This window comes from Pinus tabuliformis, chromosome 8 (genome assembly GCF_031772625.1).
Source record: "Pinus tabuliformis cultivar Carrire ecotype Pingquan chromosome 8, CPIR1, whole genome shotgun sequence".
NCBI classification, from domain to species: Eukaryota; Viridiplantae; Streptophyta; class Pinopsida; order Pinales; family Pinaceae; genus Pinus; species Pinus tabuliformis.
This window is the reverse complement of record NC_142294.1, coordinates 1,070,191,115-1,070,263,203: the sequence shown is the minus strand read 5'-3', so window position 1 is coordinate 1,070,263,203 and position 72,089 is coordinate 1,070,191,115.

Below are 72,089 nucleotides of genomic sequence, written 5' to 3'. Positions count from 1 at the left end.
TGAAAATAAGAGAGGCTGGAAAAGTTGCCTATACAAGTTCAACAAAAAACAGCAACATGGTGAAGAAGGCAAAGGGAGGAATTCTGGTGAAATAATTCCTTTGGCTGATGCATGTTTTGGGGTTATCTCAACTCTGACTTTCTTAGAGGGATATCAATACATATTTTATGTCCATGATTAAGTAGACAACACTATAATAGCCAAGTGATTGTTTTAATCTATGGGAGAGAATCGAAAATGATGTGGAAACCATGAAAAGGACACACATGAGGTTCTCTAAACCTTGACCCCATATCCATATATATATATATATATATATATATTTGTGTGTGCATTATATTCATGAACATGATTGATTACTAAAGGTATGGTTTAGACTGAACGATTTTTCAGGGATCATTCTTGTGGAAGGTTGATGGTTTAAGGCTTACTTGATGCCTATGTGAATGGCTTGTTGGGATAACATAATGAAATATCCAACGAGATTCCTAGATGCATGAAGAATCCATTCAGCATGAGGGAATTCCTGCTATGATTTTAATATCATGTGAATATTATCCTTATATTGTTCCCATGTTTTCATTATGAGTAGGGAATGTTAAAGGATATATCAACAAAATGAAAGCAATGTGATCTACAACATTCTAGGACAAGCATGGATAATTAGAGAAACCATATATATTGGATTTGGATTGTGGATGCATGCAATTAAGCATGAGAATGGCACTAGAGGCAGTGTTACCTTGTGTATGTGGATAGAGATGTAGTCTCTGTATTTTCAAAACTGTTCTGTACATAGTGTATCGTGCCATGTTTATTGTGTATGTGTTGTATTGTACGCGTATTCGTTGTGTTGTATATGTGTTGTGTTGAAATGTGTAACTAGGTTCGGTCTTCATAATGTCTATTTTAATCATGATTTTATATAGTTGATATTAAAGAGAAAATAAATTTATTATTTTCATTCTTGATGCATGGGTTTCATGCTCAAGATAAATTTATTTATAGGTCAAGCACCCATTGAATGCTTCTAGGTTTGTCATAAAATTATGAAGTCAAAATAGTCATTGTCATACATGTAAGACCCCTTTGGGCATGTTGTATCTTGTAAATAATTTTTTTGTAAAGTCAAAAGTGTCATAAAGACCCTCCAAGACCTTCTCAAACAAGTCAGCCTACAATAAGGATCAAGTCGGCCTCAAGGAAAGCAATTCGACCTCCTAAGATGCCTATATATAAGGGAACCTTGACTTCATTTGGAAACATAATTTGATCAAGCAATAAGTAGTTCAATCTCCTCAAGAAAGAAGCTAGAAACGGACAAAAATCAGGGCAAAGAAGAAGAAAAGCAAGATCGAAGTTTTGGACCTCTTTCTCTCTCTTGTTAGGGTTTCTAAAGTAGTTGTTAGACCAAAATTGCAAAAGTTTATGGGGAAGTCAAAGTTGCATAAGGAATTGCTAGGGAAGTCAAAGTTGTATAAGAACTTTATCGGGAAGTTGAAGTTGCTAGGAAGTCAAAGTTGTTGCTAGGTCACAAGGGCTAGAAGGTCGAAGTTGCTGGGTCGAAATTGTTGGAAGCTGCTAGGTCAAAGTAGCTGTAAAAGTTCATCAAGAAGGAGGAGTTTGACTTGGTCTTGGAGGGGTCTTTGAAAAGGGTATTAGGTCTTGGAAATTGTCATCTGAACATTTTATAATAAGAGAAGAATTATTGTGGGTTTTGTGGTAGTGTTTTTGTAGCAATGGTGTACCAAATGACACCTCATTAACAGTTGATTGTTCTCTGCAAATAATCAAAGGCATAATTGGTGATTTTAGTGAACAAAATTAGATAAAAAAAGCATTAAAAATAGTGAAAACAGTGCATATACAAACATAAACTAAAAGAAAGAGATAAATGCACAAGCAATGCTCAATGGAGCAAACAAGTGAACAAAATAATGGAAAAAACTCCCTTTATTGACTATTGGTAGTAGATGTTTAATACAATAGATGAATCGTAAACACTTGAAGAGAATTCCTTGAGCTATGGTGCTAAAAAAATACTCAGAAAGGGGGTGCTTTTCCTCAATCTCTTTGCAAGTTTCTCCTCTCTCTAAAAGAATTATGAAGACTCTCCAATGGTGGACCCTTTTCCTCTCACTAAGATGATGGATTGTTTAGAAGAAATATGGACAACATGTTAGTGCTATTACATTCTTTGGCTTCAACAATGGAATGTTGGTTTGCTCTGATAGAAATTTGCGTTGCATAAAAATGTCTCATCTTTTGGTTCTCCCATGGCCTGTTTGTATATAATTTTTGAATCCATCTTCTCTCTCTTGGTTCATGCATGAAAAAGACTCATGACTAGGACAAGATGATTCCACTGAGGGATACATATCTTCAAGATGACTTGAATTTAGCTTTCCTGGACTGAGATCCTGTCAGGGAATTGACTCCAAGTGTGTGAAGTGGTCCCAAATTCGCTGAGTCATCCATTTCTTCGATCGCGCAACTTTCAAAGAATTTTCTGTGTGGCACGCATCTATCAAAGAAATAACCGCGACATCCTCAAATTTTTACTGTTATAAACTTTGGACCCTAGGAGAAATTAATTTTTTTACACTTCATGATGTCTTCAGCTGGAAAATATTCACTTGTGCATTATGTTGAATGTCTTTTAGCGTCTTTTGGATTATGCAAACATGTGTACGATTTTCAAGTGTTAACAATTTCCCCCTGATGTATGAGGTTAGGAGCAAATGTATAGCCAAAATACATCACGTTTTCTGCTATGACAGAGAATCTGATCAACTTTTTGAGAGAGAGGATAACTTTTTATGGAGAAGAGTAAAGGAACCCCTTGAATGAGTATAAAAGATGTCCCATGCTCGTTATGATGGCTAGTGACAAATTATCTCAATCGGAAAGGGAATCATTTTTTCCAGTCAACAAGATGGTGGTTTACATGCTAATGGTTGATGATGATAAGTTTTGACGCCCTCGAGGGTGCTTCGTGGAAAAATAGATTAAATTTGGTTCCCCAATGCATAACAGAGGTGAGGCGCTCGTGAATGAGGTGCTGAGGTATGCATGGGTCTTCGAATTTGGGTACCTCCCCCATATCATGATGTAAGCACTATTCAATGAGGTGCTTAGTGATGCGGGGGTCTTCGAATGAATGAAAGAATTGCAATGGTCATTAAGTACGGTACCACCTTGACATGAAAACTTGTGTTGGTGACAAAAGTCAAGGGGATCAATGACATCAGTGGGAAATAGTCATTAGGGGATTTTTGAGGTCTAAAATGGGCTTCCTAAGGAAATTATAAAATAATAGTGGAAATAATAAAATAAGATTAGATTACATCATCAAATTTTAGAGGGAAAAAAGAAAAACTATTTTTTTAGCTCGTATTTTCAACTTATCTCTCGATGGGTTTACTCATATTTCAAGCGACAACACTCGTTGGATGAAAAATTTGATTCCTCATCCAAGGAGTATCCATGTTGCATACTTTCAATGGACCCTACTACACGAAAAATGAGAAATACATGAAAAACATGATTGCAATCACATGTTTTTCATGTATTTCTCATTTTTTGTGTAGCAGGGTCCATCGAAAGTATGCAACATGGTTACTCCTTGGATGAGGAATTAAATTTTGCATCCAATGATTACTCCCACTAGAAATTTGAATAAAACCTTACGGAGATAAGATGAAAATACGAGTTAAAAAAATAGTTTTATTATTTTATTATTTTTTAATATTTTTACTTTTTTACTCCAAAAATGGTGAATCATCCCCATGGTTGCAATCATCAACTTGAATTCTATTAGTTCTTATAAAGTTTTTTTTGGTTGTAAATTTTTCTTAGGAGGCCCAATTTAGACCTCAAAATTACCCTAATGGATTCCCTTTGTGCCACCCGAGAATATCCCTTTGAGGGGGGAGTATCCAAGGTACTGCCTCCATCCTGGAATATGAGCGTTGAAGTCCACAAGAAAGAGGCATCAACCGACCAACATGCGGTGTCGGAGAATCAATATAAGGTGTAAACATACTGTAATAGTGCGGGTCAGATAAGGCATGATAATGAGAGAGAACGATATGAGTGGATATGGAAAATTAGCCCAAGGTCAGAGCTGTTATGTGAATGGTGGCGGTCAAAACCCATTTTCTGATAGGGATAACCCTGGAGTTAGTAGGATTTCTAGGGTAGGTGTAAGTATGCTCTGACTAACATGAAGATGGTAAATGACTATGGGTAATGTGTGAGCTCCGACCAAGGGTGACTAGAAACTTTTGTTGGGTAAAAGTCTTGAAAATATGGGTGGGAGTCTTTTTCCTAAAAATTATTTGTACACTTTCCAAAAGAATATGAATGTGATTTGGATGTACAGACATGGAGACGAATGCCCCATGAAGATGGTGACCTTGATGGAGGTGTGGTTCTTTTTATAAGGGTGGGGGCCCCATTGGTTGGTCTCCGTGTTGGGTTGGTGAGGTAGATGAAGTGACCCAGATGGGATATGTAATATGGGTGGATGACAGGCCAAATGTAGGATGTGATGGTGCATCCATCTTGATATGTCGTAAAGTACCAGGGATGGCCTTGGAATGGGGTGTATGGGCGATGAATGTAGAAGAATGAGGTTGATCTTCATGGTATGCAAGTGAAGTGGTTCCCAGGCCTAAGTAGGTGCTCATGGCTCCCGATAGTGAACAAGGGTCTATAAACATGAAGTAAGCCATGAGTGGGAGGGCTCTATCGACCGTCATGGATGTTTATCATATGCAAGGTGAGGTGGTGATAAACATGGTCAAGATGATGGACCCTATGGTGTATTTTGGAGAAATGATGTCAAGATATGCAAATCTTAGGACGAAGCCTATCATGCTAAGTGGTGAATGATACCTTCTCTATTATTTTCCTGTTGGGGTGTTGGTCGAAGCAGGTTGTTCATGATGTACCTGCAATATCCATGACCAATACCCTAACTAAAAGAATATTTTTAAAACATATGAATAATCTGCGATTGACTCAATGTTATAGACATTTTTGTGCCTTACAGCATTGAGCATGAAATGTCCATAATCTAAGGGATCCAAAGTCCCTAAACATGTTGTTCCTACCCCTAGAGGAACAAGGCTAACAAACCACAACAATTCACAGAAGTTCTCCACCTGAAACTGCTCAAAAACAAGTCAATTCAGGATCATTTCAGTGGCTACACTAGCTGTTTGCGCTGAATGTCAAAGCCAACACTGGCTACCTGCGTTGAATGTCAACTGGAACACTGGCTACCTGCGCTGAACGAGAGTGGACAAGTGGCAGGCTCATTTCTCAAGGTGTCAAAACCCAGGAAGCTTCCATAATGACACTTGCCTCAGGGAATTCGACTAGTGATGAGTAAGAGGTTCCAAATCTCCAAGTGGAAGCAAGAACCTCCAAGTGGACTCAAGAACTGACAGAGGGAGAGGACACTAGTCAGATCTCAAGTTCACTCATCCTCTCTCCAAACATCTATATATGGATCTCTCCTCCATGAGATCTAGAGGCTGGAATTTTGTTATTGCAAAGAATTGCTGTTGGTTTGAGACTGGAATCATTGGGTGCTTAATGCTTTGAAAGGGATGAAGATAGGAATTCCATTTGCTGGGAAGGAGATGCTGGATTGGAGCCCTCTGGGTTGTATCTCTTCCTGAACCTTGTTATTCATCAATAAAGCTATCTTGGTTTCTCCTATATGCTGATGTATTTTGATGTATGAATGTATTAGTGTATTTGGTTTATTTCTAATCCTAAACTAGTTATGAATGTGAACATCTGTCTTTGTGTAGTGTTCTTCTCTTGTCTCAAGTAGCTGTTCTCTTGTCGCAAGTAGTTGTTCTCTTGTGATCTTGCAGGAAGTTGAAGCTGGATAAGCAAGAAGGCAAGTAGCTGTGAACACCCAAAGAGAAGAGAGACCGGATCGAGGGACAAACGGAAGACACCGGTAAGTCTATTGATCTCTCTTCTTTCACATTTCATAAAGGAAGAAACCAGAATAGCTGTACTCGTTTGTTGCTAAGGCACTGTCACACCTTAGGTGGATAGGATCGTCCTGCATAGGCATTTTTCCCCACAACAAATTGGCGACTCCGCTGGGGAGATCTGTTTAGTCATTTTATTTGTGTTTCTATCATTTGTTTGTTTCATAGACTTGACAGCAACAATCGAACTGCATCTTTCCTGGATGCAAAGTAGACAGTTGCTGCTTTGATCCAGTCACTGGACTTGTCTATGATCTGAACAATGGACTCACAAATGATTTGATGATCATTGTGATAGATCTTAGTAGCCTTTCAAAGCATCCCTTTGATTACACCTTGCTTGTTGCTTTTATTTGGCTTGAAACAGTTGATTAAATAGCAATCTGTGACCCAGAACCTGAGGGAAACGAGAGTTTCTCCTTCAGCGCAGACCCAGTGAAGGGATTCTGCATTTCAACGCAGGTCCCGTGAAGGCTACCTGCACTGAATGTCAAAACCCCTGTGTTGAGGTTGCGCTGAACCAGTTTGTCCTTGTGCAACTGGGGTTCTCTGCTCTGTTTTGCCTTGATTTGATCTCTGATTTTTGCAGCCTGTAACCAGCATAGGTACCAATCTGATAACTCCTTTTCTCTGCTTAGATTCCGCCTCCTTTTGTACAAAAATACTGTGAGTGTTTTTATGTGTTTGTGGCATCATTTACAGTTTTCCTTTGCATGAGTGAAATAATCATCTTGTAGCCCTTGATTCAGATCTGTTGATTGTGATCTTAGAAGAGAGTTCATTGGCTGTTTACAGATTGATTATACATTTGCTTTTGCTTATTGGTTTGAATTTGTCTCTTTTAAGTGTCGAAACAAGTCTTCATTTTGAAAATCGTTAAATGTTGTAATCTCTTCTACCCTCTTTGATTTCAAAAAAGTAAACTTGTTTGTATTGATCATTTAAAAGAAAATTCAAAGTTGTACAAAAAGCTTTCTTTGTAGGCATCAATACTAAGAAAGCGGAAAACAAACACCTGCATTGTGCATTTTGCATTTGATAGTTTGCATGTCGGATTTAGGAAAAGTGCATTAGAGTGTGCTGATTTCTCTTTGAGAAAAGATGGTGTCTTTCTTTTCCCTTAGTAGCTAGGATTTTCAAAGTTGAAAAGATATAAAGCTTGCTTATCATCTTTAGACTGCATTTAGGAATTTGTATCATACATCTCGTGGTGAACCTTGAAAGGCAAACTTTAAAAAGATCAACCTAAAATAAATTGAATGAACTTAACAACGCTTTGCAACATAACGCACAACATAGAGGTCTAGGCTAGAGACGTGTTCCGGCGTCGTTAAGCCTGGTGACTGTCGATCTCGTGGATGGTGGGTGATTCCTCCTGAGGGACGATAGCGCCAGTACGGATTGTGCTCCCACGTACCGTCGCGTATATATTGGGAGACCCCTATAGGCATAAAACCTTTATCCTTAGGAAGCCATGTCGTCCGCCCTACTGATCGCAATGCACTGAACACAGCATTCAGGAAGATCGACCGCCCGTACCCTAAAAAGTATTCTGCAGTTTTGCGAAAAGTTTGGCACACCCTTTGCCTAGAACTCCAGAGCAGTTCCTTTTGGCCTTTTTCAGACTCTATAACGGAAAAAGTCCATCCGAGCATTTGTCACTTCGGGCTCGTTAAAACATCGAAGGAGAATAGAGTCATATTTAGCTTTTTCTCGACTCTTTAAAACTGAAAAAGCAAGTTGTGTCTAAAGCGTCGTTAAAATTTATTTTAAACGGAACAATCACCCTTTAATTCCTGCGTTGATCTTTAGGTTGAAAAAATGGAGCACACCAACCAAGGAATTCCCCTTGGTGGAAATCCTAGTCCCTTCTCCTCTTGGGGAGATGTTGGTGCGCCCCACATGGCCACATTGTCGCTTCCAGGACTGACAATTGGCTTGCCAGTTTGGCTCTTTTCAACCAATGTCGTTCAGAACGCCACCATTCCTGAACAGTCGAGTCAACAGTTAGACCAGACTAGAATTGCCAACTAGCCTTCTACCTCATCTAACTCTTCCTCTCCTCCTTCGTCTTCGCTTGACGGAACTGGTAAAACAAAAAACCAAGTTCCTAAGGAGAAGAAGGAAAAGAATAAGAAAGAGAAGAGGAAGAAGGAGCCAAAAGCGACTGGGGGAAAACGAGAGTCATCTGACAAAATCCCACACACAACACTGACCAAGCCTAAATCGCCATGTGTCATATGCAAGGGAGACCATTTCCACAGAGATTGTCCCTGTATCCCTCGAATACTAAGGGACTGGTCTCCCCGTTTGCACAATTCAGTAGCATCAACCTCTGATAGCCATGTTGACTGCTCACCGTCGACTAGTGAAAGTGAAGTCCTAGGACAGAGAGGGAAATCTAGATTTCCCTGCAAACTGTGTGAAGGTGACCATGCCATCCACCGTTGTCCCTTCTTAGACGAGGCTAAAAGAGTTCTGGAAGATCGCCCGATTTTACGAGCGCAACTTCCTCCTGGATATCAAAAACTCCTGCCAAGTCCTTCACTAGTTGAGAACTCAGCTGACCCACCCAGGTGGTCAGCCGAAGCACCTATCATTGAAGATGAACCGTCTGGATCCATGCCTGACGAAAGTCAAAAGGTTGAGACGGCAGTTGACCCGGTTTTGCCTTTAGAGGCTCTATCTTCGAATGATACCATCACAGAGGAGAATAAAGACGACACCGTCCAAATTCTCTTCATCAGCACTGACTCTGATGAACAAGGGGGCAACGCCCCCATTCCTTTATCGCAGGAAGGAAGTTCATCATAGCGATATCCGGCCATTTATTCGGTCCCACCACCAAGCAACCTGGTTGTGTCCTTTGATTGGAACCAACTAGGCAGACCCCGGTTGCCAGCCAGCATACCATTCAGAATTATCGTTCAAATATACAGAATGGTGATGGCTGGCACTATCATTGATGAGAGGGCATCTGTGAGTATCCTTTCCTCTATTGCTTGGAAAGTGCTTGGTTCGCCAGCGCTTTCACCTGAAATGAGAAATCTATCAGGTTTTGATAAAGGAACCAGTCGACCTTTAGGGATCCTCCCTAATGTGCCCATAACATTGAAAGGGAAGACCGTTCAAATGAACGTGATGGTCGTTCAAGGACCCTTGGATTATAACCTACTCCTTGGACGAGACTATATATATTGCATGGGAGCTATAGTCTCCTCACTCTTTAGAGTAATGTGTTTTCCGCATGAAGGAAGAATGGTCAAGCTCGTGGACCAACTTTCATTTCCCGGATCACGCATCGCAAATAGTCATGTACCATCCCTAAACGGTCTATTCACGCAAGAAGTGTCTCAACCCACGGTCCGTCCTCCTGATGAGCGCGAGTAATCCGGGAGGATATGACTGGAACCCAGGGAGCATGCGTCCTGGTCTGCTTCGGCAGGAAAACTTTGGGTATATAGTAGGTTTCCGCGGGAGAATATGACTAGTCCGTACCCCATCCGTGGTTGGAAGAGGGGTTGTTCTAGAATAAGATTCTTTTGTCAAAGTTATGTGAGAGGGCGGGTCTCGTCACTCACCTTTGTTTATTTCGGTAGACATTGCTGAGGAAATGTTTTGTTTGAAAGATTAACGAGACAATCTTTGGGTAACCTGAAAGAGGTAAGCCTCTCTCTTTAAAACAATTTTTTTGAAGGAAAAGAAGTAGAGGTAACCTTGAAATCATACTTTATACCTGGGGGCATGCAAACCTTTTGGAGTGCAAGCAAAGAGCGGTTATTTATCCGTTTTTGGGGTTAGCTGTTTCCTAACTTGCATAAAGAAAGGATGCGGGGCATAGCTTTGGTAAGGCGCAAGCTCCATAAAAAATGGAATCTTACATGAGACATTCTTATCATATGACTGGGTATCGAGCAGTTTTAGCACAAAGTTCATGCTCGTTAAAAAATAAACGCAAGATCCGAGCAGTTTTAGCACATAGTTCATGCTCGTTAAAAAATAAACATAAGATCGAGCAAATGTTTCCACCCGCGTTTAAGCTCGTTAAAAAATAAACATAAGATCGAGCAAATGTTTCCACCCGCGTTTAAGCTCGTTAAAAAATGAACTATCCCGGTAAATAACCACAGTGAATGTAATATCATCAGCCATTAAAGCCTTGGTCGTGTTTGCACCGTCACCTCCACTTTTCATTTGGCTGATCGTTCACCTCCATATGATTGTTTACCCATTTTGAGGAATAGCGGCGAAGAGTGATTTCACCTAGCCATCCTTGTGACACTGCCGTGATTGGAAAATTCCAACCTGTACCTGGAATTAGCTGCTAACCTTGTTTATCACTCGTTCCTCAAAAGACGAGTCTTCTTTAAGCTCTTTTCAACTGACTCGTAAAATATGAAAAGATTGCCGAGTCCTTGGCCTTCCAGCTCGTTAAAGGGACAGGAAATGCTATCCCTCCTCTAGATTTTAATCTTTTTGGACCTGAGGGATTATTGCACAAAAAGATCGAGCGCTTGTTTTGTTCGGCTCGTTAAAACTATCGAAAACTCATCCCTTCTGTATTGTTTTATAGTTTTTCGGACTAAAGGGATTAGATGACGAAAAAGGAATTTTGGAGTTAACTTTATGTACCTTTTCAGACTCTCTAAAAAAGAAAAGGACCGAGTTATCCTTGTCGTTAGACTCGTTAAAATCATTAAATAGCGACAAACTTGTCTTTAGACGAGAACGGGTTTCACTATCGCTAGGCTCGTTAAAACATAGCGATGGGCTTGCCCGAAGGGCAGGTTATAGAAGAAGCATATGTTATCCTCCTCAAGCTTGACAAAAATAAAGAGGTACTGGTCAGCAATGACTGGGGAAAAATTGGGAGAAACTAAAGAAAACTTTGATGGTAGCAAGTCGCTCTTGAACATGACACTTTTCCTCCGTACCACAATCGGGTTGGGTTGTTTCATTCACCGGTCACATCCATGGTCTCGCCATACCATCCATATTTAGGGTAATGCTACCGATCCATCGTATCAGTGTCGCCATATGTTCAAGAGAAGTCGTTCAGAAAAGTCAACTGTGTCCCATCCACTACCATACATTATCCTTCATCCTTTCATGACCGCCACCCTGAATCATATGTCACAGATCGTTTTCACCTCCATTAAAATCATTAGCTCCGTTCCGTGTCACTGATGTGGGATTCATCAAGGCCCTCCTTTGACGGATCGCTTCTTGTCGACATCAGCTCATTATCCAAGAAGTTGATCTAGGAACAACCCCTTCGGTACTTTGAAGCTTGCATGCCACAATGGCAAGTTTCTCACTTCCGGCGACAGGTATACATCAATGACCTTCGACCAAAAGATTTTGCGTGGTGTTCGACGCCAAGTCCTTTATTCACACCACGTGAATTGTACTGCAGTACCTTGAGGGTCATTATCATTATCGGTGATTCCTCTCGCGCTTGTTAACGGTTTACATCATTGACCGGTAATCAAGCGATGTCTTTCCATGTTCGACTTCAGAACATTTCTCACATGGATCGACTTGTACTTAGAGTGAAGATCAGACGAGTTTGAAGACCCCGGATCTAGTTTCATCCATCCGGGCTGTCGATATATATTCAGGAAAGATAAAGACATTGACATGTACACCATTGCAGCAGATAATCATCCTACTCAAAGGATGATAATTTCATCAAAATTATCAGTCTACCATCAGACGATTGTCTGTTCTATGTACAGAAAAATGAATTTATAAAGCTGAGCATGGGAATGCCTGCCTCAGCTAGATCATGAAAGCAGTATGAAAAATAATGTATTGTATTGTATCTTATTACAGGTCTCCTCCCAGCATTGGATGAACTTCGGATCCCCCTGATAAAGCATTTCGCCTGATAAACAGCCTCATACTTTAGGGGGCAACTGTTATAGACATTTTTGTGCCTTACAACATTGAGCATGAAATTTCCATAATCTAAGGGATCCAAAGTCCCTAAACATGTTGTTCCTACCCCTAGAGGAACAAGGCTAACAAACCACAACAATTCACAGAAGTTCTCCACCTGAAACTGCTCAAAAACAAGTCAATTCAGGATCATTTCAGTGGCTACACTAGCTGTTTGCGCTGAATGTCAAAGCCAACACTAGCTACCTGCGTTGAATGTCAACTGGAACACTGGCTACCTACGCTGAACGAGAGTGGACAAGTGGCAGGCTCATTTCTCAAGGTGTCAAAACCCAGGAAGCTTCCAAAATGACACTTGCCTCAGGGAATTCGACTGGTGATGAGTAAGAGGTTCCAAATATCCAAGTGGAAGCAAGAACCTCCAAGTGGACTCAAGAACTGACAGAGGGAGAGGACACTAGTCAGATCTCAAGCTGACTCATCCTCTCTCCAAACATCTATATATGGATCTCTCCTCCATGAGATCTAGAGGCTGGAATTTTGTTATTGCAAAGAATTGCTGTTGGTTTGAGACTGGAATCATTGGGTGCTTAATGCTTTGAAAGGGCTGAAGATAGGAATTCCATTTGCTGGGAAGGAGATGCTGGATTGGAGCCCTCTGGGTTGTATCTCTTCCTGAACCTTGTTATTCATCAATAAAGCTATCTTGGTTTCTCCTATATGCTGATGTATTTTGATGTATGAATGTATTAGTGTATTTGGTTTATTTCTAATCCTAAACTAGTTATGAATGTGAACATCTGTCTTTGTGTAGTGTTCTTCTCTTGTCTCAAGTAGCTGTTCTCTTGTCGCAAGTAGCTGTTCTCTTGTGATCTTGCAGGAAGTTGAAGCTGGATAAGCAAGAAGGCAAGTAGCTGTGAACACCCAAAGAGAAGAGAGACCGGATCGAGGGACAAACGAAAGACACCGGTAAGTCTATTGATCTCTCTTCTTTCACATTTCATAAAGGAAGAAACCATAATAGTTGTACTCGTTTGTTGCTAAGGCACTGTCACACCTTAGGTGGATAGGATCGTCCTGCATAGGAATTTTTCCCCACAACACTCAATACTATGAATTAAGAAATAAGAGAAGGCACACCTGAAATAATTTTTTGGGTGTGTTGTGGGTCAAAAAAATGAGTTTTGGAAATCATTGGATTGGATAGTTTTATGATGGAGATGGTGCGGTATTGATCCTTGTGTCTTACCTAGTTTTGACAATGGAGGTCCTGAGCTTCTATAATGGGCTCCAAAAAATGGCAAAGAGGGAGATACATAGGGTTGAGGGGGCCAGAGTACCAAGGACATGTGTGGGGAGAGTCAGATAGGAGCTTGTACCCTAGCCTTTGTGTTTTTGGTAGCTATAGGGTAGATAGGCCATACAAGGGTCCACTATACATCCCTTTTAGGGTGTGATTTTAGGGCCATGCGGGTGACTCATGTGGAGTTGAGTGGTCACCATGTGAACCTTTGAGGTTTGCGTGGCAACGCCGCGCAAAAACGACCCTCAGCGGCACGAGCCATCTGTTTGAGTCACGATTAGCCACCATGATATCCTTTGTTGGTCGTTACATCTTGGTCGTTGGACCACACATGGTCTACGTGTTTGTGTTCAACACAGATGCGTGGACCATGTGTCTATGTTAAACATAGACACACAAACTGGCGACGACTTCTGTGAGGTGCATAAGCGCACGACTGTAAAAAAGAAGGGTTTTTTTTCTCTTTTGTTATAGCTTAGGGAGCCAAAAATTAATGTTTGGTATCCTTGATGGCAAGATGATTTGGAGAGAGCGTGGCTGGGAGACTTTATATATGGTGGTTGCGGGGGACTCAAAAGCCAATGAGACTTCGGATCGTTGGGGGTTGCTGAAGTTCTTCAGATCCATATTGAGATCGCAGGATAGATTCCTGTGTTTTTTGATTCGTTGCTGGGATGTGGACCGACAGGTGATGGTGCTCCGTAGGGCTCATTTTCCAATATCAACCCAGATAGAAGTACACTTTGTGACATGTTTTCTACCTCAGGGGGAGGCTTTTGCATATCCACTTCCATCTGGGCATGTGGATATCCATCGATGCATGGAGGATGAGGATCACTACGGGCCCAACCCTTATGAGGAGGGTTGTATTAGGGTTGCTTCCAGTATGGATCTCGCTGAGCGGGTTGCACGATGATTGTCAGGTTAGCGGGGTCAACATCCCCCACAGAGTATTGGGGCCTCAAATAGCGGTCCTATAACAGTTGCAGGCGGGCCACCTTTTTGATTGGGCTTGATTCTTGTGTAGGGTAATGATGTCATAGTTGGCACAGGTGCAGTGTCGCAAGCTTCACAACTTTTTTTATGTGAGTATTTTATGTAGGATCATGTACGAGAGAGTTGTGACGCTCCATACTATTCTAGCAGTGCTGACATGGCCTGTTAGGGACCCTCATATGTTATAGTGGGCACCCGTGATGCCACGAGTTGGTGGTGGTGTTGTGGGGCGTTATTGGAATGATATTGTGGATGGTTAGTTTAACTCCAACTGTCCGCTGATTTTGGAGTTCCCCTACCATGGCATGGACTTCTAGGGAGATCCAAACATGGGGCTTCCTCTAGGTGATGTCTGGGGACCAACATGTATGATAGTTTTTTTTTGCATTTGTATATTTTTTACATGCATCGATATGTTTTTTATATGATGATTCTGATACCATGTTTATTTATTTGCAAATGCGGGGCCTCAGGGGCGACTACATGCCTATTTGGTAGGCCATGATCTGAGACGCATGGGTGTCGCAAGGCGACACCCGTGCCCGAGAGACTGAGATATGTGAGGCCACCTGCTAGGTCTAAATGGTCGACGCAACGATGCCATTTAGATATTTATTCCCATCATTTCCCTGCTCAAAAGTTGGGTGTTCTTAACACCCTTGCTACTCGTGCCCTGAGGATTCCTATCGAGGAGAAATCCCATCTCCTTAATGTCTTTGTGGAAAATGGCTATAGCAGGCGCCTAGGTCAAAAGGCTTTCCTTAAAGCCTCGAGAAACTCGTTAATAAAAAAAGAACCTAAAGAGCACCGGCTAGGTGTCCATCTCCCCTATGTCCAGGGAACCACGGAAAAGATTGCTCGGATTCTTAAGAAGTATGATATTCCCTCAACCTTCAGGCCCCTCAACACTATTCACAAATCCCTCCGATCGGTGAAAGATCCCATTGACCCTAAAGATATGAAGGGTGTCTACTTGATCCCTTGTTCTTGTTGGCCCCCCCTATATTGGGGAAACAGGGCGCTCCATCCATCAAAGGATCAACGAACATGCAACTGACCTAAGACATGGGAGAACCAAGTCTTCAGCGTTAGCAGAGCATGCAGAAAAGACCAAGCATCAGGTGTGTATTGAGGAGGCCAAGGTTATTGCTAAGGTTGCGCAGTTCCATCATCGTAAATTCAGGGAAGCTATTGAAATTGAAAGAAGGCCGAGAAATCTCAATAGAGATGACGGCTGGAAGATCAGTCGTTGTTGGATCCCTGCCCTCTCCTCCTAGTCTTGCTTTTTCTAGCTTTCTTTGTTTTTCCTTTATTTCATGTTTCTTTTTCCTTGGAGGCTTGTCTTTTTTTTCCTCCTAGTGTTTCTCCTATTGGCTCTGTAGTTCTCTTTTGATGCGGTTCTTATCCTTCTTCTTTTTAGAATGTGTCACTCGCTTGTTTTATTTATTATTTTATTAATTTTATTTCAATTTTTATTATTATTATTTTTTATTTTTTATTTTTATTTCTTTTATTTTATTCATTCATTTATTTATTTGGTTATTTTTATGTTTATTTTTATTTTTTAAGTTTATTTTATATATTTGTTATTTTTATTCATTTATATATATATATATTTATTTATTTTTATTTAATATATTTATTTATTATTTATTTATTAATTTTTATTTTATTATTATTATTATTATTATTATTATTTATTTATTTATTTTTATTATTTTTGTTCATATATATATATTTAATATATTTTTTATTATTTATTTATTTTATTATTATTATTATTATTTTTTTAATTTTTATTTTATTTATTTATTATTATTTTTTTTTTATAGTGTTCCAGTATCTTTATTCTAACTAACTTTTATTACTTTATATTTATTTTTTTATTCTAACTAACTTTTATGTATATATATATCTATATATCTATATATATATATATATATATATATATATATATAGATATATAGATAGATATATATTCATATAATTTATATTCATATTTAAAAAAATAAAATCCTTTATATAACTAATTCCCATTTAAATACTAAATAACTTATCTTTTTAACTAACCATTAACACCATTTAAATTAATTTATAATTTTATATAATTTTTATTGGTCACCTAATATAACTGATTTCCGACAATGTCAATAAACACTTTATACATTCACTCGACGGACGGGAAACCCATGGCGATGCAGTGGCTCTGTTGATCTCCTGCGCGCGGCCCTGACCGATCCCGCGCCCCTGCGCCTGGCAGCGTCGCTGCTAGGCCCGCGTCCTCCATCTTCTGATCCCCCCCTCTTTTCGTTCCTGGGCCTCCTGCCCTCCCCCAGCACCGGGGCCTTCCCCGGTTAGCCTGAGATCTCTCCCAATGCCTGAAATGGAACCCCCATCCCAGGACCCTGAAGACCTTGAAAAATCCTTCGCCTCTCTCATTCCTGAGAATGCTGCGGGAAAAATCCGCCCTACGGCCTCCAAGTTCATCAAGAAGCTAGATGAAATTCCGGAAGTATCGCTACCTCCTTCCCTCCCAAGAAGAGCAGCAGTCTCCTTAGCAGAAAGAGGCCTGGTCGGTCAGTTCACGGGATTGTGGCCCTCCCCTCGATCAGTCCAGAGATGGGTCGAGAGAAACTGGAACTCGATGGTGCAAGGGAAAATAGCAATCAGGTTCTGTGGCAGAGGATTCTACACCTTTCTCTTTGAATCAACAGAGGATAGGAACCTCATCTTCAGGAACGACCCTTATTTCATGGACTCTCGTGGACTTTACCTAAACAGATGGACTCCAGACTTCGACCCGGAAATGGATGTCCCCAACGCTGTCCCTGTCTGGGTTCGCCTGCCTCATTTGCCACTTCATTGCTGGGGGGATGAGTCAGTCAAAGCCATAGGGAACGCGGTTGGTAAATATATTGACAGATCCGAACCGAAGGAGAACATGCATGCATGCGCGCGGATCTGCGTTGAAGTAGATCTGGGGAAAGGATTGCCGGAAGCGATTAAACTCAAAGTCGATCAGTGGACGCACATCCAGCAAGTGGACTACGAGCAGCTACCCTTCAAGTGCAAGGTATGTCACGAATACAGGCACTTCGCCAATAGATGTAGCAAATCTAAAACAAATGTATCTGAAGGCAATGTTGAAACCCCCGAAGAAGTTTGGGAGCACGTCAAAAAGAAAAAATCAAACCCCCCCCCTGGCCCAATCTCAAAGAATCCCTTGAAAACCCCTCCCTCACCTCTCAACCTTCTGGATCTGCCCCTTCCTTCCCCTCCTCCTCCAACCCCTTTGAAACCTTGTCCGCAGAGGACCCCCCATCCCCTCCCCCTTCCCCTCGAGGTCCCATTGTAACTCCCTCCCCTATCTCCCCTCCCCAGCCCTCCCCTCCTCCAACAGTGGAGAGAATCCTAACCAGGAATAAAACAAAGGAAAACAACACCTCCACCGATCCCCCTAGGAAAGTTGGAAGGAAGTCTAACAAAGAGATCAGGGACGAAAACGCTGCAAAAGAAATGGCCACCGGAACGCAACAACCTATGGACACATTTCTTGATAAATCCAAAGGAAGCGGAGAAAAAATGAAAGAGAAGAGCGGGGCAAACAACAAACAAGGTAAATGATGATTTTGGTCTCCTGGAACTGTAGGGGGATGGGCTCCTCCCTAAAAGCAAATGCAGTCCGAGACCTTCTCAAATCTGAACATCCAGACCTTCTCCTCCTCCAGGAGACCAAAATCCCGGAACAAGAATTTCAAAACCACATAAAGAAAAGCAGAAGCTATGCAGGTATAGCAATTAGTGCAGTTGGTGCCTCAGGAGGCATAGGGACAATATGGAACAAAAGCAAATGGGAACTTAAAGACCAAAAGCCTCACAGATGGTGGATAAGGACAGACATGCAGAACATAGCCTCGAAAGAGGATTACTCCATATACAACATCTACGCTCCTAATCATTACAGGGACAAAGCTGCATGTTGGGAATCAATTACTTCAGACCTCACGACAGTACAGGGAAGGAACATTTTCATTGGAGGGGACCTAAACCTCATAAGGAATGCTGATGAGAAACTGGGAGGAAGCTTCTACGCTGACCCCTCAAGAGACTCTTTAGAAGAAATAATTCAAAACCATAATCTAGTGGACATTCCTCCGCAGAATGGGAGATTCACGTGGAGCAATAAAAGAACTGGCAGCAACAATATAAAAGAGAGACTAGACCGAATCCTCGCTCAAGAAAGAACAGTGGCAAGATTTGCCAATATCCAAAGCAAAATCATACAAGGATACATCTCAGATCATAAACCAGTGGCTCTGATATTAGATAAAGGGAAGAACATGGGACCTCTTCCCTTTAAATACAACAAGGCTTGGGACAACAAAGAAGAATTCAGAAACATGATCAAGGAGCAATGGGCAAAAGAAGTAATTGGCTCACCTCACTATATTTGGGAAGCCAAGCTCAAATCTCTCAGGATTGTCATAAAGCAATGGGCAAAAAACCACGCAGCAGAGGAAAGCAAAAAAAGAACTGACCTCCAAGTTCAGCTGGAACAATGGAGCCAGGAAAAAGAGAGAACACAGTACACAGAGGAAGACCAGGCCAAGGAGAATGAAATGTACAAAGAATTGTATAAACAGAACAGAAGGGAAGAAGAAGAGCAGAGACAAAAATCTCGCTGCCTTTGGCTCAAAGCCGGAGACAAAAACACTTCCTTTTTCCACAACAGCCTAAAGCTCAGGCGGGCAGGGAACCAGATAGAGAGAATAGTGATGGAAGGAAGCGAGCTCAGAGACCAAGCGGAAATAAAAGAGGCAGCGTCCAGACACTTCGGCGCACTCCTAAATGCGGACCCTCAACCCATCGATAATGCGGATTTTCTCAGTCTAATTGAAAGTAAAATATCAGCAGCTCAAAACAACGAGCTGGATCAAGAGGTCACGGCAGAGGAAATCGAATGGTCAATCTTCAGCATGGCACAGGATAAGGCTCCGGGCCCAGATGGGTTCACTGTGGCATTTTATAGAAATCATTGGGAAGTCATCAAAAAGGACTTCATTAGAATGGTAAAGAATTTCTTTTCAAAATGCAAAATGGGAAACAGTATCAAATCCTCATACTTAGCCCTCATCCCCAAGGATCCCAATCCCCAATCCTTTGATCGATTTCGCCCAATCTCCTTATGCAACGTCTCCTATAAAATCATCACCAAAATCTTAGCTAACAGGTTAAAAAAGCTCCTCCCTTCCCTCATCTCTGAGAATCAAGGAGGCTTCGTGCCCAGAAGGCAAATAACGGACAATGTCATTCTCATTCAGGAGGCAATACACAGCAGTATAAATCGAAAGGAAAAGGGCATGATTATCAAGCTAGACATGGCGAACGCCTTCGATAGAGTCAACCATCAATTCCTTAAGGCAGTTCTTGGGAAATTTGGGATATCTGCCTCCTTCATCAGCAGGATCATGGAGTGTATTTCACTCCCCTGGACAGCCCCTCTGATAAATGGCAGGCCAAGTAACTTCTTCAGAAGCTCAAGGGGATTGCGACAAGGCTGCCCGCTCTCCCCTTTCCTCTACATCATCATGGCCGAATCACTAAGTATTCACCTGGAAAATATTCGCAGGAAAAAAGTAATCACAGGTATCAGCATTGTGAGTGGAACCAAGGGGATTAACCACTCTCTCTTTGCTGATGACACCCTCCTAATCGGAGGAGCTTCCAGTCTCATGGCAAGAAGGTTCAAGAAAACGTTAGAGCTCTTCCTTCAAGTGTCTGGAGGCAAGCTCAATAATAACAAGTGCATGATATATACCTGGAACGTTCCCAGGCTGAATATCAATAGAATATCCACAATCCTGGACATCCCTGCTCAAAGGAACTGGAGCCATTTCATGTATCTGGGACTGCCCTTAGCTAAGGAGTCAGTCAAAACCGAAATCTGGGTCAAACTAATAGAGAAGTTGAGAGGGAAGCTTCAGAGCTGGGGGGTGTCCTGGCTCAACCTGGCTGGAAGAACAATTCTCATCAAAGCCATTCTCTCAGCCCTCCCAATTTATCAGTTTGCAACCACTCTCGCCCCGGCCAGCATTCATAAGCATATGGAACTAATCATCAGGAGCTTCTTGTGGCAGGGAGGAAGGCAGGAATCCAAAAAGTTCAGTCTTGTAAAGTGGGATCAGGTCATCTTACCCTTTGAAAAAGGAGGGCTTGGAATAAGAATACCAAGATTAGCTAACATGGCTATGGGCTTTAAGTTGATATGGAGGATTCTCAATGGAAAAGGAGCCTGGTGGACAGAAGTAATTAAAAGAAAATATTTAAATGGGGCCAACTCCAATATCCTTCTGGAACCCATTGTCGACAGGCAGTGCACCCCGATCTGGAAACTCATAAAAAAAACTCTCCCTCACTTCAAAATTTGTATCTCTAGAGCCCCGGGCAGCGGCAGAGACATCAACATCTGGACTGATCGTATAATGGGCTCAGAAGCAAGGGAAGCTCTCCCAAATCTCAGGCCCCTGCAACTGTGGATGGAAAGGAAAAATCTTAAGACCCTTTATGACATTTCCTCTTGGGACCAAAACAGATGGCTAGGCTGGAAGCACCTCCCCCTCCCGAACAATCTAAGGGACCTGTGGACTGATCTCAAGATATCTCTCTCAGGCTCAGCTCCCCTCAATAGTTTGTCCGAGGACAAGTATGTTTGGGACCCCAATGGTGGCAGCTACACGGTCAAAGATGGATACAAAATCCTCCAAAATGCCTCAGCCACAAACAACTGGCACCTCCACAAAGTGGCTTGGAGTCCGGAATGCCTCCCAAAGGTCAAATTCTTCAATTGGACCCTCCTCAAGGGCAAACTCCTCACAGCAGAAAATCTAAGGAAGAAAGGCATCCTCGGCCCCTCAATCTGCTGCCTGTGTAGAGCAGCAGAAGAAAGCAGTAACCATCTCTTCCTCGAATGCTCCTTCGCTCAAAATTGCTGGAAGCTCATCATCAGTCCGCTAACGATTGATGATCTTCCCAATCAGGTCTCTCTTCTCCAAAAAAATTGGGGAAACACCTATCCTCACCCAAAAAAAAACAAGACCCTGGCTAAAAGATTGTGGAACAGCATCCCTCCAAACCTCTGTTGGCAAATTTGGAATACCAGAAATAAGAGCATATTTAACAACAAGAAGCCCAACATCTCCAGCACTCTTGCAAAAACAATTGCCCTCATCGCAGAGACCATTGGGGCGAATGGAACAATCCAATCAGACCAAGAATCTGGAGACCCAAGGGAAATTGAATGGATGGGCAAATTCAGCCTTGAAACGAGGAACTACAAAACAACAAGTACAGGTAAGAAGGAAATTGATTGGAAGCTGAGAGGTTCTAATGAGGAAGTCAGAGAATGGATTCAAAATCAACAGAGGCCCTCCCTCCAGTTCGATGGGGCCTCAAAAAATAACCCGGGTCAGGCAGGTGCAGGAGGAGTCATCAAAGACCCTCAAGGGAATACTATCGTGACCTACGAGTGGGGATTGGGCACAATGTCCAATAACAGGGCTGAGGCGTATAGCCTTCTCCTGGGAACCTCCATAGCGAAAAATCTCGGCCTTCAGAACCTGCTTATAATGGGCGACTCAGCTATCATTATAGCTGCCATGGTCTCGGGGAAGGATTACAATCAAACTGCCCTGAATAACATCAAATCCAGGATTACGGACAATATCAGAGAAATGAACGGGGTCACCTTCAAACACGTTCTAAGGTGCAACAACACAGAAGCAGACGATCAGGCCAACAAGGCGACCAGAAGACAGGTAGGCCAAGTCAGAGAAAATGATTCTATCTATGTCAAGGCAATTCCCTAAAGAATCCCATCCCACCCTCTCCCCTCAGAAATTGAGTCACCTCAGGCATCATTCTTCTTGGAATCTGTCCGCACCCGAATCCCCTCACCCTCTGTCAAATCTCCTCGACTGCACAAACTGGTCTCTCCCTTACCAAATCCCCCTCCCTGCAACTGATCGTATCACCTCCTTCAGTCACGACATGGTATCTCACACGTTCTCAGCCGTCATCCTCAGGCTTTACGCATATGGCTATCATATCCTTATCCTCATCGAACGCTGCAAAATCTCTCCATGGGATCACAGTCATTCCTGGAATCGATATGCTCAGATCCGGTTCACGAACCCGAGATGCCCCCTTCTCTCTATTTATAGCAGATTGGGCCTCTCTGCATTCTCATCCTTCAGTGCTGCTAAGGTCCTGGACAACGCCCCTTCTCTTCCCAGGCAATTTCAGAAAGCTGGGCTCAGTCATCTGGAGCCCGGATCTTGCATTTCGACTGCGGTAAACTCAGGCCCTCTTATTTCTCATTTAAATTTATATCTAACCTGTGGTTTTATTGGTCGTGGCAGCGCTTCCCCTCGCCCTTATTTGCTCCCCTGTAATACCGCTCCTTCCTCCCCTCCCTGTGCAGCTCCGCGCCCCTCCTCTCTGTCTGTTTCCCTCCATTATTTCGCTCTCACCCCCGGCATTCGCCTCCCTCCGCCCCTTCAGCAAGTCGACCTTCTCCACCAGCTAGGTGAAATGGCGGACCAACAGGACCAGCAAGGAGCTCAGGAGCACGCCATCAATCCTCTTCAGAACATCATCTCCTCTGACTGCACCCTCTGCAAAACTCATACGTTCATGATCAACAGATTCATTAAACATTTCAACGATCTCAAAGAGGATTACCAGGCAGATAGCAGATCAAAACGGAAGAAGCTTGAGAAACGAAAGGCAGAAATCGAGGCCTTGAAGGACCGGTGCACCCATCTTGAAGAAGCTATAGAGCATATCAGGACTCTCACCCAAAGTATGCAAGCAGAAGCTTCAACGAGGGCTAGTGCAAAGAAGGAATCCCTCCCTGATGATTCTGTAAACCAGAAACTCCCCTAGAAATTATGAACTGCAAATTTTGTTGGCTTGCAGGCTCTTTTATCCGGCAATATAGCCGTTACCTTTTTATTTTCAGTTACCGTTGTTGTAGCAATGAGGAACAAGGGTCTGTGAACCCGGTTTTGATCCTCAAAGCCTTGATCTATCATATCTATGTACTAGGACCCAGTCCATGAAGTTTTTATAATATACAAGTAACCGATTTTGTAAAAAAAAAATATAACTGATTTCCATTAAATTATAATATTGTGTATGACTCTGGTCCTAAAGTCAAAATTAGCCGCTGTACAAGATAGCCGTTGGAGGCTCTGCTCAAACTATTTAACATGCTAAGCTGGATCTGTTTCTTCAACTTGTCCTGATGATGAACCACACTATTTGGTTCGAAACGCGTCGACGAAACGCGTCGACAAATGATTTATCTTGTGATTTACGCCGAAGAATTTCTCTTAAACTTAATATGGATCATAGAAGTCTCAATTCAAAAATGATCTTTATTACCAGTTGTTATTTGAAATCTCTTTAGATCGCATAATAGAAGAATTACATCCCGGGTTAGTATAGATTTAGATGTGCTGTTTATTAGATTACAATAGCATAGAATTAGATTAAAGTTTGAATTAGAATAGCTTAAATAGGAACTGTTAGATCAGCAACATCAAACTCTACACACACACACTCATAGATTGGGAAACTTGGCCCATTATCCCTAGTCGGACCCGCTTTACCAAATGGATAAGGAGCTGCCAACCAAGGTCCGGACCGGGCGGGTATCCCCCTTATTGTCGACCCGATTTTCGGGGCTTCAACAGGACTTTAAAACCCTGATGACCTAATGAAGGCATTAGACTAAGTAAAGTTATGATGTTGATGACTGACATGATGATGACATTCTATTTATGATGATACACTCATCTGAGTGATGTAAGTGACCGGCATGTGATATTTTTGAGAGAATAGAGATAAACCTAGACAAACTAACCAGTGACAAAACCTAGTGACATGATAAAATTTGACCTTGAGACCCCTGACAAACTTGGTAAAAGCATACTTGATCACTGGTGATAGGTAGAAATGACTGACACTAACATTGGATCCAGCTAGGGATGAAAACTCCTTGGAGGTGTCAATAACACCGTAGACCAAGTAGCCTTATTCATTGGGCAATGGATTCAAAATGAAAAAAACTAAACTGAAACTAAAAACTAACTGACTATTTGACATGACACAACTCTAAAAGAAAAATAAAACCAACAGTTCATAAGAGAAGCCTTATGGCCTTCTCCTCGGGCTTCAAACTCCTACGATAGCCACTTCACACTAGGACATGAAAAGTAAACTGGTATAAACGATGTAATGAAAATTTACAAAAATTTCTTCAAGTATGGTAGTGCTTGAGAAGCCTACCATTGATCACTCCTCTTGAATAATCTTCTCCATTTAATCCCTCCAATAGAAAAGCATTTTTTCCTCTAAAAGCTAAAATTCTGTATGGTCCTTTCCATAAATTTTCAAACTTGCCATGTTTTCCTTTTTCTTCATTTCTCACATCTCAACAAAGAACCACATATCCTAGGTTGAAATTGTCTTCTTTTGTCTTGCGACCATAGATCGTTTTGATCCTTTAATGAAGTTTAGAAGTATTTTGAAAAACTTCCTCCCTAGTTTTCTGTAAATGGATCATCTGATTTATCCTTTGCTGCATATCATTTGTTTTGCTGTCCATTTCCTGCAGAATTTTCCTGACTGGGATGAAGGAAAAATTATATCAATCCCATAAACCAACTGAAAAGGAGACATACCTATGGATTTGTAGAAATTTTGAATAATATGACACATATTAAACAGAGATTATCCTGATCATACAATTTAAGCGGAACATGTATAATACATAATCTCCTCTACGTTGATCATCAAATTACAGAAGCAGAAACATCCACAGGCACACATAGAAGCATCAATCAAACTCATAAACACAGTATGTATCCCGGGGAAAGCATCTCGCTAAAAACCCCACACTATCTGTATATTATATTGATTGAATCATGTAACAATACAAAGCATAATACTTCTCACAAGTATCTCCACCTGTTACACACAATACAGCTTAGATTTGATCTCCAAATCTCTCCCGCTGCTTGCCTGCCTCCACTGCTCAAACCTGCTCGAGAACTGATGAGAATAGCTTCCCAAACTCGATTTTACACTGCAAAATAGTCACCCACACTATGTTGGACGTGAGCAACAGCTATAATATCATGAAGATACGTGAGCAAACTCATTGGCATACTCAATCCTTTGATTGTGCAAATCATCATGCACAGCTATAGTCACAACTGATAGCAATCTGATCCTCTAACACCTGTCCCTGCTGAACTGAACATGCACTGACATGCAACTGAGTTAACTGATGTATTCTATAGTTGCATTATGAGTTAATAACTTGTGAATTAATTAATAACTAATTCACCCAACTCATCTTTAGTCTATTGATCAGTTAGACTAAATACAACCAGTTTAACAAAGCTAAACTGAACACAACTCCATCAACTGTACCTCCAGTCCACTAAACTCAACTCACTTGAGTTCTAACTGAAGTCATGCATGCAACAACTCAACTGACTCATAAGAAAAACGAATTTCCTTCTGACAGCTGCATGTGCCACTTCCGTAGCTCAAACTGAAGTGCTCCAAGAGAATAAGATTAAGTTTATAGTCCAAATATTATTGTGAGATAATAATATTTGACTTTTCTATTTTTGACTTTGATCACTCACACTGTGATCACTCACACTGTAATCACTCACACTGTGATCACTCACACTTTCATCAAAAATAGAAGTCCATCTATTTTTCCCAACTTGATCAATCATCCATAGACATGATCCATATGTCTAAAAATAGACATAGTCTAAAAATAGACTTGCGCCAAAAATAGCATGCGGGCCCACTTAGTGAAGGCGACTCTTTTCACTAAGCTCCATCATCTTGTTGCACTCTCAACAAGCATTTCTTGTTGCACACTTTTCAACATTATTAGTGCTGACCCTGTCTTCCCATAAAGAATTAATGAGCTTTTCGTGCCAGTTTTTATTATTGACTTCTAAAACTTTCTTGATGATGTTGATCAAAGATTTGTTGGAAGATTCAACCAGACCATTCCCTTGTGGGTGATAAGTAGTAGAATTCCCCTATACAATGTGATGTTTTGCACAAAACTCCACCATCTTCTTGGAGTTGAAAGCAATAACATTATTGGTGATTATCTTTTGTGGGCAACCAAATCTAGACAAGATATTAGATTCAATAAATTAAATGATAACAAAATCAATAGCTTGCTTGGTAGGGATTTCCTCAATCCATTTTGTAAAAAAATATGTGGTTGTTAGGATCCATTTGTGTTGTGCAAACAATGAAGGATGGATTTCACCAATAAAATCAAAACCCCATTGCTGGAATGGAGCTGTGACTAAAATGGGTTGCAAGGGTAATGGAATTTTTTTTCTTTTTCCCTGAAAAATCTGACATTCATGACAACTCATCACTATTTTATATACATCAGAAAAAAGAGTGGGCCAATAAAAATCGGCTCTCAAAATTTTGTTTGTTGTGGTTTTCCAGAAAAGGTGACCACCACAATCTCCTTTATGGAAATATCTCATTACATCCTTTGCTTCATTTTCAACCAAACAGTTCAGCAACACACCACCTAGATCCTTCCAAAACAAAACACCATCAAGAATACAATATTTTGAAGCCTTTAACTTTAAGGATATACTTTTACCTTTGGGCACTTCCGGTGGAGGATTTAAATGCTGCAATACATAAACAATGTCGGAGTACCATGGAGATGAAGTGAACATGTCGGACACCTGTAACTGTGAGTCTTCTTCTTCTTCTTTAGAAAGGGCAACAATTAGATTGATATCTAATGCATGCAAATTAGATTCAGCCATGAGATTGGCCAAACATTGTCCCTTGATGAGCTTTGTGGGGTTTATCTCCAAATCATATTATAGCATGGTTGTGATCCATTTTCCCCACCTATATTCTGGATTTGTCTGCATAAGAACTTATTTTATAGATGCTATTGGAACATATGCAATGGTATGAGAATGAAAAATGTAAACTAGGAAATCTTTGAGAGCTTTCACCAAAGACAAAGCTTGCTTCTTAATTATATTGTATTTCAATGTTGCATCCCTTATTGTTCAACTGAAAAATGCTATAGGCTGTTCATTCTTCTGAGCTTTCTTTTGCATTAGGACAACTACTAAGGTATGCCCAAAGGTGAATGAAAATATGATGAAATTTGAAGTATAATCAGGACTAATCAAAGTAGGAGTAGTAGATAATGCAAATTTGACTGCATTGAAAGACTTCTAGGCATCTAGAGACCATTTTACCTCGCCGTCCTTTTTCAGCATGTCTATCATTTGTCTCAAATGTTTAATGAGCTTGGGGATGAATCTCCTCAAAAAAAATATTTTCCCATTAAATGATTGAATTTCTTTTTTGTTTCTTGGGAAATCTAATTGTTGAATGGTTGAACTCTTGCAGGGTCAACGTGAATGCCATCTTTGGATATAATATGCCCCAGTAGCTTACCTTCTTCCATGGAAAATAAGATCTTCTTTGGATTTAGTGATATGCCAATTTTTCTGCATTTCTAAAATACAATTCGTAAATGATGTAAATGGTCTTCCTTAGATTTGGAAAAAAATGTTGTAGGTTTTAACCCCGTACAGAAATTACCTGTATACGAATTCTAAAACACAAAAAATAGACAATGTGAGAGCATAACACATAAAACACATATACACAGAGATTTTCCCTTCGATCCCAAAACTGGGACTACCAGATTGATTTTTCATCATATTCATTTTAATGTTACAATACATATATATACATGCCGAAGCATCCAATACCATGGACCGAAAACCATCGTGCCCAAAACCATGCACAAAACCATAGGTAGTTCCGCCCACCTAATATAGGGTCCAAAAAAAAATTCCCCGGGGCGCTGCCTCGAACCCCATAGAGCGGGGCTAATCGCCCCCGTCAAACCCCTATGACCCCCCCGCTGCACAGTCGACGCAACAAAGAGGAGGCTCTGCCCCCACTCTAACCCCACAATTAACTAGGGGGGCTAGTCATGGAAAGAATATAACATAACCCAACATTCTCTTACTTGTTGTTTTCTTTCCACAGGGGTCCACATGAGAGCTTAGTCATTTATCCAGCCCTGCAACACCCATTGTTTCTCTACACCAAGAGAACTTATCAGAGCTCATAGATTTTGTCAATGCATCTGTAGTATTCTTCAAAGTGTCCACATTTACCAGCAACACCTTTTTGTCTTCTATCATATCTCTCACAAGGTGATACTGAACATCAATGTGCTTTGTCTTTGAATGGTAAGCAAGGTTCTTTGCCAAGAAAATTGCACTTTGGCTATCATAGTCTATCCTTATAGCTCCCTGTACTAACCCCATACTTGAACACAATATCTGCAACCAAACTGCTTCTTTGCTTGCATGAGTGGCTGCCATGTATTCTGCCTCTATAGTTGATAGTGCCACTATAGATTGTTTCTTACTCATCCAACTGACCACACCTCCAAATAGGTTAAACACATACCCACTTGTAGATCTTCTTTGATCTAGATCTCCAGCCCAGTCTACATCAACAAAGCCACAAATATCCAAAACTTTGTCCAATCCTAGTCTTCCTTGGTAGCACAAACCTAATCACTAGTGCCATGCAAATACCTGAAAACTCGCTTCACTGTTGTCCAATGCCCCTTCCCTGGTTTTGACATAAACCTGCTCAATACTCCCACTGCATGTGCAATGTCTGGTTTAGTACATACCATCGCATACATCAGGCTACCGATTGCACTTGCATATGGAACATGGGACATGTCCTCTTCCTCTTCTTGTGTCTTGGGACACTGTTCAACAGATAACTTTACACCTACATGAAGTGGAACTTTCATCAGTTTACTATCCTGGAGATTAAACCTCTGCAATATTGTCTTGACATACTTCCTCTAGTTTAACCAGAGCTTCCTCTTTGCCTGATCTCTTTTAATTTCCATGCCCAAAATATAGTTTGCAGCACCAAGATATTTCATGTCAAATTTGGAGGACAATTGGGTCTTCAAATCTTGGATAATTTCTTTGTCATTTCCAACCAGCAACATGTCATCCACATAAATGACCAGATAAATAACACGGTCACCAATTAATTATACACATAGTGATCTACTTTGCTTCTGGTGAAGCCAAGTCCCTGTATAAATGTATCAAATTTCTGATACCACATCCTTGGTGACTACTTTAGCCCATATAGAGACTTCTTTAACTTGCATACCAGTTCTTTCTTACCCTTCACTGCAAAGCCTTCAGGTTGCTTCATGTAGATCTCCTCTTCTAGATCCCCATGGAGAAATTCTATCTTTACATCCATCTGTTCTACCTCAAACTCAAAAGCAACAACAACATATAAAAGTAATCTAATAGAAGCTACCTTGGCAACACGAAAAAAATATCACCAAAATCAATTCCCAGCACCTGCGAATAACCTTTTTCTACCAACTGAGCTTTGTATTTCTCCACCTTTCCTTCTGAATTTGTCTTCTTCTTGAACACCCATTTGCTGCCAATGGGTTTCCTTCCAGTTGGCAACTCCACCAGATCCCAAGCCTCATTTTTGTGCAAAGATGCCATTTCATCAACCATGGCCTCTTTCCAGAGTTTTCCATCCTCTGAATTTACTGCTTCCTTCACAGTTCTAGGATCATCATCAGTAATAGATAAAGCAAAATTTGAATGGAAAGTAGATGGAATATATCTTTCTGGCTTCCTTCTTTCTCAAACTACTCTTCTCACAACCGGAGTTTATGGCTCTTCATCTGCTAATTCCTCTTCTGCTGTAGAGTCTGATTCTTCCTCCTTTAGCTCAAAATCTATCTTCTAAGGTTCCTTTGATGGGACTTCATGTTTAATAACATTTTTCACCTCTCTGAACACCACATATTGGCTGTACACAACCTTCCTTGTTACTGGGTTCCAAAGCTTATAACCCTTTAAACCATCCTTATACCAATAAAGATGTACTTTTTAGATTTACTATCCAACTTTGTTCTTTTCTCCTTTGGAATATGTACATATGCATCACATCCAAATACCCTCAGATGTGAAAGAGAGGGTTTCTTACCAGTCCATACCTCTTGTGGAGTCTTATCCTCCAATGCTGATGAAGGTGATTTGTTGACTAGGTAACATGCTGTCTCCACCGCCTCTGCCCAGAATTCCTGTCCTAACCCGACACCATTGAGCATGCTTCTTGCCCTTTCCATCAAAGTCTTGTTCATTCTTTCTGCAACTCCATTTTTCTCAGGTGTGTATGGAGTAATCTTCTGTCGTAATATACCACACTTCTTACAAAATTATTCAAATTACTTGCTACAAAACTCCCCACCGTTATCTGTCCTCAACACCTTTATCTTCTTCTCTGTCTCGGTTTCCACCAGAGCCTTAAATTCTTTAAACCTATCAAAGACTTCAGATTTCTTCTTGAGGAAATATATCCATGTATTCCTTGAGAAGTCATTTATAAATGATACATAGTACACAAACTTACCAAGTGATGGAACCTTCACAGGTCCAAACACATCACTGTGCACAAGCTCTAATATCTGTTTCGCCCTCTTACCATCAGAGAGGAAACTTACTCGATTTTGCTTCCCATATACACAATTTTCACAGAAATAGAAATCTAGAGAGCTATTAGTCATACCTTCTACCATACCTTTACCATGAAGTATTCGAAGACCCTTCTCTCGAATATGTCCAAGCCTTTGATGCCATAGAATGGTATTTTCTCCAGAGACCACTAGATTTTCTTCTCCACTTTCAGGAACCACAAAACTGTTGCACCCATCAATAACAATGCTACCTTGCAGCTTGTACAAAGTTCCAATCTGAACTCTCTGCATCAATACCAGTGCTCCCCAAACCATTTTGTAGGCATCTTTCTCGAACACTGTTTTTATACTTGCATCATCCAAATTGCTTACAAAAATTAGATTTCTGGCCAATGCAGGAATATGCAGAACACCCGGAAGTGTTCTAACCCTTCCACCTTGCAACTTCAACTTTACTTTTCTATGATCAACTATTCTAGCTTTCCTATCATCCCCTAAGAAGGCATCACCACCATCATATTTCTCATACTCGCAGAATCAATTTCTATGGGGAGTGAAGTGAAAGGATGCCCCTGAGTTAATCAACCATGCCTCGTGATCTACATGTGTACTTGAAGAAGCCAAGTATACACCCCCACCTTCATCTGAGGTGGTTGTCACCTCTATAGAAGGAGCATCATCAGATCCCTTTCCTTTATTAGGAGCTTTAGATTTACAATCCCTTTTGTAGTGCCCTTCCTTTTCACATTTCCAACACACCTTTACAAGTTTTCCTGGAGATTTAGATCTCCCACTCGATGACTTATTTTTGTTTCTATTCTAGGACTGTCCTTATACAGACAAGGCATCACCATTCTGGCTCTCCATATTTTTCCACCTCATCTACTCCGTTAGCAAGGATGAGACTATTTCATCAAACTTCAAGGCAGTTGCATTGCTACCTATTGCAATAACCCGACTATCCCACGAATTTGGTAGAGAACACAACAAACTGATGCACTTATCTTCATCTGAAATTTTAATATCAATAGATAATAAATGACTTACCATAGTATTAAATGCATTTAAATGCTTTGCCACCGAGTCTCCATCTTTCATCCTCAGGTTATACAACGTTTTTCGTAGGATCAATTTACTCACCATAGACTTACATTGGTACAAAGTAACTAATTTGACCCACAAAGCCTTAGTTGTAGCTTCCCTTGACACATTCAGCAATACTGACTCTGAGACACATAATCATATTGTGCTTTTTCCCTTCCAATCCAACTTCATCCATTCTTCATCGGACACTCCCGTTGGTTTAGTACCTAGATCTATAGCGATCCAATGATCTTTATCTACCAATAGATCCTCCATATTGAGTTTCCATAACTCAAAACTTTGACCATTAAATTTCTCAATCTCTATCTTTCCATTGCTCACCATATTCTTTCACCACTAGAATCGATCCCCCAGATCTCCCACTGAACATGGTCTACCATAGGCCCGAGTGAAACCCCTCAGCAACAAAGGCATCCCCTTGAAGCCAAAACAACTATGATACCAAATGTAGGTTTTATCCCCGTACATAAATTACCTACATACGAATTCTAAAACACAGAAAATATACAATGCGAGAGCATAACACATAAAACACATATACATAGAGATTTTCCCCTGGATCCCAAAACCGAGACTACTAGATTGATTTTTCATTATATTCATTTCAATGTTACAAACATATATAAACATGTTGAAGCATCCAATACCATGGACCAAAAACCATCGTGCCCAAAATCCTGTGTGAAAACCATGCACAAAACCATAGGTAGGTTCGCCCCACCTAATATAGGGTCCAAAATTTTTTTTCCTTGGGGTGCTACTCCAAACCCCGTAGAGGGGGGCTACTCGCCCCCCCTGTGACCCCCCCGCTGCGTAATCGATGCAACAAAAGGGGGGCTTTTCCCTCCTTCTAACCCCCCGGTTAACTAGGTGGGCTAGTCGTGGAAAGAATATAACAAAACCCAACAACTATGAGATCATCTAAATAAATAACCAGAAATACATCTTTTTCATTGGTGAAAGCTATGTCCATAGCCCGTTGAAAAGTCACTCCTGCATTCTTTAATCCAAATGGCATCTTGGTGTACATGAATGTACCCCATGGTGTTGTGAAGGTTGTTTTCAGCTGATCATCTTTATGCACCAAAATATAATTGTACCCGGAATATCCATCAAGCAATGACATCCTGGAAGACCCAACTACCCTCTGAAGAATATGATCCATCTTTGGCAGGGGATAATTTTCCTTCAAGGATACTTTGTTTAAATTTTTGAAATCAATACAAAGATGAATCTCTCTGGTCTTCTTTCTCACTGACACAAGATTGGACATCCATTCAGAAAAATGAATAGGAAATATAATACCAGATTTATAAAGCCTTTTTAGCTCTTTTTCAATTGATGGCAACAACTTAGGATTTATCCTTCTCAGTTGTCGGTGAAATAACTTTTGATCAGGCTTAACCGGTACAGTGTGCTGAATGATGTTCTTATCATACACCTTCAAATCTGAATAATCCCAAGCAAATACATCAGAAAATTCTGCTAATAATGCAATGTAATTACTTTTCATCTCATGAGGTAGATACTTTGACAATTTGACCATCTTAGGCTTGTCTGCTGTACCAATGTTGGCATATTCAACAAATTTCTTTGTGGGAACCATGGTGGGCTTTTTAGAAACATTGTCACGATCAAATAACACTTCCAAAGGTACAAGACCTCTTGGAATGTTATTATCCTTCAGCTGCAATATTTCAATCTCAGTTGCTTCAATTTCTGGATCATTCATATTAGATGCATCATCAAGGTGGGAATTCTAGAATTCATCTTCCATTTGCAGAAAATTATTGATTTGTTTGTCATCCCAAAACATCTACCAATATCTCATATTATCAGGAACAACTGGGTGATGTTTACCATGAATTGAATACCTCTAATTGGAGTGAATGGGAATCTTCACCATATTAGCTGCAGTAGCAAGAGAATCATCTACAACATTATGAGTTCTAAGAATCAAAGACAAAGCACATTCTGAAATTTTTTTAAGGATGTTAAGGACAACATTACGATAAGATTTCATTCTTGGATGCTTGGCATGGTATTCCCCTTTCACTTGTTTGATTATGAACTTGGAGTCACCATAAACACAAATTTTCTTTGCTCCCAACTTTTTATAATTTTAAGTCTCACAATCAATGCTTCATATTCTGCTTCATTGTTTGAGAAATCAAAGGCCAACTTATAAGAAATCATTCTTACATTGCGTGTAATTTTACATGAATTATGAAATGGACCATGAATCCACATGCTAATCCCAACTCCTTATTTTCCCAATGCACCATCAAACTCCATGGTCCAAAGACCATTTTCTTCATCCATAAACATAACTTCAAAAGGTTTAGGAGGAGATAAAAAAAGGTAACTTCAAACCACTTGCAGTTTAGAAGCTAGCCCTACTAAACCAGAGAGGGATATCTCTAAGGATTTCACAGTTAATGACTGGAATATAAATGGATTTTAGGCTATATATAATAATTTTAGTTGAGTTTTTGAAATTTAGGGTTTTTAGGTTGGACCAAGGATGATAAAGAGAAATTAGGTTAAGGTCTCAAAGGTTTGCAGTAGCAGGCATAAAGAGGAGCAAGATAGCAACGTCTTGAGATGAATCTGAGAATTTGGTCAATGTAGTGTAGGGTCTGAAAAGCTTAAAAAATCATAATGAGCATGTATTACCATGAATTCATTAATATAGAATAAGAAATACACACACATGATTTTCCACATAAACAGAGCTTTGAATATAAAGAATTATGCCTATATAATTGTAAGGGAATTCACTGAGGAAATAAAATCATGTTAAGAGAGATGGATTCATTCATAAGAAACTGATATAGAAATAAAACAACATCACAAACTCATTGCACAAGTATTCATGAAAAATAGTTGCAACTGCTCCTTGATTAACTATGTGAAAGCATAAGATACAAGTCTTCTCCTGTGAAGTCCAACCATTCTATCTGAATGGAAAATGATACATATAGAGTCAAACAAACAACTTCCCCACCTTCAGGGGCCGAATCCCTAAGTGGTGGAACAGTTTCCAAGAATCTCTCAACCAACAAGTGAGAGTGAGAAGGTCAAAAACAAACTCTTCTCTTAGACTTTGATTTGCATTTTGTTTCATTTATGAGGCCTAATTAACCATAAAAACAACCTATCATGCCTATTTATTCATTATTACAACATATAGACTTCAAACTACTAAAGTTACATCAATAAGTTTACCTTTGACCAAGTCAAACTAGAAAAGTGAGAAATTACACAGTGGAAATTTTAATTGAAAATTTAGAAAATTGCAGAAGTGCAACGCCAATGTTGAGGCCACCTTTAGGTGCCTTTCTGAAGTCAAATTTGCAATATGAGAGAATTGTCAACTAGCCCTACCTATCTAGTTTCTAGAATATATTAAATTTGTGAAAATGACCCATGGGAAGGCTTTCAAACATTGATTCTCCCAAGGTGTCTCCAAAAGTGCAATGCGTGTCAAACAGGGGCAGAATGTTGATTTTTGACATATTTTTCACATTTTTCTCAAAATATGAGCCTTGTCTGAGAAATATGATGAAATGGATTTTGAGAGGAGGCCACCATCTTTCCAAAAATGTAATCCACTTTTCGTTTGGAGCTTTGAGGAAAAAGTGTAGTGCCTTAGTGCAATTTTTGAGTTTTGCACCAAAATTCACCAAAAACAAAATGCTTAGAAAACTCCAAAATTTGGTCTAGAAGTGAAAAATGAGGTACGTTATGCTCTCATGGATGCTTCAGCAAGAATCTCCAAGTTATCCCTCTCATTTTTGTCTTTTAGGGTCTCCTTTAGCTTGTTTTTCATTTGCTTGAGCTTGATGTTGCAAATCATGTTTATGGTTTGGTAGTGGTAGGCCATGTGCCTCAATAACTGGTTGTCTCTGTTAGCCTTGTCAAGAAGCTTCTTTATATGGCCATTGACCTTACCTAACCAATACTCTCTATCTTCACTGATATCCAAAGCAATTCTGTCTTCAATGTCCAGGTCTTCATCCAATAGGTTTTGTTCTTTTTCTTTATTCAATGCCCTTTTGAGACCCTTTGTTCTTGGCTTCTTATTTCCAACCTAATTTTCATGTTCATCATGCTCTAATAGTTATTTACCTTTGTCTCCTTGCTGCAACATCTTGGATTTCTCTTTCTCCATCATTAGCTATTTGGCCTTGAGTTGACTGTTTTCTTGCTTAAGGAAGGAAATGATGAATCTGGCCCTTGCCAAATTGTCCATGAGCTCTCTGATGTGGGAATCCGTCTCCTTGATAACTTGTTGCAATTTTGAAGGTTCATCTACTGCTTCCAAGTCAACTAGTTCAAAATCATGCTCAATTAGCTCCTCATCCTGTAAATGTGATCCCTGTTGTGTTGATGTAGAAGGCTTGGTCCTGTTCTCCACTTGAGAAATAAACACAAGCCTTTTTCCTCTCTAATATATTTTAGTTACCTCAGGTCTAGGTGCCTTGCGAACTTCCTTTGATTTGCTTGATGACTGTACCTCCATATGTTGTGTTGATGTGTCTTGATGATGACTTGATGGAGTAGTTTCATGCCACTACAAAGCTGTTGCTATGAAGGTATCACATGGCATGTTCTTTTTTGCCAACTAATGGAGGAATACAACCTTTAATCAAACAGTGATGAAAAAGGCTTGGATAATGTTCTTTATTTTTCATTTGAACTTTTTCAGACATTTTGATAAGACTTCTACACAAGTAGTTGCACATGTTGAGAGGTTTCAAAGCTGTGAAATGCATTATCAGCGTACTATGGTATCCATACAATCTAGAATATCTTCCCTCACAAGTGAAAAAATTATTTACAACCTTCATTAGTGGTGCATACTTTTCCAACAGGTATCTGAATGGAATGATGTGTGAATGAGTCTCTCTGTAGGGTGATTTTAAGAAAGGTTTGTATTGCTCAAGATCTAGGCTCATTCCTTTGAACCAATACTCCCCATGATTAGGTATCCCTGTGGCAAGAGAGATGGTAACTACCGAGAATGTAAATTCAATCTTGCTATGATGGCTTTTTCTCCCTTCAAATTGGTGGCAATCCAATCAGTGAGTTTCTCATGAAAACCTACTTCACCCACCCTTTGACAAAACCTTAGGTAGTTGACATCTTTCAAAGCACTATTTAATGAATGGTGAAGAGTTGATTTCATTGCAATTTGTAGGCTCATATCTCAGAATCCTCCCTCCTTTATGATGTTTTCTCTTTTCTAATGGTGAAGCATCTCCCTCCATTATGAAAACCCTAGATAACAAGAAAATGGAAAAAACAGTGAGGAATGAGTGAAATGGTGAAATGAGGGAGTTAGGGAAGGGAAATGGTGATAGTAAAATTTTAAGAGATGGGTAGGGGTTTTAGAAATCTTAGGAAGTTGAAATGGAAGGAAATTAATGAGGGAAAATGAGAAAAAAAATTAAAAAATTAGTCCTAGCTAGGAAAACTGTTCAGTTTGATAGGTACAACTAGTGTTTGTAGGAAGATGAGGTGTACTGAAAGGAAATGTTTTGTTTAGTGAATGGTGTTGGGTCATGGAAAAGGTATGCATTTACTATTAAACTCATCATCCTTTTCCTTTATTCTTATCCTTTCTATATTTCAATGCGTTAATCTATTAAGGAATTACGGTAAGAAATGAAGAAATTATCTGTAGTTATGACTTAGCTAATTATTACCTTCCTTTATGCAGGAAAACAATAAAATGGACAAATGATGTTCCCTAAGAAGGAACAACAAGAATCGACAAGCTAAGGAAGGAACGCGGCAGTTGCAGATATGACCAAAAGAAAATTAGTAGGCGCAAGAAAGGAAATGATGTCTGAAGATGAAAAATTGTTGCGAATCCCTCGGGATCGAGAGATCCTTAGGGATCGCGTTTATCATTTATCTTTGTATCCTTTCTAATTATAAAAAGAGATGTTTTGTAAGAAGAAAGGGGGGAGCAATTTCTATATTATTGTAATTGTAATTTTATTCACAGACTCTCGTTGTCGAGAAGAACACGAATATATTGCAATGCTCATTCAGTTTGATGATTAATATATAAGTAAAGTTGTTGTTCCATGACGTTTTCAGAAGTAACTTAGCAGTGTTTTGCTGGCAGCTAAGGGCCTGGCCTCTGGTGGATTCAATTTCTCTTCTTGTGTCATACATTTCCAATTCTCGCAAGTGTGATGGTTTGATAGTATTCTTGCTTTCTGTGATTTTATTGCTGCGCTGTTTGTTATTTTCCAGTGTTGACAGAATCTCTTTACTTTATATAATTTGTAGGATTGTCGTTCATTCAGTTTGCTTTCATTTCAGATCAAGTTTCCTAGATAAATATTCCGGTTGATATAATCAACTGTAAAGAGTATTAACTATAGCTGTTGAAACTCTCAGATTGACATTCGTTGTTTAGATTAATTATTGAGGATTGGGTTTGATTTAGATTAAATCAGTTAAAGAGGGATGAGTTATCACTACTGTACTCTCAACTGATGTTGCTGTTACTTTGATGAATGTAAGATTTTATTTCATTAAAGGATTGAGTTTTCTTTAATTACAATTGGAATTTACTAGATGCATCCGTTTACTCTTGTATTTAAAAGATCTGTACTGCAATTTAGAAACATTACTCTCTGAGTTAAATAGCAGCCACACACTGTGTACACTCTTGAAATAAGAAGACTTTCCTGGATTGATAATTAATGTGAGGATAATTAGGAGTTTTAAAAGGCACCTTTTATTGACCAACATTTTGGTGCCGTTTCCGGGGAGAGTGTAGCCATTTTTGAAGAGTAATGTACATATGATGATTGCTGTTGAAGAAGAATTGGGTATTGAAAATGGAAGGTAAGAACCTACGTAATGAGAAAGTAAAGTGGTTGCTCCTCCGCCTGCTTTTCAGCACAATTACAGAAAACTGAAGTAGGTATTTGCTGCTTGTTTGTTGAGAGAGAACTGGGTATTAAAAATGAAAGGTAAGAACATGTGTACGGAGCACGTAAAATGCCTGTTCCCCTGCTCGCTTTCTAGCAAAATTGTTAGGAACTTAGGGTAGAAATAAACATTTGAATTGTTTGCATGAATGACTAAGAAGAAAAAACTCAAAACAATCCAATTCCACTACCCAAACCCGACAGATCTAAGGGACCAATGACCCTTGGACGATCAACTTTCATAGATGACATCTTAAAAAAAGCCTAATCTTAGCCATTAGTAGGTCCTAGAAACATTTCTTCCAGACAACCTACTGTCTCCCTTCGGGTCACAGGCTCACCATCTGTAGCTTACATTGAGGTCCATAGCAAAACAATAGGAATTGAGCAGAGTTTTCAAGAAATTGAAAATTCGCGCCTAATTTCCTCAAAAGAAGAGAATTCTTGTAATATTCATGAAGGAGAAGGAGAAACAGGGGAAACACAAGAGCCAAGATCCCCTTAGGTAGTAATTCAACAAGGAACACCCAGTATCCCAGATCAAGGGAGTGCTGATAAGATCATTCCCACCCCTTCTAACCATCCTAGGAATAACTCTATAGAGATCCCGGAAGGGTACTGGCATATATTTGATCAAATGGACAACAACCCACAAGTACCCCAGACCTCTACATTGCAGTATCCCATCGTTGACACAGCTATCAACGCACCCATGAAAGCTATCCCTCTCCAAAATATTCCCACCTTTCATGGACTAACATCAGAGGATCCAAATGAATTTCTATTTGAATTTGATGTATTATGTTGGGGTTATGATTATACCACTGACCCCCAAAAACTAAAGCTGTTTCCCTCTACATTAAAAGGAGCAGCCTTTCGTTGGTTTATGGGATTAGGTGGGGGCACAATAAATGATTGGGATAAAATGAAAACCACTTTCCTTAAAAATGTCAGGACTATTGCAGATCTAGGGAATTGAAAAACGAAATATTCCAAATGGTAGTAAGACCCAGTGAAACGTTAGAAGAATATGTGGAATGCTTTCAATATAACCTCCAGCGGTCTCCCTATGCAACTCTGCCTTTGCTTGATAATGTGCTAAAAACTACACTGATTAAAGGGATGAAAGAACAATGGATAGAGACATTAAATATTATGGGTAAAGGTGATATATATCAAGAAGAGTATGCTGACATTATTAAATTGTGTATCAGGTGCTCAAGAGGTAGTACGAGATTGAAACCAGCAGAACGCGACATGACCTCCAGGGACAACAAAATCTCTGGTGGAGGTATAACTCGTGTAGAAATTGGCAACCTGCTAGAGGATTTCAAAACAGATATTTTGGGAACTCTGACAATGCAATTAGACATTATGCAAGCCAAGAAAAAGCAGGCTAAAGCAGAAAAAAATTGGTGATATTTTGTCCTAGATGCACGAAGAAGGATAGTCACAAAGAGTGCCCGCTGAATATGGTGCAAACCTGTGTCATATGTACTAAAGATCATGCCACAGAAAACTGCCCATCACTCCCTAGGTTAAAAGCAGTCTATAAGGAGGCAAAGGAAGAAACAAAACCAGTCTACCTGCTAAATCAGCGTCACCAATGGCAACCATGACAAACAGGTACGCCTACTGATCCATCTTCTTTCTTTCAACCCTCGCAATATAATTCGCAACAATACCCAGGAGCTATGTGGCAGAACCAACCACCTTTTTCCAACTCGTCACAACAACCATTCTCTATGCCACCTTGGCCCAACCAATGAAATCAAAATAAAAATTGGCCAAATTTCTCTTACTTCCCACCGTTCTAGTAGAATAATGCATATCAATCTCAATGGTCACCCTCCACTTCACAAAACCAAAACTGGCAGTCAAGCTGGCAAAGACCTACAAACCAGCTAGCAGGAACAATCCCCCTACCTCAACCTAGACTGCCAACACCCTACATATTGCAAAAAAACCCTCATACCAACCTATGACCGCAGCTCCCAGCCCAACCCAACCTGAACCCCAACAATAGACCGATTCAATCTGAGAAAATTATTGAAGGACCAGAGCCAGAAACCAAGTCGAGGGAGTGCAATGAGCTTCAATTAAAGTCTGGACAGGTAATAGAATCAGAGGGGGATAAAAATATACAAATTGAAGATCTGTTACGTATAGAACAAGCACCAAAAGTGGAGAACATGGTTAAATAGAAAACTCACGATCAAATGATCACCTCTTCTCCACCATTCCCAGAAAGATTAATCATACCCCGCCCAATCGAATATCCCAATTTTGATCTTCTGGGAGAATTGAAAAATTTGTGTGTAAAAATACCTCTCCTCCAGGCTATTCAGGACATTCCAATTTATGCAAAAACTATTAAGGAATTGTGTACGAAAAATCCAAAGAGGAAAATAAAAACAACCCCAACTGTCCATGTAGTCGGTACTTTATCTAATTTACTATCAGACAGAGAAACACCTGTAAAATATGAGGACCTAGGAAATCCTATAGTCACTGTGAAAATAAATGGATGCTCCTTCCCTAATGCATTAATCAATTTAGGAGCAACAATCAATATTCTTACAATAACAACTTGTCAAAAGGTCGGCATTACATCCTTGGACCCAACCATGACATTGTTAGAATTGGTTGACCGATTGGTAGTCAAACCAGAAGGCACATTACAGGATGTAATGGTGTTTGTAGACTCTTGGGAATACCCAACAGAATTTTTGATCATCAATCCTAGAAATCAACTCGATGGACATCCCCTAATTCTAGGTAGACCTTGGCTAGCAACCGCGGATGCTTACATAAGCTGTCGAACAGGCAGCATCACTATAGCAAGAGGAAGTAATGTGAATAATTTAGCCTTATATCCTCCAGCTTAGCCAAGTTTAACAATAATATAAACCAGAAAACAACCTGTATCATATCTAACTGAAAACATTAGATCACTGCTAACTATAGAAGATGCTCTCGAATTCAAGGATCAAACAGAAGATGACATCATTAACACTTACATTAACCAACTAGATGTCGTATACCATCTAAAATGTCTCATGATCGAAGCAGCCCTCGATAATGAAATAGAAGAAGATCCCTTAAAATATATTAACGACTACTCAATACCAACAACTTCTGTTTATAACAACAAAACCATAGAAATTGGACCAGGAAAAACTTTAAATATTAACAAAAACCTGATTGCTAACCAGGAACAGAAGTTTCTTCAATTTCTGAGAAAATATAAAGAAGCCTTTGCATGGGATTACCCAGACATGAAAGGGATTGATCCCTAATTATGCATGCACCACATCTATACAGAGAAAGATGTCATGCCCATTCGACAACCTCAACAAAGGTTAAACCCTCACCTTAAAGCTATTGTTAAAGCTGAACTACAAAAATTGTTAGATGTAAATTTCATCTACCCTATATCTAATAGAAAATGGGTCTCTCCTTTAGTAGTGGTGCCTAAAAAGAATGGAAAGTGGTGTATATGTGTTGACTATAGAGAGCTTAATAAAGCAACCTAAAAATACCATTTTCCCCTTCTGTTCAATGACTAGGTCTTGGACACATTGGCAGGAAACAAATTCTTTTCTTTCCTAGATGGCTTCAACGACTACAATCAAATTCAAATAGCCCCTGAAGACTCGGATAAGACTACCTTTACCTGACCTTGGGGGACATTTGCATACAGGGTCTTACCTTTTGGGCTATGCAATGCACCTGCCACATTCCAAAGGGCTATACTCAACATTTTTTCAGATCTGATAAATGAAGGGCTCGAGGTGTACATGGATGAATTTACACCTTATGGAGATGACTTCGAGCCGACATTACAAACATTAGAGAAAGTTCTGCAAAGATGCATTGCTACCAGGCTCTGTTTAAGCCATGAAAAATGCCACATGATGATGACCGAGGACCTCATCTTGGGTCACTATATCTCAGCAGCTGGAATCCAGGTAGATCCAACAAAAATTCAGACAATTCTTTAATACCTACCCCTTCCACACAAACTGAGGTACATAGTTTCTTAGGATTTTCTCGCTATTATAGAAGATTTATAAAGAATTTTTCTCAAATTGCTACACCATTATATGCATTAACAGGAAATATCGATTTCATTTGGACTAACAAATGTGACATTACTTTTGAAGATTTAAAACAACTTGTATCAACAGCCCCTGTATTACGGGGCCCAAACTAGGATTTGCCATTCCAGATTTCGTCCGACGCTTCAGACATGGCCATTGGAGTAGTTCTCGGCCAAGAGGAAGATAAGAAGCCATATAAAATATATTGCATCAACAAAAATCTATCTCTTGCTGAATTAAATTATACTGTGACTGAAAAAAAGAATTTTTGGCTGTAATCTATGCTATCAATAAATTCAAACATTATATAACAGGATACCCTGTGGTTTTGTATACTGATCACTCTGCTATTAAATATCTAGCTAATAAACCTGTTACAAATGGAAGAGTGACAAGATGGTTGATCCTTATGCAGGAATTCGACATAACTATCAAGGATCGACCAGGAAAAGAAAATCTAGTAGTAGACTTCCTTTCACTAATGCCAAAGACAGACGACTTAGCAGTAGTAGAAGACCAGTTCCCTGATGAACACTTATTCATTGTCACCATGAAAACACCATGGTACATGGATGTCGCAAAATACCTAGCAGTGGGAAAATTACCCAAGCACCTGATGCCTAATGAAAGAAAACAAATAGTACAGCGTAGCACTCGGTTCTCCTGGATCAGAGGATATTTATTTCATACAGGGGCCGATATGCACATTCAGAGATGTGTCAGGGAAGATGAAGTCTTTGACATCCTGAAAGCTTGCTATGATGAGCCTTGTGGTGCTCATTTTGAATACCACAGGACTGGTCACAAAGTCTTACAGACGGGATATTATTGGCCCACCATTTTTAAAGGCACTAAGAAGTTTGTCCAGGCATGCGACAGTTGCTAAAGAATGGGATGCCCTGGGCAGTCTGACAAGATGCCCCTGCATCCGCAATTAGTCATTGAACCTTTTGAATGATGGGCATTAGATTTCATTGGTCCAATAAACCCATCATCTAATCAAAAGACATACATACTAGTCGTAATAGAATATGTGACTAAATGGGTGGAGGCAGAAGCATTACCAAGGGAAATAGAGGACTCGGTAATCCATTTTCTTTTACAACTATTCGTGCGATATGGCTTGCCTAGAGAAATAATCACAGATGGAGGGCCAAAATTTATAGGCCATAAAATCGCTGCAACATTAAAGAATCATCATATCATGCACAGAATCACAACTCCATACCACCCGCAGGAAAATGGCCAGGTATAAAGCACCAATAAAGTAATCGAGGGAATACTCACAAAGATAGTTGCATCACATAGGCGTGACTGAGCTACTCGATTACCAGAAGCCTAGTGGGCATACTGCATGACATGGAGAAATACCACGGGATATTCCCCATATCAGCTAGTGTTTGGCAAAGAACCTATCTTCCCAATTGAATTTGAAATCCAGACATTGAGGATAGCTCAGGAGGTAGGCTTGGACTTAAATGAAGCACAAATTAATAGGCTACATCAAATCAATGAATTGGATGAAATTTGGCTATTAGATCTTTAGCACACTGCACTGATCCAATGACAAAGAGAAAAATGGCATGATGCCCTGATCATGAAGAAGATCTTCCACGAAGGAGATTGGGCACTCCTGTATGATTCTAGGTTCCAGGATTTCCCCGGAAAACTCTAGACCAGAGGGTTTGGGCCTTATGAGATACAAGAGGTGCATGATAATGGCACCCTCACATTAGCCACCATTGATGGGTCTGACTACTCTTTTAAAGCGAATGGACATCAAGTATGACTCTATCACAAATCACTTACCAGGGAATCCTTTTGCCAACAATTACGGGAAGATTCCACCATACAAATTCTTGTTGAGGAGGGCAACCCGTCCACAGCACCGGCCTAGTGGAGAATTTATTTGTTTTTGAAATTTGTACATAGATTTTCCTTTCTATTTGATTGAATTTGCTTGTATAAATTGTATATAAGTTCCTTTTTTCTACTTTTCCTTTGTTGTTCCCTCTAAGGAATAGTTGTTGTTCCCTCTAAGGAACATCTACTGTCCCCTCTAAAGAACAACAATGTTTGTATGGATTTTCTTCTTGCTGTTCCATTTAAGGAACAATTGTTGTTCCCTCTAAGGAACAACAATTTTGTGTGCAGATTTCCTTGCTGTTCCCTTTAAGGAATAGCTGCTGTTCCCTCTAAGGAACAACAATTTTGTGAACAATTTTTCACTTATTTCTTTTCATGCTGTTCCCTCTAAGGAACATCAGTTTTGTGTGTATTTGTTTTCTCGCTGTTCTCTTTAAGGAAAAACTGTTGTTCCTTCTAAGGAACAACATTTTCGTGTTTTCTTGTTGTTCCCTTTAGGGAACAGTTGTTGTTCTCTTTAAGGAACCGCTGATGTTCCCTCTAAGGAACAATAGTTTCGTATGGATTTTCTTTCCCGCTATTCCCTCTAAGGAACAACTGTTGTTCCCTCTAAGGAATAACAGTTTCGTGTTTTTCCGCCGTTCCCTATAAGGAACAGCTGCTGTTCCCTCTAAGGAACAACAGTTTTGTATGGATTTGTTTTCTCGTTGTTCCCTCTAAGGAACAACAGTTTCGTATCTATTTGTTTTCTCGTTGTTCCATCTAAGGAACAACTACTGTTCTCTATAAGGAACAATTGTTGTTCCCTCTAAGGAACAACGATTCCGTGTGTCTTTGTTTTTCTGCTGTTCCATCTAGGGAACAGTTGTTGTTCCCTCTAAGGAACAACAATTTTGTGTGTATTCATCTTCTTGTTGTTGCCTCTAAGGAACAACAATTGCGCATCCAATTTTTTCTTTTTGCTGTTCCTTATAAGGAACAGTTGTTGTTTCCTCTAAGGAATAGCTGTTGTTCCCTCTAAGGGACAACTACTGTTCCCTCGAAGGAACAACAATTGCGCATCCAATTTTTTTTCTTTTTGTTGTTCCTTACAAGGAACAATTGTTGTTCCCTATAAGGAACAACTGTTGTTCCCTCTAAGGAACAACTATTGTTCCCTCGAAGGAACAACGCGTCCAATTTTCTTTCTTTCTTTTTGTTGTTCCATATAAGGAACAACTGCTGTTCCCTCTAAGGAACAACTGCTATTCCCTCTAAGGAATAATAATTTTTTTTGGCATGTATTTCCTTTGCTGTTCCCTACAAGGAACAACTGTTGTTCCCTCTAAGGAACAACAGTTTCGTATGCAATTTTTCTTCTTGTTGTTTCTCTTAAGGAACAACAGCTATTCCCTATAAGGAACAACACTTTCGTGTATATATCCTTTTGCTGTTCCCTATAGGGGACAGCACCATCTGCGTGTATTTTTCATTTGCTGTTCTTTACAGGGAACAGCTGTTGTTCCCTCTAAGGAACAACACCTTTTTGTGTGTTTTTTTCTTGCTGTTCCCTATAAGGAACAACACTCTTTGTGTGAGGTTTTCTTTTGTTGTTTCCTTTAGGAAATAAGCACTTTGTGAATATCATCTCTTTCCTTTGCTCACTCTTTATGATCCTCTATAGGGAAAGTATACAAATATATATGTAAGGATACAAAATTTGAAGTTTACTGGAACAAGCAAATCGAATATTATCATCTTTAATGAGATTGCTTTGTATTGATCGAAAAAGGAAGGACACAACCATCTATATCACTTCACTATCCTTATTTTCACTATAAATCAAATTGATTGATTATTTGTACCATGCTAGTTCTTCCCTAACCCTTATAATTCTCTCTGTTCATTATCATTAAATAAGGATAAGGGCATATTTTTTTCTACTGATATGTTCAGACTTCTTCCACCATCCCTACTCTTGAGGACTATTGAGCCACCCTCTATATATAAATAGGAAGTGTTGTCTAAAAAAATAAAAAATAAAAATATTCATATGTTTACTAACAATTCTATGATTTTTTAGATAGAGGATAGGGGGTCTCACCACGAGCCAGCCTACCATGATCATAAGGAAGCAATGAAGTGGCATTCCCATTATGGCCACCACACCAGTGATATGATCCAATGGATGCATCAAAAAAATAAAGTCCTTGGAATAGGAGGTCTCATCACGAGCCGGCCTGCCCAGCTTTCACTCCTTCCCAGTGAATGGCAATGTATTCATCTGGTTACCAAGCCAGCACATTGGTCTCTACTCTGACATCATAATGCACTTTCCTAATTATACATAGAGGATCATGGTTCCAAAGGGTGAAAAAGCAAATCTTCCGAGGTTATAAACACCTGCGGGCAATAGAAGCTCTGCTGATGGTATTGGAGTCATATTATCAACATCAATAATTATTATAACTCCCTTTTCTTATTTTTTTACCTTTACTACAGAGAGATTATGTTCCTAATCGATTTTTGAACCTCTATGCATGCGATATCTTTTAAAAATCAATCATAGTAGTTTAAGTGGAATGATGATGACAAAGTATCTTTCTTGCATCAGATGTCCTTTTTCTTTTCAAATCACCTCACGAAATCTCCACACTTATTGATAATTTTCGTTATATGCATTGATTTTAGCACTCTGATATATTTTTCGATCCTATCATTAATATGCGTACCTTGCCACTTTTATCACCCCTATACTTCGCCACCAGCACATCATTACTTCACTCATTCGGTCGAAGGCGACCTATCATTTCAAAGGGGGGAGAGGAGCAACCTCCACATGTATTTATGTATGCGTGTCAGCCATATATTTGATTGTGCAGGGCAATACGACATTCCATGATTACGGAGTAAGTGGTACAATAGCAAGTCCTAGTTGACGGTATTCATGCCTGTAAAGTATCATCCGAAATAACCATTATAACAGCTTGTTGTTCCATCACTCGGCCTTGTCCATTGCTGTGATATCTCTGCTACACTAATTGTTTGTGGAATCTAGGTAGTATGGAAGGAAGAATAGTACGTAGGAAGCCGCTAATAGTGGCTGTTTCTGATGCAGCTAGAGAAATTCTAGCCCGAGCTGGGTGGATAACATATTTCACACGACTCCAGCAACCCAACAAAGCAATTGCTATTGAATTCCTACAAAATTTATAGAACGGGTAATCTATGATAAGAGGGAGGCAAATCATAGTGTCAGATGGGGTGACAGTTGAAGTGTCCAGATTACCAGCAGAAGGACCCATATGAGCTAATAAAAGATTGAAGTTGTAGGATGCTATTGTAATCTTTAAGGATAAGGGACAGGACCTAATCATCAAAGCCAAAGGAGTTTGACCATCATCCCTTGGAGAACTGTGGGGAGAAATAGCCAGATTCGTCCAGAACTTCATCACATGTGACGGGCGAAAAGATGTGGTAAGGCCGCGTCAACTTAAACTCCTAGCAGTTCTGAAACAAAAATGTTTTGTGAATTTGCCTACATATTTGAATTTCCTGTTGCATGACACTACTCGAAGCATGAAAAAGTCCCAACATATAGAAACCATCGTGAGCCACCACTGCTTGATTAGGATGATAGTGAGTTACAACTTTGCCCAACAGCAATCAAGTTGGGAGGAATTAGTATTTTCCATTGAAGGGGGCTTAGCTCTGCCTGCACCTAACCCTATTCCGAAAAGGAAGAGGACTACCCTTACAATAAACACTCCCCAAAAGCGTAGACATTCTGCTCAGCTGAGGAAAGACTTAGGAGCGGCCAAAAACCTTGAGGGTAGTATTAGCCAGCCCATAGAATTGTCTAGCCTGGGAAGTGAACAACAATTCAGAGAGAAGGCCAGGATAACCTTGAGTCAGACCATAGGGAAGAATCATGACATTTTGGAGAAGAATAAAGAAACGAATCAGAACTACCCCCAACATCAAGTACCCTAGGTTATTTACTGCATGATATCGAATTGGCCCAGATTTTGGCCAATATGAATGATTTTATACAGCCTGAAAGCCCACTCACTTTGAACATTGCAGCAACCCAATCTGTAGAGAACTCTGGCCATGATAGAATTATATCAGAAAATAGAAGTTGCGAAGCAGAAAAAAGGGCAGAGGCCACTCAAGAAGAGGTGAACCAACTTGGTGATATACCTCCAGGAGAACCTAGTCAGGAAGGTCTAAATACAGAGAATGTAGGCCAAATAGGAGAAATAGAAACAAACCAGGGAGAGGACACAGTTCTTGTAGAACAAATCCAAGATGAGAAACCGAGCTTGTTAGGAGTAGAGACAATTAGTAGAACAATTGTTCCTCCTAGAAAGCAGAGAGACAAAATTAAAAAGCTTAGGAAGGAACAACAGAGGCTGCAGAAAATAGTGAAAAGGCTCAGGCGAAAGATAAGAAAATTATCAGCGGGGAAGGTTCCAGACAAAACCCCGGAAACAATAAATGCAGCCGTTCAAACTGAATTACATGAAACAAAAGCTACAGGGACTCAAACTGAGCCCATACTCACTGAACTTGTTAGGGAATAACATGCAATTTTTGCAAAAGCAGCTACCCAAACATAGGCTATATCTTCTCATGACTTAGCTATTCAAACGAAAATGGTACCCTCCTACAACACAGCTACCCAGACGGAGGCTTGGGCCTCCCATAACAAATAAACATAGACAATAGGCATCCATTCTCATAGCAGGGGTACATAGACAGATACTCAAGCCAAATATACCATGACAAGCAATGACCCCAGTATAGTGAATCTTCAAGAAGATTTAGCCCAGGCTCGGCTTACCATAGAACAGCTTGAGCTGGAAACTGTCTCCAAGCAAAAATTCCAAGAATTACAAAGGCAACTTTGGGACATGAATACATCAGAAAGTGAGACCTTCGATAAATACCGAAAGGCAGAAGAAATAATTGAGAGAATGAAGCTCAGATTAGAGAAGGTCATGAATCAAATGGACACTATTTGCTCATTGTACACTAATGTCTTGGCATGTAGATCCCCTGCCAATAATTATGCCTTATTTTTGCTAGAAAGATACTTGCAGCTGAAAATCAAAGCCGTCAGGGCTGGAAAACTGATAGAATTAAAAACAATTGAGGATTTCATAAACTGTTGCAAACAACATGGGGTAAAAGTTTAGAGATTGCTGTGTGAATTTTACTTACATAATTTTGTATTAGAGGAAGAAATTGAAAAGAACCCCAATCCTTTTGTGGGGGATGTGAAATTCCAAGCTTTTATTTCATTCGCTGTCAATCAACTGAAATGGTTCAAGGCTCATAACACGTTCCAGAGGCAAGAAAATGGACTGGACCTTTGGGTCAGAGGTGAACCAAAACACCCGTTACAAATGTTGGCCAATCACAAAATTTTGATGAAAAGGGAAGGAGTAATCAAAATTTTGGGGCGTATTCAGAAATAATTTGTCCATAAGGGAGTAGAATACTTCCTCTCCATTCAGAAAAGCTCCTTGGCTGTAGCTAAGTTCAGGTGGACAGTCTCCAACAGTAATGTATAGAATAGAGAGCCATTTAATTATAAAAATTTTAAATTGGCTGCAGAACGATTTGTCACTTATAACAATCTCATCTTAAGAGAAGGTCCTTATTGGCTAGGCTGTCGGTTCCGCAGCCCTATTATTTGGTATCCTGCTGAAGGGTATCAGGCTATATATGAACTGCCTGAAGGACAGACAGGGCACATCTTTGAGCTCTTGGCTAAGAATCATGGTTTCAGACTGCTTTATGACATTCCTTCTCCAACTTATTCTTTGACTGCTTTGCATACGAACTACATGGTTTTCATGAGGACATGAAAAAGGGTAAGCAAGGGAGTATGTTGGGTCATGGAAAAGGTATGCATTTACTATTAAACTCATTATCCTTTTCCTTTATTCTTATCCTTTCTATATCTCAATGCGCTAATCTATTAAGGAATTACGGTAAGAAATGAAGAAATTATCTGTAGTTACGACTTAGCTAATTATTACCTTCCTTTATGCAGGAAAATAATAAAAGGGACAAATTCTGTTCCCTAAGAAGGAACAACAAGAATCAACAAGCTAAGGAAGGAACACGGCGGTTGCAGATATGACCAAAAGAAAATCAGCAGGATCAGCGCGAGAAAGGAAACGATGTCTGAAGATGGAAAACTATTGCGAATCCCTTAGGATCGAGAGATCCCGAGGGATCGCGTTTATCATTTATCTTTGTACCCTTTCCGATTATAAAAAGAGATGTTTTGTAAGAAGAAAGGGGGGAGGAATTTTTGTATTATTGTAATTGTAATTGTATTCACAGACTCTTGTTGTCGAGAAGAACACGAATATATTGTAATGCTCATTCAGTTTGATGATTAATATATAAGTAAAGTTGTTGTTCCCTTGTGTTTCCTGAAGTAACTTAGCAGTGTTTCACTGGCGGCTAAGGGCCCAGCCTCTGGTGGATTCAACTGCTCTTCTTGTGTCATACATTTCCAATTCTCGCAAGTGTGATGGTTTGATAGTATTCTTGCTTTTTGTGATTTTATCGCTGCGCTGTTTATTATTTTCTAGTGTTGACAGAATCTCTTTACTTTATATAATTTGCAGGATTGTCGTTGATTCAGTTTGCTTTCATTTCAGATCAAGTTTCTTAGATAAATATTCTGCTTGATATAATCAACTGTAAAGAGTATTAACTATCGCTATTGAAACTCTCAGATTGATATCATTCACTGTTTAGATTAATTATTGAGGATTGGGTTTGATTTAGATTAAATCAGTTAAAGAGGGATGAGTTATCACTATTGTACTCTCAACTGATGTTGTTGTTACTTTGATGAATGTAAGATTTGATTTCATTAAAGGATTGAGTTTTCTTTAATTACAATTGGAATTTACTAGATGCATTTGTTTACTCTTGTATTTAAAATATCTGTACTGCAATTTAGAAACATTACTCTCTGAGTTAAATAGCAGCCACACATTGTGTACACTCTTGAAATAAGAAGACTTGCTCGGATTGATAATTAATGTGAGGATAATTAGGAGTTTTAAAAGGCACCTTTTATCGACCAACAAATGGAATGATAAATTGTATGCAGACAGAGGTATGGGATATCAATCTCTAGGGTTTTGAATGTTTCCAGCTGACTAAACTCACCATTAGTAAGTTTAAAAACATGAAATTCATCCAAACCCTAAATGATTAAACTAACCATCATTCATTTGATTTTCCAAAAGGAAAGAGGGAGTGAGATGATTGTACTTACTTTCCAAATAGCTTAAAGCAATAATAAACTGGAGTGCAAGCTTAAATTTGGATTTTGGGTGATTTTCTTTGAGTTTTGTGCCACCCTATCCTGACTGCAATGCAGTTGACATAATTTCAATCCCAAAGCATAGCGCAGCTCATAGAAGCGCTATGCCTCTCCTAGAAGCGCAACGTAGTTCACAAAAGCGCAGCGCCTATGAATTTTTTTCCAATTTTAGCTAGAAAACCTGTGTTTTTTTCACTAAAAGAGGAGAGATCTCGATAAACAAAGGAAGTAAGGATGCAAATGAGATATGATTGGGATTTTATAGGCATAGTATGATCCTCTTTTGATTGAAAATGGGCCCCACATACCTTTTTCAAAACATGACTTTCACTCTTTTTGAACTTGACCACCTTGGAGATTTGTAATCTAAACTTATTTTTACCTTTTTGAATATTGAACGTTATTTATTTTGGAACCTTGAGACTGTGGCCATGAAGTACTCATGATTTATTGAAAAGAGTTGCTTATCACAACTCATCTTATACCAGATTTTTATGCATGAAATGAAAATGGACCTTAAAACCCTAATGACCTAAGGAAGACATTAGAATGAGTAAATTTATGATGGTGATGAATGAGATGATGATGAAATTCTCTTTATGACGATACACTCATCCGAGTGATGTAAGATACTGACATGTGATATTTTTAAGAGAATAGAGATAAACGTAGACAAATTAACCAGTGACCGAATATTATTCTGAAAACCTAGTGACATGATAAAATTTGACCTTGAGACCCCTAACAAACTTGGTAAAAGCATACTTGATCACTAGTGATAGGTAGAAATGACTAACACTAACACAATGTAGGCTCAGATAAGTTCTTGCTGACGTAATAAATTACGTGCTCCTTATTATCTTGTCCATCCTGTACTTACACCCCAGCGATGACTACCTCTGATGCCGATAGGTATAGGGTATAGTCTTTGTTATGGTAGGGTGGGACAATAAAAGGAGCTTAATATAATGCATATTTTAAAACTTCAAATGATTTTTTAGCTTGATCATCCCAAGGGAAGGGAATTTCCTGACGAAGGAGGCGCAGGAAACCTTACACACAAGTAGCGTAATGAAGGACAAAGTGTCGTAATAAATTGGCCTTAGCCTGCAAGCTTTGTAACTGTTTTAAGTTTTTTGGAGGTGGTACCTCCTTAATGGCTTGGAATTTGAGATGGTCGACTGTGATACCTTGTTGGGAAACTATGAAACCCAATAGCATTTTGACATTGACACATAATACACACTTGAGAGGGTTCAATCATAGGTTATACTCTCTACATCTCTGAAATACCATGCAGAGATCCTCCAGATGATTAGCACGTTTCTTGGATCGTAATGTGAGGTTATCTGGATGAGATGAGCTTAATTGTGGAAGATGTAGTTCATGGCCTACTGAAAGGTGGCACCAAAATTTTTAATACCAAAAGGAATAACTTTGTATGAAAATGTACCCCAAGGGGTGGTAAATTCTATTTTGTATTGATCTGTATGGCGAATTTGGATTTGGTTATATCCAGAGAACCCGTCCATGAAGGATAGGGCCTCGTGATTGGCACAAGCATCGATGACTTGGTTGATGAATGGAGTTGGGTAATTTTATTTGGGACAAGCCTTGTTTAGATCCCTAAAATTAGTACAAATGTGGATGGTGCCTGGTTTTCGTGGCGGGTACAGGGTTAGAAACCCAAGACGTCTAAGCGATAGGATAGATGTACCTAACTTTGTGGAGTTTATCAATTTCCTGTTTAATTGATTCGGCCTTAGACGTATGTAACTTTCCTTGTTTCCACCTGATGGGATGGGCGTTAGACCACATTTCTATATGATGTTCCACAATGGTGAGACTGATGCCTGGCATCTCAGAGTAATCCCAAACAAAAATATCCTTGTATTCTTGGAACAAGGATGTGTATGTGGTTTCTTTTGGAGAGAATGCTGCCCCCAGGGAAATCTCTTTGACTTTTCCAGGTTTGTTGGAAATACTCACCTTGATGGTAGGTGAAATATTGTACATGTTCCCTTCCTCAAATGCATTAGGTGTTGGGATGGGATTTTTGAACCAATTGACCTTTCCTGGTGGGAGGAAATATTTTGATTCAATGGTGTAGATATCATTGGTTGGTGCGTTAGTGGGTACAATTTTTTTATTATTTATTTTTTTATTTTATTTTATTTTTTATTTTTATTTTTATTTTTTATTTTTTGTTTTTTATTTATTTATTTTTAATTTTAATGTTAAATTTAATTTTAATTAATTAATTAATTTTATTTATTTTTATTTATTTTAATTTTATTTTATTTTATTTTTTCGGGTAGAAAAATGAACGATGGTGCATGGTGTCCCAAGGAAATTCGGGTTCCATCATGGATTCTAGAATATATTCATATGAGTGAACAAGATTATCTAGGGTTGACTTGGGTTGCACTAGGTCTTGAGGTTGGGATTCAGACTTGGTTGTGTTAGTCGACAAGCAAGAATATGATTCGTTGGTTGATGCCGTAGAACCAAACGATGATGAAAAAGTGCATATGGGATGGTTTTGAACCATCGGTGGTGTTGCCACTAGTGATGTGGATTTTGTGGTCTTGACACCGAAAATTGATGAGCAGACAACACGAATCATGGTTCCTACGGATGAGGAAATGAATCGTATATGGTGTTGCATGTCGTCAACATTTGGTGGTGGTAGAATTTCAGTTATGGTGGGTTAATGCTGCATGGGAGGAAGTTATTGCACTCTTGTTGGTGTATACGGTGAAAAAGTAGCTTCCTCAATAGGAGTTTCATGCTGAATCCTAAGCTGCCAAAATTTTTGTAACATGTGACGTGTCTCGATGCTATGAGAGGTACTGGTGCAGATACTGCACATTGTACTAGAACTAACTGAATAAATAGTGTGGGTGGCGGTACTGCTCATAGTATGAGACATTGACGCCTGGTTGACATCATGAGATGGGACATCATGGGGTGGTATCCATCTCTGTATCTTAGTATTGGTGTGACGTGACTTCCTGGTGTGGTTTTGCCCCAGTGCTGCTCTCGCTATGCGAAAATGTGGAAGGTATTGACAATTCCTCGTATGATGAAATTGAGAGCAGATGCGATAGTAACAAAATGTGATTTTACCTTGATTAGAGAGATGGAGTTTTGGAATTTGGACCTCTAAGCAAAAGATGTCATTAAACTTACTCAATTCATTAAATTGATTTACCAAATGGTTGGGTTTATCACATAGGGCACATGTGAGGGGTGACATTTTTTTCCAGACAACCTTAGATCATTTTTTGCTTGATCTAGATTAATGATGGTGAGGGTACACATAATGATGGGGTCCTTGCTTTACTTTTGGTGGCCGTTTCTCATCAAAAACACATAATACATCTAAAGGTCTATCTTCCCCTGGTGGGGGCATGGGCTCCACAGAATCGATATTAGAGTCGATTAAATAAGAGTTTCCAGCCATGAATCAACACATGGAACTCAATGATTTGTGGAACCTAGGAAGGTGGGGCACCTTCACATATGATGGTTTCCTGCACAAATATTGAATGTGTTGTGCCTGCACCTAGGTCTGCTTCTTCGAGCACCTTGGGGGATCAGATAATATTGATTAAATGCTTGCAATTCAGGAAATTAGTTAACCAAAAGGTCTCATTCATTGCATAAAGCACATGGCAATGTAGGGGGGTTTGGTTGTTCAGGTTGCCCCCTTGTGCTATGGGCGAGTGTTTGAGAGGGGTAAGAGCTTGGAGATGGTTCCTCTCGAATGTAGAATATGTTTTTCCATCCATCATCCACTTGGGGTTTGGTCGATGCTAATGGTTCATTAATATTGGATTGAATGAGTGCGCTTAATTTCTCTCGGTATCAAGGGATCGTAGGGCAATGATGAGTGTAGTGCCCATATTTTTTGCATATAGCACATGCATGATAAGTTAGGGTTACCAGTGTTTTTGAAGCATGCATAAGAGATTTCAACCCATCTAACTCTGGGCATATGTTAGTAGGGTTCCCAACCTCTTCACACAAAGCACATGGTTGAAGTGCCCTGGAGGAGTTTGAGGTCTCCCCTTTTTCACCTTTTTGATTGGCATTCCTGCTGGCCCTGATTGGTGTTGGTGTAGGAGGTTCTTGAGTTAGGGTGGCTTCCTGAGGTGGAGGTACAGGGAGAATATTTGTCGAGGTATTTCTTTGGTCTACTGAGATGTTCATTGGGACTAGATACCAGACCAATATCGCGAGAGCCATATTTGGCAACGTGAGCGTTTCTATGACTCGGTGAGAGACAAAACCAAGTGGAGGGCATAAAAAAAGTGTTTGAGTGATGGTGTGATGTAGGAATGTGGAATCGGAAAGCGTAGATCTCATGGTATCTGGAGCTGGTTCCTGAGCTTGGGGGGTTTTTTATGAGGTTTTCATGCACACCGGTGCTCCTATGGTTGGGGAAATTTTCTTTGTCACTGGAGGGTCTCCTGGGAATATCCCTAGGAGTGTTGATGGCTTAAATAGACAGGGATGAGTTCAGTGTAAGTGGTGATCAATTCCTGAGAAGATGAGACTAAGGGTAACACATCGTTGGGTGCAGATAATGTCTTCTTCTCACAATATGTGAGTTGATCTATTGTAATAATTTTTCCATCAAGGGAGAAACACCATTATCCTGAATACCTACAAGGCGATTGCTTACATATCGTACATGTAACTTCGACCTAGCAGGATATTGTAATCCAACTGGGCATCTAGTACTTCAATATCTATTAGCACAATTTTTCCGGCCAACTTAACTGGTACGCTAGGGTACATGCAAATGAAAGTAGAAGGGTGCCCATCATATGCTCTAAACATGATGTTTGAAGTCTTGAGTTCAGGAGATCCTAGTTTCTGCCAAACAAATTTGGACATTATACATGTGGATGCCCCTTCGTCAACAATGCAACGATGGATGTTGATGTTTTGGATTGAGATTGGAATTTGGAAAGCCATGATTGATGGTAGTCATGGGGTAGCTTTATCCAAGTCGAATACCATTAGGTGAGAATCAACTGGGTTAGCACCTAGAGAAGAAAGTAAGGCTTTCCTTTTGGTTGGGCATGTTTGTAGGACTTCTAATGTTGACATAACTAATGGTGCTTCCGCTAACTCATTGATTATGCTGTAGCTATGAGAAACTTTTGAGTTATATCCTGCATGTCGTAAAGGTCCTTTGACCATCATTGGAACAGGTTCTATAGAAGCTTGAGGAATGGTTAATGACCTTGTGGATATTTCTGTGGTCGAGGTAGAGAGGTTGGGCTCTAGGGGAACTTCATAACTACTATTCCGCATTTGTAGGATGATATCTTCTCCTGTCATGAAAAAGTTGTGATTAGAATTGTTATGGGGGTTCCCTTTAGAAGGATGTGAGTGGGATGATTATTACTGAGTGTTAACCACTCCCTGATGGGGGAAGGGGTCTTGCATTACTGCAGTTTGTTGACCTCCTTGCCCCATATTATCCTGTATCCTTTTTAACTCATGGATTTGAGGAAAATGATGGGTATAATAACCACATTCTCCATAGATAGCACATGAATGATTAGTCCTTAGGCTTGTGTTCTTGTTTTTCTTCTGTGGATTGTTGTTGGTCGATCCCTAGTTTTGATTCTGGTCAGGGTTGCCTCTCTAACCGGTGCCTGTGGGGGTTGTTGGTGGTTGCTTCCCCCCTGTTCGGGTTCTCCCTTTCTTTTTATCATTGTTTTTTCTTAGCAACATTAGGCAAGTTAGTTGGGTTCAACTTCTCCTCCAATTATTGCTATGGAGTGGTAGAAGGTTACCCTAGATTAACCCTTGCATTATTTTGTGTTTGTGGCTTGTTCTGTTATTGTGCGAGGAAAGGAGAATATTGGTTTCCTTCTCCCTAATTGGTGTATGTATTATGGGAAGAGGACATTACGTCCATATTCCTAGAGGAGTACTGGTTTCCTTACGAGGGAATATATGAGCCTCCTTAAGGGGGCTAATAATTCTTAGCCCTATTGACTGTATTCTGCATCGGTGTGGGTTGAACGGGGTAATATCTTGTATGATACAATGGTGGTGCATTTTTCATAGCATAAAACGCTTGTCCATTGAATGAGTATCTAGGGTACTGGTAGGTGTTGATGAGTTGGTTTTGGGTTATCGACCCAATCAATCCATTAGCGGCATTGGATACACCTCGTGTCTCTTTATAAGTTTGCAGGGATGAGGCATATGGAAGCACATGATAGATGTATCTAGACTGGGTGTAGATAAGCTCTAATTATTGAATTTTTCTAATGGATTCTTCCCTGTTATGTGTGGATGAATTTTCCACATCTTTTGAAATTTCTGATGTGAGGGATCTCAAAAAAAAGTTGAGGTGGGATTTATCTTCAAACTATGATTTACATAAGCTATGATGTTTCCTTCATTCATGTATATGATCTAATATGTGGATAGGGAGTGTTTGCTTGAAGTGGGTGAGGAGTTCCAAGCCTGAATTGTGAGGAACTGAGAGCTGGAAAAAACTGAGGAAAGATGTAGCTAGTGAGCTGAAGTTTCCATGTGACACAGAAGGCTGGTCAATGTACCATTTCGTTGTAGACCCAGTAATGGTGCGTTGAAATGGTCATAATAAAATAGTATTGTCTGTGATACTATTAGATGAACACCACAGGTGAAAATTCATGATGTGATTTCCTGGGTCTTCTCCCTGTTTCCCTTTGAAATTTGGAATGTCCGAAGGGAGATTGGTGGGCATAGCTAGCCAATTTTGGCCATGCGCGATTGGGTCATTAGTTCGCTTAATTTAATCCGGTAGGTTTAAAGAAGCTAAGAACAATATCTGTGAGTTATCTGCCATCACGAAATGATTTTGGATAGCTATATGTAAAGGGGTCCTCTATGGGTAAGTTTCATGAGAACTACCTCGATGGGTATCTCATGGACTATCTGGAGGAGTGGTTTGTGGGCTTGATAAAGGGGTATCATGTGGGGACCCTTATGGGGTGTTGAAGGGTGATATTTGATGGGTAGGGGTCCCGAGAAAAGATGCACCAATAAAAGAAGATCCTATAATGGTGGTTACGTGACGTCCTCTACGCCTAAATGGCAGGAATCCTGGCACACCTCTCAGTAATGGGGGGAGGTTTAAGAAATGTCTAGATTGACGGGGAGCCATGGGGTCCCATATGGTGTCGATTAGAGTGTGTTCTATTTTGTGTATGGTTAGGGAAGGAGATAAATATCAATGCAATAAAATCACATACATAAAAAAAGTGAAAATAAAATGGTTACTTTCCTTTTTCAATTAATATATGTGATCAATAAAAAAAATTTGTTTTCATTTGTTGCATATGATAAAAGATCCTATGCATACCTAATCATCCTTTCCACTCTTAAAGTAACTGGGCCTTGTGGAGATATATTCTAATGGTTCCTGGGGAAACGTCTCGAAAGAACTGGAAACACCTTCCAGCAGCCAAAGAATCAACCAAGGTAATGGAAATGATGGTCAAGTGATGCCCACAATATCACCTATAGGTAAAGGATGCCATATATTTTGGCCACTAAAGTACATTCGCCTGACATGAGAATTTGAGTCTTTATATTCTTGGTAGTCAGTTACCAGTACACTAGATGGGTCGGATAGCCCCAAAGAGTATTGCATGCACTGAACCTAAGCCGAACCCCCTCTGAATCAAGTCTCTCCCATGCTCGGCTAATATTTTTCGTGGGATGATTGAATTATTTTAATCTCCCTAAAAGGCCAACAACTATGTTTCAAAGATGTAACATGACCATGGCAGCTTATGGGTTGTCTACCCTCAATGGTCCTAACCTGAACTATAAATTTTTTGGTGTCACCTCTGGGGAAACTTAGTTGTTTCAAGTTATAGTTTTTTTTAAGGAGTCTTAATTTACTCAGGTAGTGATTTTGTAATAAAAAATAAACTAAGTACACAAAGCTTCGGAAACTAGATTCATTCTACTACAAAGCTTATATAAGCTTAGTGTGTGATGCAAGTGGACATACAAAGTGTTGTGAGATGAAAATATATAATGATCCTTTACAATATCCTTCTAATTACACTAAGTGTTGATTTTTCCTTGTATTGAAAAAAAAAAGATGGTTTGGATAATGGGCCACTTAGTCTTTTCCTATTAAATTGTGTGATTTTCAACAAGGGAGATGGAAATTCAAATGCTTTAAGAAAGTTTTCATATTCAAGCCTAGGTTCATCTAAGAGATGCAAGGGAAGCAAATATTACTTACTTTCTATAATAGAACTTTCTCCTAGTCCCAAAAATGAAAAAAAATGAATGCTTTGGTTAGTAGTAAGATATGTGGATGATGGTCCACTTACTCCTTTACTAATCAACCTATGTGATTTGCAAAAAATTTTAGCAAAATAGTTTGAAAAGCATATGTGGAATTTGGCCACTTAATTTTCTCCCTAATTAAGTTGTGTGTGTTTATTACAAATAAAAATGAAATAATGCTCCAATTGCTCCACTAATTGAGGTTAGTAAAGAAACCAGGAAAACTAAACAGATAATAATAAATGTAGAGGTGAAGGAAATTCACTAAAGGTTGCCAATCACCTAAGAAAAGAGAAAATACAAGGCTATTTTTTACTTTCTAGCAACCACACGGGTTTAGCCACACACAGACGCGTGCGCATGTCTGTTAGAGAAAAATCCACGTAGGCGAGCAAAGAAAATGAAAACTCAATTCCTTGGGCTCAAAATAGGTCCCAAAGGTCCTGCAAAAATTCCAAAGAGATGTTGAGTGCCTTGTAGAGTGGTTATGCAGAGAGAATATCCTGTAAACACAATATTTATATTAAATAAAAGACAACAACAAAGTCCCCATTCTTGTAGTAGTGTTTTTGTGGCAATGGTGTACCAAAAGACACCTCCTTAATAGTTGATTATTCCATGCAGAGGATCACGGGTAGAATTGATGCTGTTAGTGAACAAAATTAGATAAACAAAGCATTGCAAATAGTGAAAACAATGCATATACAAGCATAAAATAAGACAAAGAGATAAATACAAAAATAATTCTCAATGGAGAAAACAAGTCAACCAAATAATGGAAAAATCTCCCTTTATTCACCGTTGGTAGTAGAGGTTGAATACAATAGATGAATCTTAAACACTTAAAGAGAATTCCTTGAGCTATGGTGCTAAAAAATCCTCGGAAAGGGGGTGCTTTTCCTTAATCTCTTTGCAATTTTCTCCTTTCTCTCAAATAATTATGAAGACTCTCCAATGGTGGACTCTTCTCCTCTCACTAAGATGATGGATTTCTTAGAAGCAATATGGCCAACATGCTAGTGCTCTTACTTTCTTTGGATTCAACAATGGAATGTTGGTTTTCTCTGATAGCAATTTGGCCAACATAACAATGTCTCATATTTTGGTTCTCCCATGGTCTGTTTATATAGAATTTTTGAATCCATCTTCCCTCTCTTGGTTCATGCATGACAATGACTCATGAGTAGGACAAGATGATTCCATTGAGGGTTGCATATCTTCAGGGTGACTTGAATTCAATTATCCTAGACTGAGATCCTATTAGGGAATCAACTCCAAGTGTGTGAAGTGGTTCCAAATTCACTGAGTCATCCATTTCTTCGATCACATGACTTTCGAAGAAAATTTCGTTCAACGTGCAACTATCGAAGAAATAGCCACAATGTCCTCAATTTTTAAACCTTATAAACTTTGGACCTTAGGAGAAATTAATTTTTTTTAACTTCATGATTTCTTCATTTGGAAAATCTTCACTTGTGAATTCTGCAGGATTTCTTTTAGTGTTTTCTGGTTTGTGCAAACACATGTACAATTTTCTGGTGTTAACAGGTTTTCCTCTCAAGAGGGGAGGTTTTGGCCCTGACTTGTGCCATATATTTTGTGTCCTCTTGTCTATTTGATCTTCATAGTTTGGTAGCTGTTAGATGATAAGAGCATAATAATAATCAAGTGAAAGAAGAATTTAATCAACTTAAGTAAAAATGCATCAAAATAAGTTATCAAAGTAAAAGAAATCACCTAATCTAGTTGCCCCTAGATTTCTAAACATAGTATCGAAGCTAAGGTGACTACATTAAGAAGAAGAGGCAACTTGAAGATCACACATCATTGAAGAAGGATACATAAGGGTTGAGCACAAGGATATCATTAAGGAGGACAAATAAACACCAAGGAGGAGTACTCATCTATAGGATCACACCATCACAAGGAGAAGAAGACCTCAAGGACCCTACCTCCACTCAAATAATGGACTACACTTTTGAAGCATTTTGAAGTCTCCACAATTTACAATTCTACATCCAAAGAAAGCAAGAAGAAGCATTGCAATTATCATCCAAGAAATCAAGGTGATCACCCTCTCTTTGAAGAAAGGATCACATCTCAAGCATATAATCTAGAAAATAAGCATTGATATATTTAAAGAAGGAAGAAATCATGAAGAAATAAATCATCATCAAGAAGGCATCAAGTTGAAGATATCATCATCGAAGGAGCATCCTCACTTGACAAGTAAGTATTTTTATATCTATTTTTTAATCTACTATCAAAATGACTTCATTATGCAAGGAAAGAAACAAACTTGTTGGGTCATCAAATTACCTTCCATGGAAGAAGAAGATAGATTTGATCCTCATAGAGAATGAAGTTATCAAATATGTGAAGGGTTGAATATCCAAACCATCTCAAGAGTAAGATCAAGTACTATCAAAGTATATGAAAGGGGAAATAAGGGCTCAAATAATCCTCATAGAAGCAATCAAGGATTTCCTCATCCCTTATGTAGCAAGGTTGGAGAAATCAAAATATATCTATGAAAAAATGGTAGAATTTGTAGATTTTCTTGTAGATTCATAGCTCATGTATTGTACTAAAACAAAAGACAAGAATCTACTCTACGATTTAAATAGTGGAAACCAATTCGATGAAAACAATAATTGTCAAGAGGAAGATAATCAAAGACACATAACACAATTGTTTCTTTGGGGAAAGCCACTGCTCAAAACCCTAACTATCTATTGTATTAATGAAAAATCTGAGTGATAATATAGAGCTTGTTCTCACAAGAATAATTCCTACACAAGTATGATCAACTCTCTGCCTCACAAGCCTGCATTGACCAACACTTAGCCAATTTCTGCTGCCTGATGAGACCCTATTTACTTACGCAATTCCTGAGAATAATAGTCCATATTTAATTGGGAATTCCTTCTTCCATAACTACACAATTCAAATCTATGTCCTCTTCTGATTGCATGCATGATGTATACAACTTAGATCACTCTACAACTGATAGTACGTTGTCCCTGCACTCTAGTCTCAACTAGGTCTTTCTCTAAACTGGCATGCATGAGTTACTCACGAGGGAATCTTAAGTTAGCTGGAGTAGCACCGAGGGTGCACCAAGTGCACCAACTCACTACTAGACCTATACTAGTTCCTCCAACAGTTACAATTAGTTTAACTAACCATAGCCCAATCAAACTGTGTTATCTAATTACAAATCAAATAAAATCATCTTGGACCCCTGAAATTTAGGGAGAACATATACATGACTACATAAATACTTCCAATTCAAAATTCCTAAGCTAATTAAGTTAATTAAACTTAATTAACTATTTAAAATTTGCTATGATAATATATTTTTATTTTAATTCACAATTTAATTCAAGGACAAATTAAATTGGAATTTATTGTTGCCATTTCTCAATACTCCCTCTCAAAAAGAAAGGGATTATCAACTACCCCGATCATGTCTATGTGAAACTCGAATTTACATCTTGAGAATGCCTTTGTCAAAATTCCAACATCTTTCTCCTCCGTGGGAATGTACTCCAACATTATAATCCACCTCAATACTCGAAGATGATGATATCAAATATCAATATGATTGGACCAATCATGAAAAACTGGATTTTCGGAGAGTTTGATACAACTCTTATTATCGTAGTAAACCATAGTTGGATCCATATTCTGACCAACAAAACCAGCCAGAATCTTCCTCATCCATATGGCCTCACATTCTTCCAGACTTGCAACGATGTACTCTGCCTCTGCTGAACTGAGTGCAACCGATCTCTATTTCCTCCTATACCAATAAACTGCTATTGAACCAATACTAAAGATCCCTCTTAATGTGATCTTCTTGTCGGATGGACTCCTTGCCCAATCTACATCAGTGAAGCCTTAAAGGTTCACTCTCTCTGTTTATCTATACCACGATCCATAATGAGTAGTGCCCTTGAGGTATCTCAACACTTGATTTGCTGCCTTCCAATATAACTTGGTAGGCCTAACCATTGCTTGACTAAGTTGGCTAATTGCATAGCACATATCTAGTCGAGTGTTCACCAAATACATGAGTGAACGCACAAGCTTCCTGTAAGTAGTAGCTTCCACTACTTTCCCTGAAGTAGCATCCTCTTTCCTCCAGTTACCTACTAGAGGAGTCTCCATGGGTTTGCTGCTCTCCATGTGGAACCTCTTGAGTATCTCATTGACATACTTTCCCTAAGACAAAAATAGTTTCCCATCACCCTGCCATACTTCCATGCCCATAAAGTAATTCATGAGCCCCATGTCCTTCATCTCAAACTCTCTTGCAAGATCCTCCTTGCAAGGCTTGATCAGCTGATCATCACTTGTCAAAATCAAATCGTCGACATATAACAAAATGATCAACAATTTACCTTCCACCACTATATGGTACAGGTTTTCATACGCTTCACTCTTGGTGAAGCCCAACCGAGTGAATTAACTATCAATCCCGGTGTACCAAGAACAAGGTGCTTACTTCATCCCATACAATGCCCTCTTGAGCCGACACACATGCGACTCACGATCAAAGGTCTCAAAACCTTCAAGATTCTCTATGTACACCTCTTCCTCAATCGTGCCATTAATGAAGGTTGTCTTTACAACCATCTAATGTGTCTTCCAACCCATCTACGCTAATAGTGCCAATATGGATATGATCGATGAGTACCTTGCAATAGGAGCAAAGGTCTCATCATAGTCAATCCCCTCTACCTGTGAAAAGCCACGGGTCACAAACTTGGCCTTATTCTTCTCCAAAATAACATTTGGACCTTGATTTACCTTGTAAATCCATCGGGATCTCACCATTGACTTGTCCTCCAGTCCCCAGACCACATCCCAAACACTGTTACGAACTATGGAGTCATACTCCTCCACCATGGCATCAAACCAAACCAGTTGCTGCATTGCCTCCTCAAAGGAAGATGGCCCCGTATCAACACATCCACTCATAAGAGACATGTATTCAGTGCACCTCTCAGGTGACCTCCTTGCCTGTGCTAAGATGTGGGTGCTCCCACATTCTTCCATGCAACATGCAACAACCTGTTAGCCTCTCTGGTGCACTTTCTCCCATCTCTGGAAGACTCTGCCTAAGTGGATGTCTCCACTCCCAGATCCTCTACATGTGGCTGCTCCACATCAATCTGAGGCTCCTCAACCTTAGGAGATAAAAGATCCTCAAATGCATGTAGCTCAAGCTCCCTCTTAAGGAAAAATCACATGGCCTTCTCCTCATCAAATCTGACATCCCTGCAAACCATTGTCATCCTGCTGGTCGGCAAGTACACTCAATAGTTGTGTGGTGTATCAATGTACCCAACAAATGTACCAACTCTGTTTTCATGTCAATATTCTTTCGTACATCTTTGGTCACATGGAAATATACTGACGACCCAAAAATCTTGAAATGACCAACATCTGGCCTCTTACTGGAATAAGCCTCCTATGGTGTCTTCATCCCAAGAATCCGATGTGGGCTATGATTCTGCAAATAAACCAATGTGTTGCATGCCTCATCCCACAAGTGTAGTGGTAGTCCCTAATCATGCAACAACACCTATGTTGCCCCTATAATGCTTATGTTATTCCTCTCGGCCACCCCATTATGCTGTGGGTTATAGGGTGCCGTCAACTCCCATTTAATACCTTCTATTGCACAAAAGTTCTTAAACTCATTTGAGACATACTCACCACCGTTATCACTTCTCATAGCTTTAACCTTCTTGCTAGTCTCTTTCTCAACCAATGCTTTAAATTAAAAAAACTTTGTGAAAGTTTGATCCTTCTTCTGCATGAAACATATCCAAAATTTACGAGAAAAGTTGTTAACAAATATAACATAATACATGTGTTTGGTCATGGATGCTGTCAAGAATGGTCCACACACATCTGAATGGATTCTCTCTAAAATCGCCTCTACTCAACTGCCTCTATCGTGAAAGGAAGCCTTGGTGTATTTTCCCAAAGTATACCCCTTGCATGTATCAACTTGCTCAAGCATACCTTTGGGAAGACCAGTAGAGATATGCTGCATGATTTTCAAAGCCCCATGATGCAAGTGACCCAATCACCTATGCCACAACTGGCCAACATCTTGGCTCTGCACTGTCTCTTCTTTCGTGCTCAGAGCATCACAATCATCTACCTCTAACTTGTAGATATTATTAACTCGAATCCCTATATTCTTTACTTAACACATGTCTATCTGTCAAAGGAACGCCTTTCCCTTTGAGAAAATCATATCATAGCCTCCATCCTCAAGCATGGCAACTGATACTAAGATTTTCTTCAACCCAAGCACATACATAACATCTCTGAAGGTGAGAGGAGCACCTTTCTCCCTCTAAAAAGTAACCATGGCCTATCCAATAGCACTATACCTCCTGCCGTCACCCATATCGATATGCATCTGTAGATCTTTCTCCTTCAGGTCACTAAACAACTCCTTGTCACCAGTTATGTGGAATGACGCTGCACTGTCAAGGTACCATACACTAACCATCATTGATGACACCATGCATGCAATGAGAGTAAAGTATAATTCGAATTGAGATGCCAAAGCATCACTCCTCCTCTTGAGGAATTCTTCTTGGACTTCTGGAGTGGACAATTTTTAGCAAAATGGCCTAGCTCGTGACAATGAAAACACTTAACTTTCATCATGTATTTCTTATTTTTTCCGTGACAAGAATATGATTTGGAATGGGATTCCTTCCCTTTCCCTTTCCTTGCCTTACCTGCTAAGGCACAATTTTCCTCATCATCAATCTTTGATGAGGAACCATCTCTGGTGTTCCTTCTGATCTCCTCCTGCATCAAATCTGACCATAGTCTTTCCCAATCTGGTAGCTTCTCTCTTCCATTGACAGAGACCTGACAACTGTGCCAACTCTTGGGGAGTTCTATAAGAGCTAGGCTTACCATATCATCTTCAAAAATGATTATTCCAACACTTCCAAGCTCATCACGATAGTGAGTGAACTTGGTCAAGTATTTGGGAATGGTCTCACCTTTCTCCATCTTGATTTTTTGAAGTTTGTATTTCAATGCCAACTTCCTATGGTCACTGCTATTCTAGAATAGGTCTATCAATGTTTTCCACATAGCATACAAAGTTTCCTTCCAATGGAGACTCAAGAAAGTGTGGTCTCAAACTCACTCAAGGATTATCCGCCTCAAATTCGCCACACACTTCTTCCATTCGACTAGATTCAGTGCATCCGATGATTACTGGCTTAGGAATGTCTTGCTCAATGAATTCCTTGAGGCCATTATCCTCCAACACAACCTCCATATTATCCTTGCAGGCTATATAATTTGAGCTGCCTTCCAAGGCATACTCAAGCCTCAAACCATATAAAGTGATTTTCTGATCCTGAAATATGTATTGCAAATTTGAATTTCACCTGTAACCCAAGACTCGAAACTTTGAAATATCCTCTAGTGTACTGTCTTCAACTATGATACCATGTATATTTTTCTACATATCTATCTCTGATACCATGTATATTTTCTTGTAGATTCACATCTTATGTAATGTACTAAAACACAAGACAAGAATCTACTTTACTCTTTAAACAACGAAAACCAATGATCGATGAAAAAAATAATTGATAAGAGGAAGATAATCAAAGACACATAACACAATTGTTTCTTTGGGGAAAGACACTACTCAAAACCGCGACTATCTATTACATTAATAAAAAATTTGAGTGATAATACAAAGCTTGTTCTCACAAGAACAATTCCTGCACAAGTATGATCAACTCTTTGCCTCACAAGCCTGCACTGACCAACACTTAGCTAATTTATGCTACTTGTTGAGCCCCTATGTCCTTGCAAAATTCTTGAGAGTAATAGCCCATATTTAATTGGGAATTCATTCTTCCATGACTGCACAATCCAAATCTAGGTCCTCTTCTAATTGCATGCATGATATGTACAACTCAGATCATTCTACAACTGATAGTACACTGTCCCCACACTCTAGTCTCAACTGGGTCTTTCTATGAAATAACATGCATGAGTTTCTCATGAGGGAATATTTAGTTAGCTGGAGTAGCAGTGAGGATGCACCAGTTCACCAAATCATTACTAGACCTCTACTAGTTCCTTCAATAGTTAGAACTAGTTTAACGGACCATAACTCAGTCAAATTGAGTTATCTAATTACAACTCAAATAAACTCATCCTAGACCCCTAAAATTTAGAGAGAACATATACATGACTACAGAAAAACTTCCAACTCGAAATTCCTAAGCTAATTAAGTTAATTAAAATTAATTAACTATTTACAAGTTGCTATGAGAATATAATTCGATTTTTAATTCACATTTTAATTCAAGGATAAATTAAACTGGAATTTCGTGTTGCCATTTATCAACAAAATTGTTTTCCGTAAGCACTGCAGGAGAAGTTATATCATTTAGAAATAAATTATACAAGATGAAGGCATCAAGGGAAGAAGGGGTAGCCTCATACCTTACGAGGGTATCTCAAATAAGAGATAAACTGCAATAGCTGGGGGAAATAATGCTTGATAAAAAAATGACCACCGTTGTACTCAATGCACTATCAAGTGTCTATGGAAAGAAGGAAGCCACTCCATTCAATTAACTTTGGTCATTATGTAAAATTGAAGAAAATATGTTGAAGGAAAAGAGCGATGTTGCATCAAATGAACAAGTTCAAGCATATGCTGCGATGGCTATGAGAAAAGGAAAGTTTGATCCTTGGAAAAAGAAGAATATTGATATGTCAAAAGTACAATGCTAAGAGTGTAATGAATATGGGGAATTTAAAAGGAATTTTTCCAAAATCAAGAAGGATAACAAGAAGATAACGTAAATAAATGAAGCCCATGTTATTGAAGAAGTGGAAGAATCAGAAAAAAATAAATCAAAGAAGAAGGAAGTGAAAGATCTCTACTATGATTGAGATAATGTCCTTCAATTAGTTCTTTTCTATTATAGAAGAGAATAGAAAGAATCACAAGTATGATAAGACAAATTATAGCAAGATAGAGATGACATCATCATAGAAGCATGGAAGGATAGCTGAAGTAGAAAGTCTACATGGTTGTAGCAGTCATCATGATAGAAAGGAAGTAGCTCATGGCATCTCCATTGGAAGAATATAAAGAAAACTGAAGTAGAAATATATATTGTTGGAGAAAATCATCTAGAAAGATAGAAAATAAAGAGATCATCATACATCATCATCATTAGAAAGGTGCATTTGCAGAATGAGGATCATTAAGCTCCTCCATTGAAATCTTTGTTAGAATATTCACCTTTACTTGAGAAGAAGCAAGTGTCTCATACATAGTCTACATTCCACATTATGTGGGATCTAGAGGTTAAAAGGATGAAATGATGATGACAAATTTGTGAAAGATGACAAGTTGGTTGAAGTACTTTTATCTTCAAGCAAGGAAAAGAAGTTGCCCGAAAGAAGTCTAGATGGTCACATGAAGGAAGAGGTATGTATATATTTTATAGATAGATAAAGTTATGTCATCATATGGTTGCAGATAAAATGGGTAGAATGCTCTATCTCTTGAGCATGATAAAAGAAGAATAAACTATTCCTTTGGAAAGATACATGAAGGCATGTAGATAATATGCCTTGAACTCTCTACATATTGATGTGATATGACCTCATGGAGAATATGAGGTGGTTGTAATTCATAGTTATTATGATGAAGGAACTATGTATAGACAATCATGTGGAAGCAATATGTGAGGAGAAGGTGAAATAAGAGTTCGTGAAAGATGTATCTATATTCATGTAAGATAAGAAAAGTGATCAAAATCTAAGAACAAGAAGGATTAGCTATGACATCTCCATGAAGAAGTTATGGATACATTGATAGGTATGGTGGAAAAAGGAAAACCTTGGTAATATGTGTCTTGGAGATGGATTTATACATGCGCAAAATGTTGATGTTCCAAGAAGATGATGTCATGATGAAAGATAATCATAAAAAGGTGAATTTGATTTGATTTACATTTTTATTTTTGAAAACATATGTTTGGGTTGTTACATGGCTACCGAAATAAGGATGTAGAATTCACCTAAAAATAATATTCATGTGATTGGATGGAAGATTCTAAAAGAAACATGACTTGGAAGAGGTAGATTTATGAAGAAAATCTAGATTTGGACTAGAAGATCACTTTCCCATGAAGAGAAGGATGACATACATATTGGTTCAACACTATGGTTCATTGAAGGGAAAGTGATGGAGAAGATGATCGGTGCCCTACAAAGAATTTATAGAAGAAGAAGAAGGCTCCATGATGAAGAAGATGAAGTTCATGACATGATGCAGAAAGAGGAGCCCTACAAGCAGTTGATAGTACCATGATCTCCACCGAAGAGAATATATCTTCTATTGGTAACAAGTCCCTATGTAAGAGGGAGCTTGGGTATATTCCTTATATATGAATTATTAGATTCTACCTAGTTGAGATGGTGGTGACAAATATGGTTCTCTACTTCATGTGACATGCACTAGACCAGGACTAAAAATCGTAAGTCTTAGTGAAGGCCATGAAGGAGAGATGGACAAATCATTTTTTTATTCATGTTATGAAGAAAGAATGGAGGATTGGGTAAGAATATGAATTTCGATACTCTTTGAAGATGTGGTAGGGAATCCAATAGGAAAGAGTAGTTTAAGAGGAAATTCCTTGAGGATGTGTTATTCCAAGACATGAATGGTCCTAAAAGGACATACCTTGTGAACATCTGGATGGGGTATGTGCCTTGAGAGACAATGATGAAAGGTGCCTATTAGTCATTATCTTGCCAACGTTGTGCTCTGATATTGTGGAGAGATAGAGATGTTAGTCAAGGCCTTTCTATGTGAAAATTTTGGTTGGTATGATGAGATACACTAATATAAGATGTGAAGATAGCTTATGAGATGGCTTACCAATCTGACTCTTCTTATGACAATTCTTTAGTATGAGAATGTCCAGGTACCATGTATGGATTATGAATACCTCCTTAGTTAAGAGGGAGTGTTGAAATGTGTAATTAGGTTTGGTATTTATAATGTCTATTATAATCATGATTTTATATATTTTATATTAAAGAGAAAATAAATTTATTATTGCCATTCTTTATGCATGGGTTTCATGCTCAAGATAAAATTATTTATAGGTCAAGCACCCATTGAGTGTTTCTAGGTTTGTCATAGAATTATGAAGTCAAAATATTCTTTATCATACATGTACGACCCATTTGGGAATGTTGTATCTTGTAAAGAAATTTTTTATAAAGTCAAAAGTGTCATAAAGACCCTTGAAGACCTTGTCAAACAAGTCAACCTACAACAAGGATCAAGTTGGCATCAAGGACAATAATTCAACCTCCTAAGAAGCATATATATAAGGGAACCTTGACTTCATTTGGAAACACAATTCGATCAAGAAAGAAGTAGTTCGATCTCCTCAAGAAAAATGTTGGAAAAGGACAAATAT